Source organism: Aethalodelphis obliquidens, unplaced genomic scaffold (genome assembly GCF_003676395.1).
Source record: "Aethalodelphis obliquidens isolate GAN/ISIS:26980383/991018 unplaced genomic scaffold, ASM367639v1 scaffold42, whole genome shotgun sequence".
In the NCBI taxonomy this organism is placed as follows: domain Eukaryota; kingdom Metazoa; phylum Chordata; class Mammalia; order Artiodactyla; family Delphinidae; genus Aethalodelphis; species Aethalodelphis obliquidens.
Window position 1 is genome coordinate 11,755,536 of NW_020837986.1, and position 70,904 is coordinate 11,826,439.

The window sequence follows — 70,904 nt, forward strand, 5'->3', positions numbered from 1 at the left end:
AAGATAGAGGCAGAGGTTAGAGGATGCAGCTATAAGCCAAGGAATGCTAGGAGCTACCTGAAGGTGGAAGAGATGAGGAAGGATTCTCCCTAGGCCTCTGGAGGAAGTGTGGCCCTGCTGATACCTCGATTTTGTACTTCTGACCTCTTGAACTGTTAGAGAATAAAGTTCTATTGTTTTAAGGCACCTAGCTTGTGGTCATCTGTTACACCAGCCCTAGAAACTAATACAGGCAGGTGTGTTATGACCTGCATTTTACAGATGAGAAAAACTGAGGCTGAGGCGTGAGGTCACCTCCCCAGGCTCACACAGTCCCTGGGCACTGCAAGGGCAGGATCTGAAGCTTGTGTGCCGGACTCCAGAGCCCTGTGCTCTTGGCATCTATATACCTTGGCCTGCTGCTGCGGTGGTCTGTCCACACACCCACCCAGTGTCCAGAATTTTACTCCACGGTACCGCTGCTTCTAAAAACGCCACACTCACTTCACTAAGGGAAATGGGAGGCAGCCTAGAAAGCTTCTTCTCTACCCCTCCCCTGGCCCCCAAATCGTTGCCTGAGCAACTGATTTTCTTTCCTCCTTTTCCCCTGCCCTCCCTCCCCTCCTTCCTTTCTCCCTTCCCTGCCTGATTCTTAAGGACTGCGTAGACTCCTTACTCTCAGACGCTCAAGATCCCAGTCCAGCCCCAAACTCTCTACTTCTACCTCCCACCTCTTCCCAAGCAAGCCCTTCCCGGAGTCAAATCCTCCTGAGGCAGCCCCTCAGCTCGCTGCCCCCTCAGCTCCCTTCACAAGCTCCCCTGGGTCTAGAACTCCCCATGCTCTCGGGCACACAAGCCCAAGTGCAAATTCCACCCCGTCCTGGCTAAGCAGTCCTCTCTGACCACACACATCATTCACACAAACGCCTTTGAGTACCTGACCTGTGCCAAGGAGATCCAGGAGGCAGGAAGTGCAGTGACCTCACTGTCTGGGGAGTGAGTGGGGAATCACAAGAGCCGGGGTGGGGGTGGGGGGGGTGGGGGCAGCAGAGGAAGCAGCAGGCCCGCAGGATGAGGCGGGCTGTGTGCAGAGGAAGGCCCAGGGGCTGGAGCCTGCATAAAGGGGAGACACGGGGGCAGGTGAAACGGAGGCAGGTCACGGAGGGCCCAAGTAAGCCATTCTGCCTTATCTCGTCCACTTGAGTGCTCCAAAGTGTAGCCCCGGCCCACCTACATCAGAATCACCCAAGGCGTTTGTTAAAACGCAAATTCTTGGGTCCCCACCCACCTCTAGGGATGGGGCCCGGGAGACTAAATTTTTTAACAAGTTCCCTGGGTAATTCCAATATACCTTTAGTTTTCCAACCACAGAAGAGGAGAGGGTGGAGGCAGATTGAGGGGTTTGAAAGGAACCCGTCAGGAGCCAATCTGCTTTTTATTTTTATTTTTTTGCGGTAGGCGGGCCTCTCACTGTTGTGGCCTCTCCCGTTGCGGAGCACAGGCTCCGGACGCGCAGGCTCAGCGGCCGTGGCTCACGGGCCCAGCCGCTCCGCGGCATGTGGGATCTTCCCGGACCGGGGCACGAACCCGTGTCCCCTGCATCGGCAGGCGGACTCTCAACTACTGCGCCACCAGGGAAGCCCCCAATCTGCTTTTTAGAAGAAACTGAAGCACGTAATCTCCCGTCTGTCTGGTTTTTGGTGTCTGCCTCCAAGGCGGATACTTGATGCCACTTACTCAGCAACCATCCCCTCTTCTTCCTTCCTGGGTTTCTGGAGAACCCACTTTAGTCCAGATATCAAGCGGGCAGTAATGGGCTCCGGGAAGGGAGGCCCCCAACTGCACCCCGAGTGGAGGATCCTGTTTGGACCCCTTTGTCTGGTCCCCACTTTCCCAGATACCTTTGCAGCAAGAAGTGGCCATGTGACAATTATGGCCCATGAGACACAGGGGTAGTTTGTGTAGAGTCTTCTGGGAAAGGCTTGCCTCCTGCTAACCTGGGCGGAGGTGAAAGAAAATCTGGCTACTGCTGCTCCTCCTGCCTCTAGACCCCGGGTGTGTGATAAAGGACCGTCTCATGACCAAGAGGCAGCAAGCCAGATAAGGAAAAGCTAATGTCCATGGGGAGCAGAGCAGAAGGATACAAAGAACCTGGTTCTTGAGGACACAGTTGAGCCACTGCTACAAATCCAGACTCCCCCCATGCCCCCACCGCCCCCATCCAAACCCCTGGCCAACATAAGACTTTTTGTGTGTGTGTGGCCACACTGCATGGCCTGTGGGATGTTGGTTCCCCAACCAGGGATCGAACCCATGCCCCCTGCAGTGGAAGCACAAAATCAACCACTGGACCTCCAGGGAAGTCCCCAACCTAAGACTTCTTGTCCTGAGATTATTAGAATATAAACATCTTGAGGGCAGGGCCTCGGTCTGTTGCATACACTCCCAGTGCCTTGAACAGTGCCTGGCAACAGGAGGTGCTCAATAAATAAGTTTTGAATGGATAAGTAAATGTCTTTACTGCTTACATCAGTTGAATCTTCTCTAGCTTGTAGCAAAGGAATCCTGATACGGTCGCTTCTCTCTCCAGCCTGAGAACCTCCAGAGAGCAGGAAAGGGACTGGGCATTACTGAACAACGCATCCCACAGGCCCGGCACGAAGCCCACATCTAGAAGGATTAAGCAGCTATTTCTCAGAGGAGCCCCAGACACTGCCCAAGAATTAGCTTCAGGCCTGCCAGAGCTGGAGGCTTGGATGTGCCAGCTCCCCTCACCTATTCCTGGGGTGAGAAGCCCCTGAGGCAGTTGACAAGAAGAGCATAATGTCCACTCTACATTTCCCACACTAAATGATGCCTTCGGACCACCAACTGTAGGCTGAGAAGATGGAGTATGGCAGCAAACATTGCCACTAGATTCTTGCTGAGGTGGAAAGAACTTCTGAGAACGTCCAGACCCAACATCCAGACAAGTCATGAATTTTCAAGCTACTGTGGTCAAGTCCTGATTCTAAGTGTGGCAGCCCTGGGAGGAGGACCAGTGAGGAGTGAGGGGCAGGGCAGGAGCAGCTTCTCAGACAGGACATCTGAAATGATCTGGTCCCGCCCCACTGTTTCACAGATGGGAAAATGTGATCCAGGGCAGGTGGACAGCTTGACACCCAGTGAGCGATGGCGTGTTTAATTGTGAACTCAGGCTGCCTTTTTTTTTTTTTTTTGACTTGTTTCTTTTTTTTTCTTATTTATTTTTTTATTGAAGTAGAGTTGATTTACAGTGTTGTGTTAATTTCTGCTGTACAGCAAAGTGACTCAGTTATACACATATATACATTCTTTTTTATTTTCTTTTCCATTATGGTTTATCCCAGGATATTGAATATACTTCCCTGTGCTCTACAGTAGGACCTTGTTGTTTATCAGGTTGGTTTTAATCTCAAGAGGTTTGGGGATGGGTACTGGAGGGCGATCCTCTCAATTCTGCCAATTTGCATGCAGAAGGAGGGATGAATAGGCATAGATCCACTTTTCTGAAGGAGCGGGTCCACAGTGTTCATCAGATTCTTAAGGTAGTATAAGACTAAGGAAAACTAGAGACAGTGGAAGAGGCCGGGTAACAGTCACAGGGCAAGTCACAGCAGACCTGAGACTAGGACTTGTGAGCTAGATTCTCAGTCACTGCCCTACGCTTCCACCCCACAGGAAAGGCACCAGATGGGCCTAGTCAGTGGGCACACCAATGTTTCCAACAGGTGGAGGGTCTGTTGTCCTGCTGGCATTGCCCACGGATGCGGACGGAGAACTAGGGAAGACCCTGGAGCCACACAAGAACAAACTCACTCCTGAACTGTGCCCAGAGGGTCCCCAAGCAAGGTGAAGGTCACAGATCCATGGCTTCTGGAACCTAAACACATTTCTAGTAAGACACGCTCTGCTCTTGGTTCAAATTGTTGATACACATCATGCTCAAGTCTTCCATGTTTCTACAGACGCCACTGGATACGACGCTGGCCTGGAAAGGGCCAACTCCCAAAGCAAACGACAGAATGATTAAACACAATGGCAAAGTATGAAAATTAATCGAGATATTTAATAGATGGTGCAAACCATAACTTCATCTGAATATAAATGTATGCACATGTTTCCAATGAGTTATCTCTCAGTTATCACAAACAGCAACAAGGACCTTAGAGCTATGTTAGAAAAATGTATAGCTGGAATTTAACTCTAACAATCTCACACGCTCTCAAAAGAACACCATCCATTTCAAATCAGTGTCACAAACTCCAAAAAGACCAGGCGAGTGGGAGAGAGGAGTGGGCCAGGGTGGGAAACACAGGGGCCAGTACACACATGATGGACAGAAATACAGCTCTTGAGGAAATGAAAATCAGATACATTATTACAACCAAGGACGAGGAAAAGCCTATGGCTTTAAAAAAATGATTCTTCTGCCAGTACCATACGAGTCTTACAAAGAGATGTGCGACAAGTCAGCTGACATAAAAGGACAGAGGCTACATTTTCAGATCATTTCAACTGCAAACGGTCGACCCTTTCCATTGAGGTTCATCAGTGGAGTTAGCGTAGTCCAGAAGCTCAATGTTGGATTTGCAAATACAGTTTATTTTACAGAAATTCAACATTATAAACAGCAGGCACCTCCCAGCCCCCCACCCCCCTCCCCCCAACCCGTACCGCTGGGTGCAGACCATGCTATGCAGAGTGAGCAGTGATGCAGCCCTACTGCTTTGGAGGGAGATTCGAGAGCGATGGAACCTGCCTGCACCACGGCCTGCCTGCCCCACACACGCACACGCCTGCCCGCCTTGCAGGCCACCAGAGTCTGTCTGGGCCCAGCCCGCGCTGGACCAGTTACATGGATCCAGCCCAGTTCTCCAATTCCTTCATGTCGTCGTCTTCCTCTTCCTTCTTCTTGGCTGTGTGAAGAGAGGAAAAGCTGTTTAGTTTAGGAAGGCTGGCTGCAGTGTTCGCCACACACTCTGGCTGGATGCCAGGGCTGCGCTACATGGTGTCTACAAAACAGCCCCGCCCCTGCAGCCAGCCTCATCTCCAGGCTATCAACAGACTGCTTCTCTGTGCCTAAAAGCTGCAACATACAACTCCAGATAACCAGGCACACTTTCCCCAGCACCTCCCCTCCCCCCACACCAGAGCCAGACAAAGCGGGGAGGACTCTACACTGAGAGTCCATCAGGCTCCATGCATGGCCTCAGCCCCAGAGCATGCAAGGTGGGGGCGAGAGGGAAGAACCCCGGAAGAGCTCTAATCCCCGCCCGCCACCCCCTTCCACCTCAAGGGCTTAAGCCACCTCCATACGCTGCCGGCAGCTTGCTGGACGGCCTCCGGACCCCCTCTGCCCACACCCCACCCCGGGCAGCTGACTCGACTAGAGGGGCCACTTCCCCTTGATCTGTGGGAGAGTGAGGTGACACAGCCTGGTCACACCCCGCTCCCTGGCCTCTCTCTCCATGCCAAATCAAGCAGCTTCACCTTTTCTAGAAGTTCTGTGTGGAAAACTTCTACCCAAGGGTGAAACAGTGTGGGGCGGCGGGAGGCGCGGGCAAGGAAGAAGGAAGTGAAGGTTTTATAGAACCAGGTTTCTAAAAAAGCCAAAGCTGTTTCCTTCCTACCGTGGCAACCTCTGAGGCCCCGGCTTTTACAGGTGTGCACAGTACAGGATACTAGACGGGGAGCAAGAGCTGTCAAACTCTCCCCTTGTTTGGTGGCACAGGGAAAGTAACTCTACAATAATGGTTCTCAACTGGCTGTGACCCGCCCCACTCCCCAACATCTGGCAAACTCCGGTGACATTTTTGGTTGTCAAAACTTGGGGAGGGGGCTTCCCTGGTGGCGCAGTGGTTGAGAGTCCGCCTGCCAATGCAGGGGACACGGGTTCAAGCCCTGGTCTGGGAGGATCCCACACACCGTGGAGCAACTAGGCCCGTGAGCCACAATTACTGAGCCTGCGCATCTGGAGCCTGTGCTCCGCAACAAGAGACGCCGCGATAGTGAGAGGCCCGCGCACTGCGATGAAGAGTGGCCCCTGCTTGCCACAACTAGAGAAAGCCCTCGCACAGAAACGAAGACCCAACACAGCCATAAAAATAAATAAATAAAGCGAACTGTCAACAAGTAAAAATAAATAAACACTATTAAAAAATATATATTAATTCTTAAAAAAAAAAAAAAAAAAAAACTTGGGGAGGGGGATGCTACTGGCATCTAGTGGGTGGAGGCCATGGGTGCGGCTAGAGATCCACAGAGCACAGGACAGGGCCCCCTCCCAGTCCCCACCCGAAGAATGGTCTGGCTAGTCAACAGTGCCAAGGTGAAGAAACCCTGCTCTACAGAGAAACTAGGAAAGAGCAGGTGACACTGTCTTTAGGGCTGTCACAACAGATCCTATCTGGTTCTCAACTCTGGGCAACTCAGGACCCAAGCTGAAGCCAACCAACCACAAGACTACCCACCACATGGGTCACGGGTATGTCATGACTGTGGCTAAAAGTACTCACTGGGTTTTGATGGTAGGGATATAGAAGGAACATTTGGTAGAGGGACTGTTTCCGGTCCACTGATTTCCAGCAAATTCTTGTCTAGTTCCTCCTGTTCTAGTTCTTCTAATTCTGCCATGAGCTCATCCTGGTAAAAGCAAACACAAAAATGAGAGACAACCTTGGAATCCCAGCCCCTCCAGTGGTACCTCTTAGCTGATGGCTCAGGGGATGGCTCATTTTTTAAAAGCCCCACAGCCCCTCTGAGAAGGTCAGAGGGGAGATGAACTCCAGGTCCACACTCTGTGACTCAAACATCCTAAACATACTTCCACTGGTGAACGTAACACACTATGAGCTATTATTGCTGTCTACGTCTGGGGCCCCTGCACCAGGCTGTGAGCATCCTGAGGAAAGGGACTGTATTTTATCATTCCCATTTCCTTATCTCAGAACTGGGCGCACTGAGTGAATGTTAAGGAATGTCTGCTGAATTGAAACGAACTTGACTAGTCCATCAAACTCCAATCTGAAAACATGAAAAGCCTGGTGCTGGGAGCCAAGGGTAAGAGCCACAGGCTGTTTCCTCAGCTATACAGTGGGAATCAGCACAAAGAATTAGGTTTGATGAAGAGAGCCTGACCTTCAGTGCACTCAAATCTAAGGCAGAATGAGGTACAGGGCCTGTAACTGTATTTTAAAAACCTAAGAGACCCAACGTTCTAATTGCCACAGCAGAAGTTGGTAGGTGGCCAAGTTCCAGACCCATCCTTCAGGGGGGATCAGGTGTAAATGTTCCTTCCTTGGCTTCACCTTTATCTCACATCAGAGTTGTCTGAGGGCAAATCCTGTAAACTTCTCCAGGGCATGGTGACCTCAGCTGCCCCAGCTCTGAGCCCAGGACTCACCACGGAAAGGTGCAGGTAACTACCTGTTGAAACCAATATTGACCTGAAGTCTGCTGAGGGGTCCCAACAAAGGCTCCTTTACTCCACCTAAGCTCCCCAAACAGTGAAAGCAGCCCTCAAAACCCAGAATTAGGGAGGGTTAATACCATGCCCTGTCTATGTTCAAGTCTCTGGAGGGACGAGAACTGGTGACTTCCAAACCACATATTCCCTGCCAGAGAGGCTTCAAGAGCACATCAGAGGCAGCCCAGGAATCATTTGTGAAACCTGTGTGATCTGCATGAAACCACTCACCTCGTCAAACTCTTCTCCAAACCCTACAGGCTTTGAAATAGCTGTTGAAATCTCTTCTGCAAGTTCCTGCTGGTCAGCAATGTCCTGCATTAACTCATCAACTTTATCGATGTCCCTTTAAATGAAACAGACAGATGTCATGTTGGACAGTCTGTGTAAAGAGGGCCTGTGAGGCAGAAGCAGAAGCCCCGCTCCCCGCAGTCTGCTGCCCAGCCCCAGCCCCACAATTACTCCCTCTGAGGAATTCCTTTTTTGTCTTTGTCTTCCTCCTCCTCTTTAAAATAGAGGATCACAGAACCAAGAAGATGGAAGCATCCTTAGACATCGCCTAGTCCAACACCCTAAGGAAATAAGGCTTGGCAAAGTTAGGTGCCATTGTCAGGGTCTCTCATGCAAGCTGGTAAACACGTTGGATGAGACCATGGGACTTGAACTCCTGGGCCAGTAGCTCTTCAAGCTCAAGGGCAACTCTGCACCGGGGGAGGTAAAATCACAATCATAAAACAGAGCCACGCCATTTGACAGGCCCTTCCCGTCTACACAGATCCACTCATGGCTCCTCTACTAGGCCCCAAAGGAAAAGCAAACAATGCAGAATTATTTTCTATAACACTGTCAATCATATAAACTTACAATTAATCAATATAATATACACATGTATACTTCAAGGCATGCACAGTATTCACTGAGACGTGCTGTGCGCCAGGCATCTTGGAGAACATGGACACGAAGCAGACATGGACCTCACTCAGGAGGCTCAGTCCAGTGAACATCCCCTCAGACGATAGCTCAGTTATTTCAAGGCTACTTTTCCTGCAATCCCACACTTCTAGAACAGGGATCAGCAAACTTTTTCTGTAAAGGGCCAAACAGTAAATATTTTAGAATTTGTGGGCCATACGATCTGTCACAAAAATTCAACCCTGCCACGTGCCACAAAAGCAGCCACAGACAATATGTATTAATGGACACAACTGTGTTTCAATAAAATTTTATTTACAAAAACTGGCAGCAGGCCCACAGGCTGCATTTGGCCAGTCCCTGTTCTACAGCGTGGCTGAGTACCCAAAGGAAGCAAAAAAGTGCTCCAAGCACCCCCAAATATACAATGCCAAGTTCAAGCACTAAAACAAATGCAGAATTTTGTTCTGTTTGGGAGAGGCCCTCATCTGGAGCCTAGTGTTACCCTGGCCTTTAATTACAAATATAACAAGCTCGGTTATCTAGTTTCTTCGGCCACTGTATATGAGAAGTAGCCACATAAAGGAAGGAATGCTGAGGTCAAGAACACTGTCAACATGATAGCCAAAGCCCAAGAGCAAGGGGGGAGGCAGAAAATTCCATCAGAAACAGACCTAAGAAGAGAGGGAGTTAAAGCCCTCAAATGTACCACATTTTTCAGGACCCCTGACAGCATGAGGCGAAAGTCACGGGCATTGATTCTAATCCCAGTTCTATCCAAGTATACACAAACCCAAGGCAAGTCATCTCCCCTCCCTGGGACAAACTTCCCCACCTTGATGATCAGAGGCTTGGGTGAGAGAAACTTCTAAGGACCTTTCCAGCTTGAAACTCTATATTCATCCCAATAACCCTGAATTACTCAGAAAACACTGTTTCATTCCATGAGATCTGCTTCCGAGGGCAGCAGGGCACATAAACCATTTTAAAAGGAGTTCCAAAAAAGAATGCAAATTAAAACAAACTCAGGTGCTTGAATGGATAAGTCATGGGGTCTGCCCAAGGCCATGGCCCGGGATTGAGGCACTCCAGGGCCAGCACTGCCCTTCCACATGCGTGCCCCCCTCCACCAGTGGGTGGCCACGTACATGTTGTCGTGGGCAGCCTTCATGGCTTTGGCGGCATAGCCCATGTTCTTGAGCACCTCGGTGTTGGTGTTAGCATTCTCCAGGGCCTCTCGCTGGAACTCGATGGTTGACAGTGTGCCGTCGATCTGTGCCAGCTGCTTTTCATACCTCTTCTTGCGCTTCAGTGCCTGGAGGGCAGCTGCACAGGGGGAAGAAAACAGGGTTTCAGAGAGCCCAGATACAGGGCAGTGTCCTAGAGTTCACTGAGTCTTCCCCCTAACTGTGATGGGTGCACTTCAGCTTCTGCTTCCACTGTAACAGAGGGCTAATAATCTCTCCTACACGAAAAGCACATTCAATTTTCTAAGGAAACTATACTAGGGACTTCCTTGGTGGCACAGTGGTTAAGAATCCGCCTGCCAATGCAGGGGACATGGGTTCGATCCCTGGTCCGGGAAGATCCCACATGCCACAGAGCAACTAAGCCCACGCACCACAACTACTGAAGCCCATGTACTCTAGGGCCCACGTGCCGCAACTACTGAGCCCGCATACTGTAACTACTGAAGCCCACGTGCCTAGAGCCCATGCTCTGCAACAAGAGAAGCCACCACAATGAGAAGCCCGCGCACCGCAACAAAGAGTAGCCCCTGCTCGCCCCAACTGGAGAAGGCCCATGCGCAGCAACGAAGACCCAACGCAGCGAAAAGTAAATTGTAAAAAGCAGAAAATTATACAAAATTCACAGACTTCAAAATGGAGCCAGGCACATAAGCAAAAGTTCACACACTTTGGTAACCGCACACACACAAATCAAAGCATGGAGGACACCCAGAAAAAGAATGTGCTTTGAAGTCAAATTGCCTTAGGTTCAAACCCCAGCTCTCAGACTTAGTGAGCTACTTAGCCTCCCTGATAGGTTCACTGTGAATGAGATAACATAACAGAAACACTTAGCACAACATTAAACATAGTGCACACCCAAAAAACCAGCAGCTCTAACTATTATAAAGCAGCTTTTTTTTTAAGTCCTCAGAAGTCATTGCTAAGGTAAAGTATCTTTTTTTTTAATTAATTAATTTTTATTTTTGGCTGTGTTGGGTCTTCGTTTCTGTGCGAGGGCTTTCTCTAGTTGCGGCAAGCGGGGGCCACTTTTCATTGCGGTGCGCGGGCCTCTCACTATCGTGGCCTCTCTTGTTGCGGAGCACAGGCTCTAGAGCGCAGGCTCAGTAGTTGTGGCTCAAGGGCCTAGTTGCTCCGTGGCATGTGGGATCTTCCCAGACCAGGGCTCAAACCCGTGTCCCCTGCATTGGCAGGCCGATTCTCAACAACTGCGCCACCAGGGAAGCCCAAAGCAGCTTTAAAGTATCATTTTATGTCAACTAAATTACAAAATAATAAATAACGACTATAGCAAATACTGGGTCATTTGGGGTTAAAATGCTATCTTACATGCTATAATGCTATAGTTAAAATGCTATATTACAGCCGGCCACTGTAAATTGTTATAATGTTTCTGAAAAGTAACATGGCAACACACAGCAACAGCCATAATATTGTTTCTGCCCTCTGCCCCAGTAATTTCTTTCTGGAAATGTATTCAACAAAAGCAAAAAGCCCCATGCCTGAAGATGATAACTATAGCGTTCCCTATCACAGAAAACAGCACAAGTGAAATAAAGACAGAACTCCCTGTCAGGGACTAATCTAGAGTCTGACCATTTGGTCAAATCAATGCCATCATCACTCTCAGCCTCCTGGTGTGTTAAGGCTATAGGAGACAATCTTGTTTCAAGGTTCAGTCAGGGCAAGCAATTTGATCAAGATGACTTGGTAGCAGAGCAAGGGCCAAACCACACCTCCCGACTCAAAACCCAGGCTTCCCTCCCCTTACTATTTTAGTTCCCCTCTTTACACTGAAAAGCATCTTTAGCACACATCTAGCTGGGCAGCGAAGCCAGGAAGGAGGCGCTGCACAGAATCAAGCAGAGGAATGGGCTGCCGGCACCTGCCTTGGCCTGGACAGCACTAGCCTCACATACATATGTAGACACATATGCAACCATGCACTCGTGCCCCCCCAGCTCCATACCAAAGCCACCTCCTGCAGGCTGTAGGCAACAGGCAATCACCTCCCCAAGAGGGCTGTGGTTTCTCCATATGTCACCTGAATAGGTCCCGTACTCCTTCCACTAAAGCTCCCTGTTAGCCTAGGATAGCACCCTGAGAACCATTTGCCAAGGAAACAGGGCCTTGGCTTGCATGTAAGCAGTCCATAGTTCCTTTAAAAGCAGCAGACAAGGGCTTCCCTGGTGGTGCAGTGGTTAAGAATCCGCCTGCCCTGAATGCAGGGTACACGGGTTCGAGCCCTGGGCTGGGAAGATCCCACATGCCACAGAGCAACGAAGTCCATGTGCCACAACTACTGAGCCTGCACTCTAGAGCCCACAAGCCACAACTACTGAAGCCCGCATGCCACAACTACTGAAGCCCGTGCGCCTAGAGCCCGTGCCCCGCAACAAGAGAAGCCACCGCAATGAGAAGCCCATGAAGCCCGTGCACCACAACGAAGAGTAGCCCCTGCTCGCCACAACTTGAGAAAGCTCGCATGCAGCAATGAAGACCTGATGCAGCCATAAATAAATAAATAAATAAAAATTTAAAAATAAAAGCAGCAGACAAAAACCACCAGGAAAATTCCTCCAGCCAAAGGATAAAGCAGGCTAAAGAAACACTGCTAAAAATCTGAAGAACAATGAAATGTGCCTCTAAAAGCTGAAAAGCCATTCAACCTGTTATCTCCCTCATTCTGGTATGAATGGCCAGATGGCCTATGACTTCAAAAAATCCAACCTGCAGTCACACCCAGGGGTCCCCAAGACCCTTTACTGAACATCTTCACCTTCTGCTAGTACTAAGCCATGCTTGCCAAGTAAGTACCTCACAACAGCAACCCTTTAAGGTAGAAATGACTACCCTTTTTAGCAGATGAGGAAACAGGTTCAGAGAGGTTCTGGAACTCAGGTTACCAGGTGGTAGGCAGCAGAGAGGGGATTAAGCCAGGTATGGAACTCCAAAGTCCATGGGCTGCCATACTAACTGTTATGCCTCCCAATGAATGAAAAAGACAGGACCCTGCCCTGGAGGCACCATCCAGTGCAGCAGGGAGCGTCCAGGGAACTGTGGGATCACAGAAGAGGGAGTACATATCCAATCATGCCATTCCTTTGCTTAAGAACCCGCAACAGCTCCTCTGCCCACAGGACAAAGCCTCCACGTGGTTTAATGTAGCCTGCAAGGCCCTGCGGGAGGCAAGGGACTGGGATTCTCGCCACAAGCCTGGTTCCGGGAGCCCCAGGACCAGTTCCGAATCCCTTTGCCATTTGACCATCATAGCAGATGGAAGGCATCTGGGGAGAGTCCTGGTATACAAATGCTCAGGGCCTGGGGCTGCTTCCTCCTGGCTTCGCGGATACTGTGTTGCTTTTCCACAGAAACCAACTTAGACACACCCTAATCAACAAGTGATTCTCAAGCCTTCTGAGGCCCATGTCCCACATGTACCCCTTTCCCAGGTCCTCCTCAGCCTCCCCCATCACTCACAGCATAGCCCAGCCTCTAACAACTTGTTCACCAGTCAAGATTCAATAGGTGTTATGAGCGCCGGCTGCAATGATAAGCAAGCAGGGCGGCTGCTGCAGTCCTGCCCGCCTCCTCATTCAATCCTCCCGCATGGTCCAAGGGCACAGATCCCAGATCCACACCAACAAGACTGGGGATCAGAAAGGTGGAGTGGGGACTTCCCTGGTGGCACAGTGGTTAAGAATCCGCCTGCCAATGCAGAGGACACAGGTTCGAGCCCTGGTCTGGGAAGATCCCACATGCCGCAGAGCAACTAAACCCGTGTGCCACAACTACTAAGCCTGCACTCTAGAGCCCGAGAGCCACAACTAACTGAGCCCACGCACCGCAACTCCTGAAGTCCATGCGTCTAGAGCCCATGCTCCGCAACAAGAGGAGCCACTGCAATGAGAAGCCTGCATACTGCAACGAAGAGTAGCCCCCGCTAGCCACAACTAGAGAAAGCCCTCGAGCAGCAACCAAGACCCAACTCAGTCAAAAGTAAATACATAAAATAAATAAATTTAAAAAAAAAAAAGAAAAGAAAGGTGGAGTGGCTCATTCTGCTGTTATGAGAAGAGGGGAAGCCTCAACCACTAGTCTGTATAAACCCCCAGGCCTCTGCTCTTCCCACACGGGCTCAGGATGATGGCAAGTGACACTGGGACAGTTCTCAAGAACAAACAACAAGATGACATTTGCCTTGCTTCTCAGTGTCCTGAGTGTAGTGGGAGCCTTGATTTTATACAGTTAGCTATGTTCTGATTTTTAAAACCATTCCTTGCCTGTTAACATCATAGGTTTAGAACAGCTTTAACTTTTGCTCGAATACATTTTCAACTGGCAGTGACTCCTTGCATGGCAATCTGGCATTTCTCTGCTCTACACCCCACTGCTAAAATCCCCCAAGCAATAAATTATCTGGAAACAAACACCCAAACATACCAGGGAGGTAAGCAAGAGTCCCCCATGAATGAAATAATGTTTGTATTATTCATCTTTACAAACCATCATCCAACACAATGACTGGTACCCAGCAAGTGCTTAATATATATTAAACTGAATCTCCAATTTCACCTGTTTTTTAAGTTTTTCATATACTCTGCAGGGTCCCTCATGTGGGGTACACCCATATTTTACCTCCTGTGTACCTCTTACTCAATGGAGAAAAGATAACATGTCATTGAAACACTGGCTAAAACAGTCATTGGGCAGCATTCTTTCCCTGCATTCGTCCTGGTCCATAAAACAGGAACTTTTACAAGGGCCCACCCTTCCCCCTGTATCCTCGCCACGAGGTGTGCCCTGTCTGAGGGGAGGAAAAGTCCTGAGTGAACAGCCTGGCCCTCTAGGTCTCCCCTTCCTGCCTGCAGGGTTCACACGGTCTCTTCCCCTCCTCGCAGTGAACTCTCCAGGACGGCTTCTGGCAGAGACAGTCCATTTGTTTACCCCAATCTAAATCCTGTGTGTATTTTTCAGCTAGTTGAGAACCCCAAAGTGAAAGGGTAAGTGATTCGTTTCCCCCTTTCCATACATGGTTCATGAGTAGAGTAATCTTGAAATTTGACATGGGGTCAGCCTTTGGGCTGCGAAAATATGTGTAAACATAAATATTCAGAGCACTTGAACCACCCCGTATCTTACAAACATGTGGCACACTGGTGAAGTATAACTTAGGGCAAGCTAAATGAGTAAAAATGCCTCTCTTCCTGCAGACCGTTCCACTTCAAGTAAAACAGCCTCCATCCCAATCTTATTGCTGACCACAAAAATTTGCTTCTACATATAGCCAAAGCCAAAAGGGCCAGACCCAATGTTTTTCATAAATATGTGCTAGCTCTTAGTATCTTGCCTTATACTTCTCTAAATTCCTCATGGTTGGTTTAAAAAAACAAGTACTTAGTTCTCAATACAAGGTTTTAAAAAAATGTAATCATGTGAGGTGATGCATGTTAACTGAATGTATTTTGATAATCATTTCACAATATATACACACATTAAATCATTAAACTATATACCTAAAAATAATATAATGTTATATGTCAATTATATCTCAATAATAAGATTATTATTATCTTATATAATAAGATATATATTGGTGGGGGGGGAATGGAAAAAAATAAAAACAAGTACTGGGTTAACAAGGAGTTCATCTAAACCAAATATTCAAAGAAGGTGCTCAAATAAATCCCTTTTCTGCCAAAGAACCCTGCCCCCCCCACCCCGCCCCCCCACCCCGCCCCGCCCTCGCCGTATCATTAATAAACACAATGCTTTAACAACTGAAATCTACCCCAGGCCAAAAGAAGTTTAAAAGGTTGCTTTTAGATGGAAAAAAATAGTCCTTGGAATCTCCATATTTAATTATGCCTTTGCTGGTTCCAAGAGAGTAATTACAGCAGCAATTACAGAATCTAATAACCAGCTTTATTGGCTCTGAAAGCTGAAGCAAAAACAACTCCAACCATGTTGAAATAAACATTGGTCTCCAGACAGTTGCTTCATTAGAAACTCTAAACAGCTATTTGAAGAAAAAATACAGAAGAGATACCCTAAGAAGCAGAGAGACCAGTGGAAAAGACATTCACCCAGGATCAGAAACTCCTTCTGCAAGGCATCTGTTAGTGACTGGTACAGAAACCATTTTCAAAGAATGCATCAGTTCGGTACAACTAGGTAGGACATTCCTTTTTCCTCGGCAAAGGCAGACTTAAGACTTATCTTTTTAGAGTTGCTGAGGAGGGCAAGTTTGCCTGCCCTGATCTGGGGGCATTCAGAATAGAGGCCATTAGCCCAGGGCATCTCAACAGATGCTAAGATCTCATAACTGTACACTAATGACTAATACATTGAGATTCAGGCATTGGGGAGAAGGAGGGTCCAGTAATATCCTCTCACTGAATGAATGATGATGTCTAGAGTCCTTTCAAAGACTCAAGATTCTACATCTGAATTCATGCAGCAGAAGGTCCAAGGGCTGGGAGAGGAGGAGAGCACTGGTTCTTTCCCACACTCAGCATGAACTACATAGAAAACACAAACACACTCCAGGGGATACTTACCCACAAATGCAACGCTAAGTGAGAATTCGGAAGAACCTTCAGTGGCTTGGTCACAGCAGAGCTACTGGCAGGCAGGGAGCCGGTGAAGCTGAGGGAGCCCTGCTTTGCCCACCTCCAGCAATCAGTCAGATGCTCCTTGCTCACTGTGACCATGAATAAACCTCAGATGTTCAGTGTACCCTCAGCCAGGAGAACCACACCTGGCCCTCAAGCCACTAGTCACTTTGCTGGGGTCACCTGTCATCTGCCCTGTGTATGGGCAAGAAAAGACCTAAAGTCAAAACTACAAAGTTCACCACCAATGTCAAAGAAACCCATCCTCCTGCAGGGACGGTTATCAGTAAGCATCCCTGCACCACATGGCACTGGATGTCCTGCCAAACCCTGACCAAATGAGAGTTACAATCTTGGCATCAAAGGCAGAGGGGGCTTGAAGGATTCTCGGAGATCCCAAAGGCCAACCCATCTCATTAGAAACAGAGAAAAAATGATGCCCAGAAAAGGTGACACGGCCTGCAAGGATCCCACAGTGAGTTAGAGGAAGAATCAGGACTAGAACCCAGGTCTGCAGCCCAGGGCTCTTTCTGCCACCTCAACTCTGTTACCTCCAAATTAAGTCGCTATAAATAAATCAGCAGCTCCCCTGGCATAAGGAAAACAGTGTCCTAATGCTCTTTCATCCAATCATAAACTCTGCCTTTTGCAAACCCCATTTAAAAGCTCACGCTGGGACTTCCCTGGTGGCACAGTGGTTGAGAGTCCGCCTGCCGATGCAGGGGACACGGGTTCGCGCCCCGGTCTGGGAGGATCCCACATGCCGTGGAGCGGCTAGGCCCGTGAGCCATGGCCGCTGAGCCTGCGCGTCCGGAGCCAGTGCTCCACAACGGGAGAGGCCACAACAGTGAGAGGCCCGCGTACTGCAAAAAAAAAAAAAAGAATCCGCCTGCCAATGCAGGGAACACGGGTTCAATCCCTGGTCCGGGAAGATCCCACATGCCGCGGAGCAACTAAGCCTGTGCACCACAACTACTGAGCCTTCGCTCTAGAGCCCGCGAGCCACAACTACTGAAGCCCACGCGCCTAGAGCCCCTGCTCTGCAAAAAGAGAAGCCACCACGATGAGAAGCCCACGCACCGCAACAAAGAGTAGCCCCCGCTCGCCGCAACTAGAGAAAGCCCGCGCACAGCAATGAAGACCCAACGCAGCCAAAAATAAATTAAAATAAAATAAAATAAAAGCTCACGCTAACACATCGAAGAACCAGAAAGCTACCTGATATGCTCTCCTAAGTCCCCATTTAGAAGAAAAACGAACGGAAAAGAGGTGCTGGTCTGTCTGGTTCCAGAGGACTCTCCCCAGAATGGGTGCTGCTGATCCTGCCTGTAGTTTCAGAAGGCGGGGTCAGGACTGGGCTCTCATTTCTCTACCTTGTATAAAGGTGCTAGGAACCTACAGAAAGGTCTCCAAAACCAAAATGCCCAAAGTCGATTTTGTGTTCATCGTCACTCAGTGTCACCTGTGGAAAAGAGGGTCTCATCCTGCCAAAGCCTTAGAATGCTGTCCCTGACACTGCTGTGTTTATTCCCCCACAGCTGGAGAGTTCAGGTTAGACGTGCAGACAGCATTTTTCAGGGCAGCCTCCTTCTCTGTGTTGTATCTCCCAGTTCCCATAATTTGCTCTTCGTGGCCTGGAGCTAATACACTCCATTTAGCAATGATAAAATAAGTACTTGTGTATGACCAGGAAAGCAGAGCCTGAAACCCTGGCTGACTTCATCAGCAAACACACAGGGAGTATAGTACTCCCTGCGAGGGAAAATTCAAGAGAGGAAGAAAAAAGCCCCTTAACTGTTTAACATGGACAGAGATGAAAGAAATAAGCCCCACTCAATTAACAATCTAACAAACTGCTTCAAAATCATTTAAACAGCAAACAGAAAGTATGTTCTGTAAAGAAAGGTAAAGGCAAGATAAGACACGGTCAAATAAGCTTAGGAAATGCGGGTCACATCAAATTACAATGGTCATTTACAGAGTCCAGTTGTCCAGCTGTGAGTTTCAGCTGCACTATCAAGTAAAGCCTAAGCAAATTACTTAACCTCACTAATCCTCATGTAATAATAAAACCCACCTCACAGTTACTGTGAGGATTAAAATGAGACATGTATGTGAAGCTCCTGGCACTGGGCCAGACATGCACACGTGTTCAGTTCATGTTGGTCACTGGTATTACTACCTACAGGACTTCTCAGAGCCTATTTCAGTAGAAGAAGAACCAATACCACTACGAGTCCCTGTGCCACCACCCCCCAAAAAAACAGCTTGGGAAAAAACAATTTAATACCACCTTGATTATGTACCCAACACAAGCTCCATCAACCTCTGTCCTGGTTGACTTTTACCAGCACTGGGGCACAGGGAAAAGAGCACAGGGCTTGGTGTCAGAATCCTGGCCCTGGGTCACACTGGCCTGGGGTGAATTATTTCACCTCTTCATCAAATGGAAAATGGGAGTGATATAGCTGCCCCAAGGACAGGTGAGAAAGATAATCGCTGAAAATACTCGATAAACATGAGCGTTTTCCTTTTCTGCCTCTCTCTTTCCTTGCCCGTGTCTGACATTCTCCCTGAGGAGCTCTGTATCTTCCTGTCCCTCCCCCAGCCCAGCGTGTCCCTCCAAGAAACAGTATACAGCGAGGCACAGTGGAGAGAAATATGTAACAGCAGCTAACACCTATGGGGGGCTTCTTGGATGCCAGGCACCATGGCTTGTGCTTTATGTGCTCACTGGTCCCCCCCAAAAATCCTACCCTATGTGGTAGGTACTGTAGTGTCCCATCTCAAGATGGGGAAATTGAGGTTCAAAGAGTTTATCGCCTGCCCAGGTCATACAGTTAAGCAGTGGCAAGCATGGGATCAGTGCCAGGCTGCCTCTCTGTAAAGGGCACGTTCTTACTCCACGAAGGAACGTCTACCCTGTACCAGCTGGCCTGCTTCTGCCTGAGTCTGGGGATCTGAGAGCCTCTGTGCTTCCCCGCCCAACAGATTCTACAAGCCAGCAGTCTAGCACCAAAGGCATCCAAGGGGCAGCTCAGTCTGCCCAGAAACTCTCAACTAATCGATAATCCAAGAGAGTAGGCAGTAAAAGCCTCTAACAACAACAACAAAATTCTAGTGGATTTTAAATTGGTTAGATGTACACGTGACAAAATCCAACCATTTAATCAAGCCCTCTGCATTTGGGATGACAATTCTACATAGTTACGGAGTTTGTAGGGAGGCTTTTGTTTTTGTTTTAAAGAATAAATGTCTTCTTTCCTTGTGCTTGCCCTATCTCTTCCCTAGACCACAAGCTTCTTAAGGTTCTCAGGAGCCGAACAGCACTGAGAGAGGGAAGGGGGGGCATTCCAGAAAGTCCAGCATTGCCCTGTCATTTCTTCTGAGGCCAGTGGGCTGGGCCCTCTGTTCTCTCTCCCCGTAATGGCCTCCAGATCTTTTCCAAGACCTAAAATGACCTCCCCTCTGTATTCTAGAAGACCCAGAGACCACAGCTATAAGAACTTGGTAAGGTTTCTCAAACTCCTGTCACTTGTCCACTCTTTTTTTCTGTGTTAACCTTGACTGGAATGCCTAGAACTCTAAAACCAAAGGGTCCAGGGCTTGTTTAAGGGACAGCGAGTCTGGGACCTCCTCTGGGACTACATTTGGAGAGAGGTGGCAGTGACCCAGAGTAAACAGCAGATGATTCCAGAGTGGGCCAGTGGGAGTGGCCTGGGCCATGAGGAGGAAAAGAAAATGGCCAAGGGGAGCAGGCTCTCCCAGGGGAATAGTGCAAAGGCCTGTGTGGCTGCATCCTCTTGTCCCCGAAAGGACAGATGATGGCTTCCCACGGCTCTGCTGCAGCTGGGTTCAATTTGGGCAGGAAGAGGAGGTGTTCCACTTCCTAGAAACAGCAGGCATCCAGGAAGTACCTCCTTGTGATAAGGGTAACTCGAGGCCAGGTTGGGGAACTAGGATCCCAGGAAGGAAAGTGATCTACCCTTGTTTTGTGTGTGTGTGTGTGTGTGTGTGTGGCACGCGGGCCTCTCCCGCTGCGCGCACAGGCTCAGCAGCCAGGGCTCATGGGCCCAGCCGCTCCGCGGCACGCGGGATCCTCCCGGACCGGGGCACGAACCCGCGTCCCCTGCATCGGCAGGCGGACTCCCAACCACTGTGCCACCAGGGAAGCCCCTGCCCTTGGTTTTTAAGGGCCACAGTCAGATAGCCTATGTTCTGGGATCTAAGGCAAGGTTCTTTCCTGTATGGCAACCAAGTCACAGAATTTCGTTTAAACAGCTATCAGAGGCTAAAATTGCGCACCCATACAGTCCACAGATTTGTCTTAGTTGTCCCATGTCTTAATGCATAAATTTGATTTGAATGCACATTTCACACAAAAATCCAGATTTGGGGCTTCCTTTTGAAAATGCAGATTTTCCGGCAACACTGAGCCCACACTGCTGTCTGGCAACAATCGAGTGGAGCTAAGTAGCAGCAGTGCTTTTTGAAGGGGCACATACGCTCCAATTCACCTCCGCACCCACCACTGCCCACCACCTTACACCTGACCACCCCGCAACATCTTAGTTCTGGAGAACAACCTCTTGCCTTCAGGCAGTTACGGTCATGCCCAATTTAAAGACAGGCAATGGAAGCCCCAAACGTTCAAGAACTTGCTCAAGGTCACATGGTTAGAGTTAATGGCCAAGGAAGAATCCAAGCCAGGTGCCCTGCCCCTGGACAATGCTCCTTCCACTACTCCTAGGGAGACCTCTGACTAGACAGAACCTGCAACCCAGGTCCTGTGCTCCTGGATTCGGCTTCTAGATCTAACTCTGCCAAGACCAAATTACGTCACTTAGCAAGGCCCCTCATTTCTTAGGACCTCAGACTCCTCATCAAGGATATGAGAAGAGTGGATCAGTTCCCTCCTGAGGTCCTCCTCCAGCTCTAACAATATGTGAAACTATACAGCTCTAAGATTTCCTGTGATTGGTTGAAACAAACACAAAAGGTTGTTTCTGATTGACCCTGTGAGATCCCGAAAATGTAATTAACATCAATACATTTCCCGAGTCCAGTTTTTCCTGTCCAATGAAATTAGAAGTATCTCTTTTTCACAAACTGAGTTAGAAAAATCAGAGACCACTTCCAGCCTCTGAACTCTATTGCTCTAGCTGGGTGGAGGAAGTTAACACTCAGATCAAACATTAGCCACAAATATCAATCACAAATGTCATTCAAGGAGAAGAGGTAACTGCAGTTAGACTGCAGGCCCCGATGCCCTCATCCTCCATCTCTTTATAAGTTCTAGGACTGCTGACATCCTCTCTCCGAAATTCATCTCTTCTGCCAGCCTCTGGGGAGATACCCTTAGCCTGAGCTTCCCCAGCCCCTACAACGATTTCTTCTTGGCTTTTTTTCCCCCTAGATTCTTTCCCTCCTCTTCTCAATTCCTAATAGTTGCATGGAACTCAAATCTTGGCCCTGCGTTCTTTTTTCATATACTAACCTGAGCTAACACCTATTCAGAGCCTTGTATTTTATTCCTTCATTTAATCCTCACAGTAAGGAATTAGTCTTTTTAGCCCATTTAGGAGGCTGGAGAGATTAAGTAACTTGCTAAACTCTCAAAGCTTGTGAATAACTGGCAGACTCAAATCCACACTCCTGCTTCTAGCCAAGAAGAATGGTAGGGAATGATCTACCTCCCCACCTAAAAGAAATGAAACAATGGTTTTCAAGACACTGGACATCAGGCAAAAAAGGACAGCAATTCTGGGAGATGAGAAATAAACAAGGGGAGGCTTCCCTGTTGGCACAGTGGTAAAGAATCCGCCTGCCAATGCAGGGGACACGGGTTCGAGCCCTGGTCCGAGAAGATCCCACATGCTGCGGAGCAACTAAGCCCGTGCGCCACAACTACTAAGCCTGTGCTCTAGAGCCCGCAAGCCACAACTCCTGAAGCCCGGGCGCCTAGAACCCGTGCTCTACAACAAGAGAAGCCACTGCAATGAGAAGCCCGCACACTGCAACGAAGAGTAGCCCCCACTCACCACAACTAGAGAATGGCTGCGCAGCCAACTTCTTGGGGAAGACCCAACGCAGCCAAAAACAAACAAATAAATAAATTTATTTTTTTAAAAAAAGAGAGATAAACAAAGTGAGCCCTACAATTGCCCCAGTTTATTGCTTTGAGTTTCCAGACTTCAGTGCAAGGAGAGAAAACCCAGGCAGACCCTGGCAGACTTCCTGAGCTGATGAGATAAGAGTTGAAAGTCTGGGGAGACCAAAACTGCTAGAGTTCACAGGAGAGCATACCAGAGAGGAGAGAGCTGCAGAGAGAGAACAAACTCTAGAGATCTGCAGAGAGTCCCCCTCAAGTATTCAGTAGAATACTGAACAGTATGTGTGTATGAAGAAACTACCTGTGGCCAGGGAAAGAACCACTTGAAAGGATTAGAGAAAACAGTACCAGGTAGATGTTCACATGGGGCTAGATATAGTGCCTGCTCCTTAGCCATACTGGAAAAGTCATAATTCACAGGACTTTGGGTAGCGTATTCAGAAGGGTCTTGTCTCAACAGCAGGAAATAACTAGTCTTATACAAGATAAACATTGCTGTGGGCCCACCTAACAAATCTTAAAAGCGAGACCCCAAAGGACAAACTGTTACCAAGGAAACTATGCCCGAAGTTTGAGAATATTTATAGGAATACAGAAATATCCAACACCCAACAAGGTAAAATTTACAATATTTGATATTGAATCAAAAGTTACCTACAAAGAAGCAGATGAACACTATCCATAATGCAGAGAAAAATCAATCAATTGCAAGTAGCCTACAACTAATACAGATGTCAGAGTTAGCAAAGACTAAAGTTAAGGAGACCTACAGAAGATATATTTTAAAAAAAGATTTAAATTGAGCTTCCAGACATTAAAATTATTGGATGGAATTAACAGCAGATTAGAACTGCAGAAGAAAAGATTTGTAAACTTGAAGACATAGCAATAGAAACTATCCAAAAATGAAACATAGAAAAAAAATAATTTTATTTATTTATTTATTTATGGCTATGTTGGGTCTTCATTGCTGCTCATGGGCTTTCTCTAGTTGCGGAGAGCGGGGGCTACTCTTTATTGCAATGTGCGGGCTTCTCATTGCAGTGGCTTCTCTTGTTGCAGAGCATGGGCTCTAGGTGTGCAGGCTTCAGTAGTTGTGGCATGCGGGCTCAGTAGCTGTGGCTCGGGGGCTCTAGAGCTCAGGCTCAGTAGTTGTGGTGCACAGGCTAGTTGCTCTGCAGCACGTGGGATCTTCAGGGACCAGGGATCGAGCCCGTCCCCTGCATTGCCAGATGGATTCTTAACCACTGAGCCACCAGGGAAGTCCCGAAAAAAATAATTTTAAAAATGAAAAGAGCTCAGTGAGCTGTGGGATGGCTGCAAGCAGCCTCTGTAAGTATAACTGGAGTCCCCAAAGGAGAAGAGTAAATAAAAAAATATTTCAAGAAATAATGGCCAAAATTTTTCCAATTTGATAAAAACCAAAACCCCACAGATCCAAGAAGCTCAACAAACCCTGAGCATGAGAGAACTATACCAAAGCACATCATAATAAAACTGCTCAAGGGACTTCCTGGTCCTTCCTTCCTGAGCAACTAAGCCCGTGTGCCACAACTACTGAACCCGCATGCCCCAACTACTGAAGCCACGCGCCTGGAGCCTGTGCTCCACAACAAGAGAAGACACCACAATGAGAAGCCTGCACTCCGCAACGAAGAGGAGCTCCCGCTCGCCACAACTAGAGAAAGCCTGTGCACAGCAACGAAGACCCAACGCAGCCAAAAATACATAAATAAATTTATTTTTAAAAATAAAATAAAGTAAAAAGATCCAACTATATGGTGCCTACAAGGAATATACTTCAACTATAAAAACAAATAGGCTAAAACTAAAAGGATGGAAAAAGATATACCTTGGTTACACTACTCAAAAGAAATTCAAGTGGCTATATTAATTAATATATCAGACAAGCAAATAATATTTCCAGGGACAAAAAATGTCATTTTATAATGATAAAGGATCCATTTATCAGGAGGATATAACAACTGTAAATGTTTATATACCTAATAAGAGTTTTAGAATACATGAAGCAAAATGGATAGAACTGCCAGGAGAAATAGACAAATCCACAATCACAGTCAGATTTCAATACCCCTCTTCAACAACTGATAGAATGAGTAGACAGGAAATCAGTAAGGATATTGAAGGCTTGAACAACATAAAATTAACAAACTTGACCTAATTGATATTTGTAAAACACTCCACTACAAACAGCAGAATACTCATTCTGTTCATGTGTATAACAAAACATTTACCAAGATGGATCAAATTTTGGGCCATAATACAAGTCTCAATAAACTTAAAAGGATTTAAGTCACACAAAATATGTTGTCTGACTACAGTAAGATTAAATGAGAAATCATAAACAGAAGATCTTTGGAAAATCCCCAAGTATCTGGAAACTAAATAACATATTGCCAAATAACCCAAGGGTCCAAAAAGAAATAAAACGAGAAATTACAAAGTATTTTGAACTGAATGAAAATGAAAACACAACATATCAAGATTTGTGGGATGCCATTAAAGCACAAAGGGAAAATTTTATAGCACTAAATGCCTATATTAGAAAAGAAGAAAAACTTCAAATCAGTGACTTCAGCTTCTACCTTAAGAAACCAGAAAAAGAAGAACAAATGAAAACCCAAAGAAAATAGAAGAAAGGGAATGAGGATCAAAGTGAAAATCAATAAAATAGAAAATAGATGGTAACTACACTTATTATAGTGATCATTTATTGGGTCACCACTTATTGTGGTGATCATATATACACACCAATCAGTATGCTGTACACCTAAAACTAATACAATGTTATATGTCAATTATATCTCAATAAAAAATAAATAGAATAGAAAACAGAAACAATAGAGGTCAATGAAACAAAAATCTGGCTCTTTGAGAAGATGAATAAAATTGAACTTCTAGCCAGACTGATCAGAAAAAAAAAAAAATTACTAGTATTAGGAATGATAGGTGTAACATCACTACAGATTCCACAGATGTTAAAAGGAAAAGAAGGGAATATTACAAACAACTTCATGCCAGTATTCTGACAACTTAGAATGACAAATACCTTGTACAACCCAAATCCATACTCCTTCTACTACATGAGGAATTACACTTTGCTCATGACACTTTGCTACAAAAGCAGGGACAAAAATGATACAGCCCCAAGGCTGAGGGCGCACACAAACCAGCAGACAGATGGACAATGCGATATGATGAGAGGTAAGCACAGGGAACTGTGGGCGCCCCAAAGAGGAGAACCTAACGTTTGGAGTTATCACACGTTTTAAAGAATGATAAGAGATAGCCAAGAGGGACCTATCCCAGGCAAGAAGAACGGAGGGCAGGAGTGAATGAGGGAGGGAGGAAACAGAAAAGCCCAAGAGAGAAACGCAAGAACAAGCTTTATGTCTTGTTAATATCCCAGAGTTAGAGGGAAGCCAGTGAAAAATTTGAAGCAGGCCAGGAGCGTGATCAGATTTGCCCTTCACAAAGCCCCTGGCTGCTGTGGAGAAAAAGGACTGGCAACCCACTACAATAACCCAGAGGGTTTGGATTTAAGGGGCTGAACTAAGGCCACAGCAGAGGGTCTGACCAGGGGAGGATGAACCTGAGAGATACCAGGAGGGAAGACTCCATGGGCCTATATCACTTGTTTGAATGTACAGGGGAAGGAAATGGAGAAGGAGTCAGGAATGACTTCCAGGCTCCCAGCAGGGGCAGTCAGGTGATTGAGATACCATTTCTCAGAGAAACTAGGGACCCAGGGGAGAGAAGATGAGGCAGGAAGGGAAAGACCTCAGCAGGTCTTTCTGTGGAGATATGAACTTCAAAATTCAAAGTAGTGCCTGAAATTTTAATTAACCTTCTCTAAATCCATACGGCGAAGACGAAGAAGTTCAGGGACTTCTGGGTGGGTCAAATCTAAGTAATTTCTTACAAAACTGTAAAGAGCACAGGATTCAAAGGTAACCTGATTGCTACCATTTCTGCATGTGTGTCTGGAAAATATATAGGTATATGTCTGTAATTTGCAGAGACTATCTCTGGGCTTTTTAATTGGTTGCCTCATGAAGGGACACTGAATGGCTGGGGCAGAGGAGGCACTTTAAAAATTATGTACCCTTTACATGACTATCTAATCAAAACAAACAAACAAAAGTAACTTAAATAAAACAGCCAATTTCTTCCCCATCCGCAGATATGAAAAGGCAGTTCTATTTAAAACAGCAAACATTTACTAAGAACAACTTAACAATGCCCGGCACTGCCACTGTGGTCTGGTACTGCAGTGGAGTGAAGGCACCATGTCCAGGGCTTACTTGGGTTGACCAGGTTCTTGGCTGCAACAGACGGGAAGCAGAGCCTGCCCTTGGTTTCCTTTCCCAGGCTGGAATGAAATGTTTCTTTTCCAGCTGTCTTTTCTTCCTCTACTTCCAGCTGAATCCATGCCAACAAGAGCCCCCTTCTGCCTGAGCAACCATGACAGCACCCTGGCAACTTAGATGACAACAGAGGTCTGGGGGCTGGGGTCTTTAGTGGGGAGGTGGGGGGGGGGGAATGCCAGCAGAAAAACACTTTTCAGGGTTTCTCCAAAGTAAGAGAGAAAACCAAACCAGCCTCCTCTCCTTTTAGAATCAGAGACACATGAGAGGGTTGTAAAGACAAACCACCTTCCTTACCCAAGTGGCAGCAAGGGATGGAGGGCAAGAGGAGCCACAGGAAGCTGGCGCCTTTCTGGAAAAAGACAATCTTGCCTTAGTCCACAAAAAATGTGGGCACAGAACCTCAGAGTCCTGGAACCCTATCGCATATCTCCATCTTCACACTGCCTGTAATTTAACTAGAATGTGAGCTCCTGGGCGGATGGACTGTGTCTCTCTTTCTCAGCATCCTTGGTACACAGTAGGTGCTCAGTGAGGGACGGTTGGCTGGACAAACACACTCTTGGGGAATAAATCCAACCTTGTTTGTACAGAGAAGGAAACTAAGGCCCAGGGAGGTTCAGGCACACAGTAAGTGCTCAGTAAACCCCCACTGAACCAAAGCCTGGTGGAGGGGTGGGCCTAGGACCGAAAACCAGGTCTCCAGTCCTTTTCCACAGGCCCTACTGGGGCTGGGAAAGAATGGATGAGCAGGAGCAGTGAGCTCTACCAGGGACGAGGAGAAAAGTGCAGGGGCAATTGTTATCCTAAGGACCAACCCCCTCAAACTCCAAGCCTTTGCAAACAGACCCTGCCTCCCTGGCCATAGGGGTGGAGCAGGCTTGTGATGCAAGCTGGGCTGCAGAACAGCCCCTCCTCCATAAGTGATTGGTCTAGTCATGAGCACATGACCCAAGCAGCCAATCAGATTCCTTCTCCAAAATCTGCCAGGAGATTCCAGAGGAGAGAAATGGGGGTAGAAGGAGGTAGTGATTCTTTTATCCCCAGGATCCAAAGCTATAAGCCAGAGCAGCCTGTGGCCATGGCCCAGACTCACGGGAGGTCAGTCAGTAAATCAATAAATCAGCAGAAAGAGATCAGCTCCACCCTGCCCTTTCCCACAGTCATGGGTCAACAAGTCCCCCTTCACCTGCAACTAAAACCAAACTGGCCAATTCAGGAAATTAGGTAGAAGAGAAAAATAGCAGGGGAGAGAATCTGGAGCAGGGATTCTCAACCTGGGTTCCAGAATCCCTAACACGACACGCAACATTTCCTATGTACTGTATGTGTAGTTTTCTGAAGCACTTACTGGATTTTCAAAAGGATCCATGACCCCCAACGAGTTAAAAATGAGGGAGCTAGAGCAAAAGGAGACAGATATTCCCAAAGCCAGAACCTCCTGGATCTATCAGGAGTTCTTGATTGGTCCACCAAGTTCTGCAGGTCAACTTCCTTACTATTTCCATCTCCCAACCCGGCTGCCCCGAATTTCCTCCATGCCTTTACCACTGCAACAGCCTCTGCACAGATCTTACTGCCTCTAGAAAGATAACAACAGAATTGACATTTTCTTCTAGCTATCCTCTGCCCTCAGCAACTTTTTGTGTGTGTGTGTGAACTGGGTTACCCCAAGTTCTCAGTAGCGTAACCATACATCCTGGTTTTCCGGGACAGTCCCAGTTTATATCTGCTGTACCAGCGTAGATATGGGGAGATGCATACAAGGAAGGTTCTGAGGCTCTCAGAACAAAAGGAAAGTGAAGCTGAAGTGCATCTCAAGAGGACAGGGCCATTTCCTCCCCTACATGCACCCTGCCAGCCACCTATGTCAGGGGGATAAGGTGGGAGTTTGGCTAAGGTCCTGTTTCCTGCCTCTTATTTCTACACTCATTCTCCCTGAGAAGCTAGGTGGTCAGCAATCCCCACCTCCTCTCCCGTAACCATCTGTCACCCCTCTCAATTCTGGCAGACCCGGATCAAGGCTGGAACATGAAAGGCAACTCCAGACTCTCCCTCCTTAAGGGCTCAAAAAGCCTCTCTACCCACACACAGATCATTGGCCTAAGCTGCAGCTTCTAGCTCCTCAACACACCGAGAGAAGGCCCCTCCCAGCAGCTGGAGCAATGAGGATCCAAGAGCAAGAGGACTGTGTCCAGGGTAGGGTCCTGTAGGGTCAGCTGGGTGTGTGTTCTTGGGGGCAAGGGGACTGTGTTGGGTGCTTGCTCACTAGGCTGCGGACTGGGGCGTGTGAGCTGGGGAAAGGAGGGGGAGGGGAGTGTATGATGGGGTTAGGGGTTGCCCCCTCTGATCCCTTCTCCACTTGTCACCAGTGGTCTTTCTTTTGTTTTCTTTTAAATTTATTTATTTATTTTTTCACTGCATTGGGTCTTCATTGCTGTGCACAGGCTTTTCTCTAGTTGCAGCGAGTGGAGGCTACTCTTTGTTAAGGTGCGCGGGCTTCTCACTGCAGTGGCTTCTCTTGTTGCAGAGCACAGGCTCTAGGCGCATGGGCTTCAGCAGTTGTGGCTCGTGGGCTCTAGAGCGCAGGCTCAGTAATTGTGGCGCACGGGCTTAGTTGTTCTGCGGCATGTGGAATCTTCCCGGACCAGGACTCGAGCCCGTATCCCCTGCACTGGCAGGCAGATTCTTAACCACTGCGCCACCAGGGAAGTCCACGAGTGGTCTTTCTAAACACAGACTTTAACATTTCACTACCCTGCCAAGAAAACACTATACCGACTTTCATTCTCTGCAGCCTCATCAGGCTTCTAGTTCTCCCCAAATGCTCTTCTCATGCTTCATCTGGCTACCTTCCACTGGTCTCGCAGGGCTGCCCAGGCAGTAGCTTCTTGATCACCCCACTCCCCCAGGCCAGGCTAGGACCCTTCCCCTGCACGCTCCTGCACAGGCCCCCACTGAAGTGCCCGAAAACACTAACACTGTGCTGTAGCTGACATCCCCCTAGACAGCCCAGTGAACTTCCTGGGCACAGTCCCTGACATAGATGAGATATTCAAGCCCAAGTGTCATTTGAATGAATGAGGGGGAAGCGATGTCTACAGTCTGGTCAGTCACTCTGCCTCAGCCAGCGGTTTTCAAGGATCCCTGGGCTTAAGGAAAATGTGTTAGAGGTTCTTCAAACAACCAAACATTTTCTACCAAGCCAGAACGGTTTAAACTGCCCAAGGACCTGCCATCATCGCTTCTCCACAAGAGTTTATTTGAACCATGTCTAGCTGCTAAAAAAGTTCGAAAACTACCTCAATGGACTAAAAACCCCCAACAACAGCCTGAGATCCTGAAAACTTTGGGAGAGAGCTCTAATGAGATTTCTATCCTTGCCAGATCTCCACAGGTCTACCTCCAGGGTCAATGCGAGAGGAAAGAAGGAATTTGTTCCTGGCTCCAACCTCCTGAGAATATAATACAAAGAATGATAGCCTCTCTATTTCTGTTCTTTGCAAAGCTTCTGAACAGCTGTGCTAATAATGGCCGAGAAGGCCCCTTCCTTATACCCCGCCCCCCGCACTCCAATACCTTTTACTATTTTGTGATTCAAGTCAAATATCACTGCAATTACCTTCTTGGGACTAGCCAAATTCTAATGCTGGAATGAAATTCATTTCTATCAACAACTGCTTCAAACAACTGGGCCACAATCAGGTAATCCTGAGGTACCATAATGTAGGAGTCAGGCAGACCTGGGTCCATATGCTGGCTCTATTGTTTACAATCTGGGTGAGCCTTAAGTTCCTCATTTATAAAATGGTTGGGACTTCCCGGGCAGTCCAGTGGTTAAGACTCTGAGGGTCCACTGCAGGGGGCGTGGGTGTGATCCCTGGCTGGGGAAGTAAGACCCTGCATGCCGCCTGGTGCGGCCAAAAATTTTTTTTAAATAATTAAATAAAATGGTAGTAAGACAATATCCTGGCATAAACTACCATGCCTATCACCTGAGAGAGGCTCAGCAAACATTAACTGAATCAGAATTTATATGAGGGAAAAAAAAAAATCCCATTTCAGAAAGTACCATAACAGTCACTCCTAAAGGCTTTTCCCAAGACTTATTAAGTGGCTGACCTTGGGCAAATCACTTAACCTCTCTGAGGCTCACAATCCGTATGTGTAAAATAACATCTGCATCTCACGGGGCAATAAGGCAGCACATGCAAGATATTTGTGTAGCACAATACATAATAGTGGATGCTCAATAAATCTTCATTCCTTTCCTCTTCAAACTGGACAGAGTAGAAACTGAGACTCAGAAAGCTAAGTAACTTCCCCAAGATTGCAATTAGAAAGTAATGGAGCCTGAATTCAAACCCAGTTTGTCTGACTCCAGAGCCCTTATTATTACTCCTCCCATTTTACAGATGAGGACACACGCTCAGAGAGGACAAATAGCTTCTCTTAACGGCAAACAACAAAGTTAAGCACCTTTCTGCTCAATGGTTAATCCTGTCCCCCCAAAATTCAAAGAGTAAAAACAAATCAGGCACAACAATGTGAATGTACTTAACGCCACAAAATAGTACACTTACAAATGGTTTAAATGGGGACATCCGTGGTGGCACAGTGGTTAAGAATCTGCCTGCCAATGCAGGAGACATGGGTTCGATCCCTGGTCCGGGAAGATCCCACATGCCGCGGAGCAACTAAGCCCGTGCGCCACAACTACTGAGCCTGCGTTCTAGAGCCCGCGAACCACAACTACTGAGCCCGCGTGCCACAACTACCGAAGCCCGCGTGCCTAGAGCCCGCGCTCCGCAATGAGAGAAGCCACCGCAATGAGAAGCCCATGCACTGCAACGAAGAGTAGCCCCCGCTCGCCGCAACCAGAGAAAGCCCGTGCACAGCAACGAAGACCCAACACAGCCATAAATAAATAAATTTTTAAAAAATGGTTTAAATGGTAAATTTTATGTTATATATAATTTACCAGCAAAAAACCCCCAGATGGGTTCATAAGCTTGCTATCTGGTCTTCCCTCTTGAACACTGTAGCTTATAACCATATACGCAAGTGAGAATAATAAAACTGGAGGACTAACTCCAAAGTGCACAGAATTAGCAGAAACTGAAAATCACCTCTATTCCCTTAAACAATACACAACAGTGCTAGACTATATTCTGATTATTTAGAAAAGAATGTAAAGAAAGGAATGTCAAAAAGCAGGCTTCCTATCAAGGAAAGTAATATGTACCTCAAGTGTCCCCAAGTAGTCAATTAGAAAACAAAAGGGAGGATAAACACTAAAGATTCTCCAGCCAATTAATATCCTTAATCATGGCCACAGCAGCCCCCAAGCCCCCTTGCTGTGGGGCTCCCAGGCCCTCCCCTCAGATGACTGGCCGCCTTCCCTGCCTCTCCACTCTTCCGCATCTGCCTTGGCACTTTGGTTCTCCTGCTCCAAATGTGGGGAACCATGCAATGCACGGGCCACTCGGTTCACTGCCTCACCACCACTCTCTCCCAGCCAAGCTTCCTTCCAAATCCTGCTGAGCACTCAATCCTCCAGAACATCTTTGTAGTGCATCAGATATGAGATCTGGTTCTGGTTCCAGCTCTGGTCAAATCAAAGTTTTAGTTTCTCCATCTGTAAAATGAGGGTGGGGAACAGACCCAGATGATCTAAGTCCCTTATGTTTCCAAGGTAGAGTAACTCATCAGATTCTGAACAAAGTTCAGCCAGACTAAGGCATCTGCCCCTCTTTCTTTCCTAGCTACTATTTACACATGGACCAAGATATAGCTCTGTCATGTTCAGATGTCCTGGCGTGTTATCTCTTCATTATGACCTTGTCTCAGGTATTGGTCTTCACTACTTCAGGAGACTCTTTAAAGAAAGAAATCACCTTGTGTCTACTTTGGAATGGCCTTCTCCCCTGCTACCAACCAGAGCCATATGCCTTTATTAATAATTAAAACAAAACAAAAACTTGTTTCTCACACATGAAAAAAGATCAAAAAAGTCCGTCTTGGGTCTGTTTTCACTTGAGACAGAAAATTTCTATGTTTTAACTATTCAACCAAGGGGGGCAGAGAAATTCAGGCCAAAATTAACTCATAGAAGACTTTGTAGCCTTATGAGTCTTAAAACCCAAGAGAGGGGCTTCCCTGGTGGCACAATGGTTAAGAATCTGCCTGCCAATGCTGGGGACACGGGTTCGAGCCCTGGTCTGGGAAGATCCCACATGCCGCGGAGCAACTAAGCCCGTGAGGCACAACTACTGAGCTTGCGCATCTAGAGCCTGTGGTCCGCAACAAGAGAAGCCACGACAATGAGAAGCCCGCGCACCGCGATGAAGAGTAATCCCAGCTCGCCGCAACTAGAGAAAGCCTGGGCACAGAAACGAAAACCCAACACAGCCAAAAATAAATTAATTAATTAATTTTTTTTAAAAAACAAAAAAACCCAAGAGAGAAGGGAGGTCAGCTCCTAAGAGCCTGGGGGCCAAAGAAGTGGAGCGGGGAGTGCCTCTTGGTTTTGCTTTCCTCCACACTGCTGAGCTCTCCCCTGCTTCCCAGCAGAGAAGGCAATGCTGAGCAAACCCCATAGATGTGGATTTTCAGCTGGGCCTGCACCTCTCCAAGTTCCCAGCATGGCCTGAGAATGCAAACAACTGGCTGAGAAGAGACTGAAAGTCGATAATCTGGCCCCTTTCCTGTATTTCTAGATAGTGAGGGAAGTGGGGAAAACTGTGTGTCTACATAGATACACACATCCTCTCCTCTCCCAGCAAGAGGCAGCCTCTCTCCTCCAAGCTGCCTCTCACAGCCCTTCTCTTTCTCCCTTGGATTCTAGTCATAATCCCTGACGGGTTGTGAGCCAAGACAGGCCAACACTTACCCGTTTCTGTACTCCCAGCACAGAAACCTGCACTACTAGGTGTTTAGGAAACATACGTTGAATGAGTAACAGAAGGAAAATATAATGGCCTCTGAGATTCTTAAAGAGGCCAGAGTAGACAAATACCACTCTCTTCTCAAGTCCTGAGATACTATAAAAATCAAGACTGCTAGAGAGCTGGAAGTGTCCAATATCTTGATCTGGGCGGTGCTTACGTTTGTAAAAATTCACGAAGCTGTCTAGTTAAGATGTGTCTGCTTTACCATAAACAAGTTATACCTCAATAACTTGAAAAGAAAAAATCAGGAAGCACCAAAACTTGCTATTTATATGCCAATTCTTTCCTAGATCTCTTTATAGACTCCCTAGCCCTCCAGAGTCCTGTAAAATGGGCCAGAAGTAGGAATCATTCAGACCCCTTGCACAGGAGGATCCTGCGAGGCAGAGAAAGACAGCCTGGTTATACAGTGTCAGGAATGCAGCAACAAAAAGGCCCTGACGTTTGGATCCTCCAGGCAGCCCACAAAACCACCAACAGCCAGTTATAACTCAAAAGAAAACAACCCTCTAAAATAGTAGCTGTCTACTCCATCTCTCCTGTCAGCCGTCTTTCTTTCATGGCAACTTTAATTTTATTTTCAAAACCATCCTGGCAGGGCTGGGAACATGCCACCACAGCATTTGTTGAGAAGCAGTGAGGCACAACTCACTGGAATGAGGCGATAGGAGCTATGGGTTCCAGTCCCAGGTTGGCTTTCATGAGCTGTGTCACTTTTAATAGGTCACCAACCTATCTGGGCCTGGGATTTCCCTCTGTATACAGGACAGATGAGCTCTAAAGTTGTGTGATTTTCCAGAACTGTTTAGGAGACAGGAATGTAGTGTGAAAGTTAATAAAAGGGACAGAACTGTTTTAATGGGCACTAGTAGACACTTGAAGTTTTAAAGGCCTTAATTTAGAACCAGGTGGGTAATGTCTTACATATCCCTCAGAGACTTAGCCACTCATGGTGGTGCCAGATTTACACTAAGCACAGGAGGCCTTTGCAGAGAAGGCCATGGCTCTCCCTAAGACTACAACTACATCTACAACTGCCATCCTGAAGAGTAGATTTTTTTTTTTTTTTTTTTTTTTTTTTGCGGTACGCGGGCCTCTCACTGTTGTGGCCTCTCCCGTTGCAGAGCACAGGCTCCGGACGCGCAGACTCAGCGGCCATGGCTCACGGTCCCAGCCGCTCTGCGGCATGTGGGATCTTCCCGAACCGGGGCACGAACCCGTGTCCCATGCATCGGCAGACGGACTCTCAACCACTGCGCCACCAGGGAAGCCCCTAAAGAGTAGATTTAATTAAAATGACTCAAGTCAGGCCAGCCCTTAGTAGCTGGCTCCTTTCTCCACTCCCCTCACACAGGAGACAAATCCCCTGTGTCCCCAAAGGTGGGTCGGTGAGGAAGTCAAGTCCTACCACAAGGAAGCACCCCCAGTATGCTTAACTGGTCAGTGCTGAGTTTTTGTCCAGCGGGGCTTGAACCTGCTCAGCCCCAGCAGAAATCTGTGTCTCTGATTTGCCAAAAGGCTGGCAGTCTAGTCAGAGGCAGGCTACTGATCCAAATGAGGAGATGCCCTCCGGCATCTGTGCTGTTCGCCTGGATGGAGGTTCAGGGGAGCAGCTAAAAACCATTATTCAGCTCCAGCCTCTGAGCCAGGGAATCAAAATGGAAGATGTCCAGCACCTTCTACAAAATAGTCTGTGGCTTCCCTGACTTTTACAATGAGCAGCGATGTACCCAAAGTGTTAACAGACAAAACGAACGCTGAGCTACTCCATCTTTTTACACAGCAAAACTGCTTGGAGCAACACCTGGTTCTCTGGCGGATCACTGTAATATGGTACTTGTTGACTCAGAGAATGTTAGAGCAGGAAGGAATCTTACCATTCTTTTAATCTGTCCTTCTCGTTTTACTGTTGAGAAAACAAATGCCCAGAGCTGGGCAGGCACTTGCCCAAAGATACCAGTTCTGACCAGAGTCAGAACTAGGACCAGGCTGCTGCTGTAAGTCCTAGGGCTCTGTTCAACCAACATGCATGCAGGGAGCACCCAGGGAACAGGCAAGATTAACAGGAGGCCAGGAGCTCAGGAAACAGGGAGGAAAAAGGAGTTAGTTCTCAGATTCTTGTGACTAGGATAGGAGAGTCCAAGCTAAACCTGAAACGTATGGCCTCAGAAACAAGAGGTCCTTGTCATCAGCAAAGAGAGTAACTAGTTCTCTCTTGGCTCAAAGATAAACAAAGGAAAGATTAAATAACCACAAAAATCACAACTAATTGAGTGAGCCAGCCAGGCAGCTGAGGGTGAAATGCCCAGTATGAGGCAGGAAAGGACCTTATGAGGCTGGGTCAAGCTGGTTTAGGTAGGAAATATTTGCCTGCTTACCTTTGGCATGTAATCTGAGATACTCTCAGAGTGGAAAAAAGTTGCTATTCTGCCTCTACCCAGCTGTCCAGGATGTGCTGGCCTTCGGAAAAAGCAGAAGGGGAACCAGGAAGAAGTAATGAGAAAAAGGGTGGTGAGCCATGTGTCTTCCCTTATAAGGGAACAGCCCCTAAATCTACCTGAGGAACAGCCCCTAAATCTAAATGAGGTAGATTTAGGGGCTGTTCAAGTAATAATGGGTAGAAAGCCTACCAATGGGAAACCTCACCGGGTGCTGCAGAAAGATGGCTGCTGGTCCCCAGCACACTGCTCTCTAGGCAGAATGTGTCTATCTGGTATGTGCCTCACTAAATTCAGCCTAACACAGATTCCTCAGCTTGGCATCCAGTGCCTCCTCAGGGAGGCCACAGCTTACCTTTCCAACTCTTCTCCGCCTGAGCCACCACTGCCCCGCTCCCACACCCCATAATGCTCCCACCCCTCCCATATATACACAGTATATGCTAATCTCAGTACCTTGGCTCCCACAATCGCCTCTGCCTGGAATGACCTTGACCCCCTCCTCTGTCCCAAATCCCATTCATCTGTGCCCCATTCAGCTGTGTCCTATAAAGTCCCTTCACATGGAGTCTTTCACAGCAGGCACTCAAAATGTTCGCTACACTGGGTGGGACTTAATCTAACAACCCTTTTCCTTTTCCACCACCATCGGACAGAAACAAAGAGCTCCATCCTGGGATGCCAACTAGAGTCCCAGCTCCTAAACCTGAGAGTAGCTGGCTCTCCTTCAGGGACTATTTGTGTGGCCTGGCCTCTCTGCCTCTTATCTCTGAAATAAGAGTAATAGTTCTTGTCAGAAGAGAAGCTGAGTGCCTTGAGATGAGAGGCTTTGGAAACACAGATTCTCAAGTTCAAGGCCATTATTTTAAACTCCCCTTAGACCCATGCACCATTTACCAACTAATGCTAGGAACTTAAAGCTTGTTTCCAGCCAAATGCCTCTTCTTGTATCACAAATGCCCCAGTGTACAGCTGTTCAGAGAGCTACAGCGAGGACTCTGAGTAGCCTGTTGGCTTTTTATTTCCACAGAGTGTGGAGACTTCCATCTCAAGTGTGGCGACAGTTCATGGTTTCAAGAAAAGCCTGGAGTTTTAGGCCTGTTGTTCTCTCAAATCTCATGGTATAATTCATCAACTGGTTCCCAGTCTATGATTGTGAGTCCATGGGGTTCACAGTTATCACTCCACTGCTCTGTGAATACGCCAACCCAGCACCGCCTGCACTAAATGATGAATATATTGCATAGTAACAAAAACAACTGCCACTTGACCACATACTACTGTTCATGTCAGACACGGTCCTAGGACAAAGACACAAAATAGTGGGTATTCAGTAAATACTGGTTGAACGGAATAATGTACCTCTCAATTAATGGGTATTAAAAGCGCAACTATTACCACATGATTGTACCAAATATTTTTTGGATCTAGATAAGGGTCCTCCAACCTGAGAAGACTGAGGGCCTCTGGGATGATGAAAGAAGTCTTGGGTGGGAAGGATTCAGGCCTGGACACTATTACTAGTTACACTCCCAGAAAGGAGAGCCAGGATGCCCTGAGCTATCTCTAGACCTTGGTTTCCTCAGCAGAACAACAAAAAGGTAGGATTAAAAGCACTCTAACAGGAAATGCAAATGAAACTACAATGAGGCACTACCTCACACTCCTCAGAATGACCATCATTAAGAAAACCTACAAATAACAAATGCTGGAGAGGGTGTGGAGAAAAGGGAACGCTCCTACACCGTTGGTGGGAATGTAAATCAGTGCATCCACGATGGAGAACAGTATGGAGGCTCCTCAAAAAACTAAAAATAGAGTTACCATATAATTCAGCAATCCCACTCCTGGGCATATATTAAAACTGTAATTCAAAAAGATACAATATACAGACTACTATATATAAAATAGATAACTAATAAGGACCTACTGTATAGCACAGGGAACTCTACTCAATACTCTGTAATGGCCTATATGGGAAAAGAATCTAAAAAAGAGTGGATAAAAAAATAAAAATAAAAGAGTGGATATATGTATATGTATAACTGATTCACTTTGCTATACACCTGAAACTAACACAACATTGTAAATCAACTATATTTCAATAAAAATTAAGAAAAAAAAAAAAGAGACACACACACCCCTATGTTCACAGAGGCATTATTTACAATAGGCAAGACATGGAAACAACCTAAATGTCCATTGACAGATAAATGGATAAAGAACATGTGAGATACACACACACACACACACACACACACACACACAATGGAATACTACTCAGCCATAAAAAAAGAATGAAATAATGCCATTTGCAGCAACATGGATAGACTGAGAGATTATCAGGTCAGGGATTAGCAGATGCAAACTATTATACAGAGAATGGAAAAACAACAAGGTCCTACTGTATAGCACAGGGAACTACAGTCAATATCCTGTGATAAACCATAATGGAAAAGAATATGAAAAAGAATGTGTGTGTATATATATATATATATATATATATATGCACATATATATATATATATATATATGAGTCACTTTGCTGTACAGCAGAAATTAACACAACATTGTAAATCAACTATACTACAATAAAATAAATTAAAAAACAAAAGTAAAAAAAGCACTCTAACAGGTCCTCCCAGCTCTGCTCTTTAAGATCCCTTACCCTTAGGCCAGCCTCTGAAGCTCTACAGCTGTACCTGTGTGGCTTCACCAACCCTAGAATAGTGGTCCTCAACCCTAGGAGCTTTTGGCCCCCAGGGGACATTTAGCAATATTTGGAGACATTTTTGGTTATCACAACTGGGAGATCGGGGGTGCTATGGACATCTAGTGAGTAGAGGCCAAGGGTGCTGCTAACCACCCTGCAATGCACAGGACAGCTCCCCACCACAAAGAATTATCCAACCCGAAATGTCAACAGTACTGAGGTTGAGAAACACTGCTCTAGAGACCACTGAGAAAAGGAACTTACTGCTGTAAAAGAAAGGCTGGGGAATGCACAATGCCGATGTTGTAGCAGACTGTGAATGAATGAATACAGTGAAGGGCTCTCAAACCATTCCAGACACGTATGAACAGTCTCCTCTCCATCTTCTCTCTGGCACTAGTCCCACTGTGTATAAGATGATTCAGTCACTCTAAGAACCTAAAACCTTATCCTCCTCCACTGACCCATAGCCATTACTGACACACGGCCTTTTGAGATTGAGCATAAATAAGAGGGAGCCAGAATGGTGCACGATGTGGCAGGAAAGCACTAGACTTGGAGCCTAATGAAGGCTAGCCTTGGCTCGGGCCCTAGGGAAACCACTTAATTGCTTTGAGCCTTAGGTTCCTCCTCGGCAAAGTGGGTTAAAATCACTTTGCCCCATCTGCCTTTTAAAGCTTCTCTGAGTTTCAAAATAAGATCATGGATGTGAAAGTGTTTTGGAAGCCACAGAACCCAGCACAAATGTGAAGTACTCTCCTGCAGAATAACAGGTGCTCATACTCTGGAGGGAATATTGTAGAAATTAATTTCCAATAACAAGATTTTGTCCACTGGTTAGTTATAAGCATTCCAGGTTATGGAGTCCTGGCCCTATGGAACACCAAAGATACTAGAGCCCACCATGATGCAGGTTGCCCAAGGTTCCTGGGTCAGCCCAGTGACTCAAGTAATCTGAACCTCAGCTTTCTCATCTCTAAAATGGGGGAGGGGGGGAATAACACCACTTAATACATGAGGTTGTTGAAAAGATCAAACGTGATCAAGTTTGTAAAGTGCATGGCATTTCCCAAAGATGGGGTGGAATATTTTCATTTTCTGAAGACTTTTGTCCTGAAAAAAATTTTTTTGCTTCAAAATAGTTTTTTAGAATGATGAAAATAACTTAAGAAAAGGTGTTTTCTACAATGCTATTTGTCCTTTACACCTCCAAAATTACCTCTAAAATCTAAGCACAAGAAGGGTTGTCAGGAGCTTTCCTGGTGGTCCAGTGGTTAGGACTCCGCGCTTCCACTGCAGGGGCACGTGTTCGATCTCTGGTTGGGAACTAAGATCCCGAATGCCTCGTGATGAGGCCAGAAAAAAAAAAAAGAAGGGTGGTCAGCAGTCGCCAGCCCTTCAGCCCTGCCTCCTAAGAGCAACAAGCTGAATGCCAGGCTGATACCAGCTCCCTCCTTGGCTATGGTCACAGAGGGCTATCAGCACCCACTACAACTCAACACCCAAATCTAAGCAATCTGCAACCACTTACTGCCCTTGTGCAAGATTCTAAAAAGGAGAAAATGCTCTGGAGAGGTGAAAGCAACTGATCCAGCTGATGGAAAATTAAGAAACTAGTCTAATGAATTCTGGGGACACAGAGCTGATCAAACTCCTCACCCAAATGGGGAGCCTTTCAGGTGCCCTCATCTGAGTAGCAACTCCTCTTCAAACCTCTGCAGAGAACAGCAACTGGGCTACACATGTGCACAAGTCTTGTGTTTGCTTTTACAACTATCAGGTCTTATACATATTACAAGTCTTACACAGATTACAAACAAAGAACTTACAGTTCCTGCTTTAGCAGACAGTAAAGAACCCACTCCTCAGGCTTATTAGTTCCTACTTCCTTTTGTAGGAAGTAGGACAACTGTAAAGCAAATTTGTAATAATAATCAGAATAAGCTGCACTTTAAATTTAATATTCTAAAGCTAATTATTTTATGACTAAACTAAGTTAAACATTTATCCATTCTTATGTGCCCACCAAAGGGGCTTCTGATTCAAATAAAGTACTTTTTAAAAGTACTGCATATATCCCCATGTTCCTGGTTTTCCTTTCTCAAAACTCCTCCTATTAATTCAAAGTTTCAAGCACTCACACATTTTGAGTTCCCTACTGCTTTAACACTCTACTACTCTCCAAAATAACTATTTAACAAAACACAGATTCAAGTAACACACACAGAGTTGTTTTGACTCCCTCCACTGCATATCCTATTCTCTGAAGTCTGAATATGCTTCTAGAACAAATCATACTGTACCTTGATTGTATCTGTTTACTTGTCTGTCACTGTAGCTAGATTATGAGCACCTCAGAGGCAATGACCTGTCTCCACCTGCATGTCCCCAGTAAACTAGGACAGTATCTGGCACACAGCTCAAGTTAATATATATTTATCAAATGGGTGCATGAAGGAAGTCAAAGTTCCTAGCAACCCTCTTTTAAAATGGACCATCTGAAATGAAAAATGAAATGCAAATGTCTATTGGGATCTCAACGTCAGAGTCCCAAAACAGTGTACAATATCCAAATTCGTTTCAAAACCCCTTCCCTCAAATACACTCTACTCTTTACTCAACACAGCTAGAAGAGAGTAAAAGTTCTTCTGCAACTTCCAGTTATAACTCTAGAGCTGAGGTGGTGCCTGTACCAAACATGAAGTGCTCGCACCCAAACCCCACCTCCCCCCACCCTGTCGCTGCTGACCCCTTTAAGGTCACATTGTCATCCCCGTCCCTAAACTGGGGCAAATCTCCCCAACTCAAATCTCCACCAAGCTACATTTAGGGTGTTCTTGCGGTTGGCACTAATGGCCAATTTTGGACTTTAATTACTGCTGTCCGAGGTTATCTCCCCACCAGGAGTTGGGCCTCCAGGAAGCAGGACTACAAGGCAGGGCCTCACACTTCAGCAGAAAACCCTGACTGGGTGGATGTCTGAACTCCTGTTTTGGGACTCACAGAGCCTCATGGCTCTGGGCAAACTCAACTGCCCTGATTGTTCAACAGGAGAAAACTTTCCTCAGCAGGTTGTGCTGTGCCTCAAGCTGCAGGCCAAGCGTCCTAAGCAACCTGGTGCTTGATGCTGGGGTGTTTTGTTTTGTTTTGTTTTTTGATTTGTTTGGCTGGTTTTGAGGGTGAAAAGGAGACGACAGAGCTCTTTGCTGGGTTTTAACCCAATTAGGAATCCTGCTCAAAAATTCACTATCACCTTAAAATCCAGAAAAATGTCATTTTACAGAATCAAATACGGCAAGTTTGATGATGAAATTTCCTGTTTCACCATCCCACCTCACTCCCTCTCCCCTAGCTGAGAAACTCCTTGCATTTTCTAGCTTTACTTTATCCATAAAGAAACACTCCTGAAAGAAACACTTTACCCAGGATGGTTCTAAGACTCCAGTCAGAAAATGTAGGGGCTGTTTAGTCATGATAACTTTTTTCTGTGAGGGAGCCACAGATCTGTCCAACAGTAGGATCCATTGCACCAGGCTGTGTCCTTTTCACTGCCTGGAAATCCACATGGCATCTCAGATGGCTCCTAACACAGAACAGGCACTCAGAGAACATCTGTTCCTCCTGATGCAGAAAAGCAGTGGATCAGAACAGTATCAATGCCGTATAAACAGAACAGGAAACAGTCACAAAGCCACTGAACCAAGAAATCAGAACTCACTGAAAAATAATTTCTGGTGGAAAAAGATATGACTTTAAAAAATTCACTTCCTAGCCCACTCCAGGTGGAGTTATCTCTTCACCTGGGGTCCTTATGGCACTCTACACAAGCTCACTGGGTGAAAATTCTTTCTTCACCACCCCACCAGGCAGTGGTGCTCCCTGAGGATGGGAACTACCCCTAACTTATCACCAGAGTTGTTGGTACCTGACAACCAGTGGGTCCTTATGACCGACAGCCTTACTGAATGCATGTCAATTATCTAGATGGCTGGCTCCTTTCATGAAGAAGGCTGCTACCCTACATCAGCAGGACACGTGTTCACGTTCTTTTCCTTTTCCTTTTTTTTAAATATTTATTTATTTATTTGGTTGTATCAGGTCTTAGTTGTGGCAGGCGGACTCCTTAGTTGCGGCTCGCTGGCTCCTTAGTTGCAGCACGTGGGCTCCTTAGTAGCGGCATGCGAACTCTTAGTTGCAGCATGCACACTCTTAGTTGCACCATGCACGTGGAATCTAGTTCCCTGACCAGGGATCGAACCCGGGCCCCCTGCATTGGGAGCATGGAGTCTTAACCACTGCACCACCAGGGAAGTCCCTCAAGTTCTTTTTCAAGGGAAGGAAGGCAGACTTCCACTGAATTCTCCAACCATTCTGTGGCCTCATCAGATTACTGAAGGTATTTGGGAATAGGCTGAGCTGGATAAGAGTTCAATCTTTGAGCCGCAAAATGAGTGAGCAAATTAGCCAGGCAGACAGCATCCCTGAGTGTCCAGGAAAGAAAGAATACTGGCATGGACATATGTAAAATGCCCAACATTCTCATGTAGCCCCTACAATAACTATAGAGAGGTGTCTCTTTAATGTGCATACAAACCACCTAGAGATCTCATAAAAATGCAGGTTCTGCTTCAGTAAGTCTGGGTGGGGCTTGAGAGTCTGCACTTCTAACAGTTTCACAATGTTCCCACAGACCACACTTTGAGTAGCAAAGTTTTGTTGTTATTGCTGTTGGTTTTAACTTTTTAAAATTGAAGTATAGTTAATTTATAATGCTGTGCTGCTTTTTGTTCTTTTAATTGAAGTATAATTGACCTACAACACTATATTAGCTCCAGGTGCATATACAGTGATTCAATATTTCTATATGTTACAAAATGATCACCATGATAAGCCTAGTTATCATCTGTCACTACACAAAGTTATTACAATATTACTGACTATATTCCCCATGCGGTACATTTCCACTGACTCATTTATTTTTATAACTAAAAGTTTGTACCTCTTAATCTCCCTCACCTATTTCACTCATGCCTCCCACACCCCTGCCCTCTGGCAACCACCTGTTTGTTCTCTGTATGAGTAGCAAAGTTGTATAGTAAGTAGTGTATCCTGTTTTTGCAGCTGAAGAAGCTGATGCTCAGAGACAGGAGGAGACTTCCACTAGCAAGCAGAGGCAGAATGTGAACTCAGGTCTTCTGATCCCAAACCCAGAGACTTTTCTACCATACCATTCCACTAATCTTTTCAGCTAAACATCCAGGACCATGAAGATGTGTAGCTTTCCCGCATCCCTCAAATAAGCCCTCCCGCCAGCTTTGCCATGTAAGGAAGAGGGAGGAGGGAAAACTAGAAATAGAAGCTATGGGAGAATCAAGCCAGCCAGATGTTCTTGTTAAGAACTTAAATCATTCAATCCTTCAGCTAAGACTCCTTAAGAAGGACCAAAGAAACTTTAGGCACTCCTAGATGCTCATTCCTTCACTAATGAAAGGCCACAGGGAAGTGTAACTGTTTAAAAAAAAAAAAACAAAAAAACAACTGTGTCAGTGATACGGGAATTATCAGGGCCATACAGCACACAGAACCAAATTAATTCCTAACAAACGGCTAGTCCTGTGTGTGCTGGGCTGTGCTGCTCAGACCTCAGCCGGCATATTCAGAGCGGTCAGCTTTGCCCACTCCACACCTTAAGAGCAAAACTGATGAACAGGAGCCCACCCAGAGGAGGGTAACAAGGAAAGAACAGAAACACCAGGCAAGGAACCATCAATGGAACACAGAAGACCTGTTGAGACGTAAGCCCCATTTTCCTTGATCTGTCTTCCCAAAGGGGGATTAGACCTGTTCTCTGTGGCCCCAAGAGGCAGAATTAGCAACCTGTTTTCCCAGTGAAGAAAACAGTTCACCACTGTCTAGTGTCAGAGCTGGGATCTGCCCGTAAACCTTCTAACTCCAGATCCCACATTCTTTCCTCCAGCCCAAACTGCTTCCCTACAGAGGTACCACCCCAACCTGTACCAGAGGTAGGCACTACAGGAAGACAGATCTCAGTTCCAAATAAGAAAGGTGATTTCAAAGTCAGAGCTGTCCAAGGACAGACTATGCTGTACCGTGGGAGGATAGAGCACCTAATACAAATCCTATCAGCAGAGAGGTTCAATCAGAGGTTAATAACTTGGCAGGAATACTGCAAAGGGAATTTGGGCACTGGATGGGTGACTGGGTGAGATGAACCTGCCACCCCTCAGAGATGACTTAATCTCTTCCTGCTGTATTTTCCTCTAACCCTTCATTTGTACATAGTTTGCCTTTCATCAGTTACTTGTACACGTGTGTGTCATCTTCACTGAACTGTAAACCCTTGTAGTGTCTTATCCATCTTTATATCCCTTATTGTGCCTGAGACTATACCTGGGAAACCAAGGAAACATTTGCGTGCCTTCTCTGTGCCGGGCACTCTGGTACGCATTCTGTACATATCACCTTATTCCGTATCCTCACAAGAACCCTAAGAAGTATTGTTATTACTCCCTTTTTATAGATGGGGAAACAGACTCAGAGGATAACTGCCAAGGTATTGCTGGTGAGTGGTGAAGCTGGCACTCAAACTGGGAATCTTCTGCTTACACCATCATGCTGCCTTCCTCCTAGAAGGAACTAAACAAACGTCTAGCTGACTTAAGCCAAACACCTTAAAAACAGGCCAGTACTATATCCAGCTAGGTCTGTTGTTGTTTTCTGTTGCTATGCTCAAATTTTCCTTCTAATTATAACCATCCATTCTCAAAGTGACCAATATAAAGTTGTTGTTTTTGGATATCCTCTCTCTCACTTTTTCAAAGACAGTGGCAGAGCAAGAGGACCAAGTTTTCACAAACCTTGCCTACCCAAAGGAATCCCTCAAGGCCCCAAGAACTCCTCCCAGTAGGTCCTAGCTCCATCTCAGGGCTCTGGACCACTGTAAACAAATCAGGTCCTGGATTTCTGCCCCAGAGGTATATGGCTCACACACATCTTCACAGGCTCTTCTCCAGAACCTCGCTCTCCACACTCAAACCCAACTCAGGGCAACTCAGAACTTCCCTCAGCAAAACAGTCTAGCTCAAAGGTCCTCAGAATTAGCTAAACTTGCAAACAAAATCTATCCTGAATTTCAAATCACATTAGAAACCTGCTGGCAGGCACTTAAAAATATTTAATCTTTCTGCCAAATGGGGCAAAAAAAGATTTTGTGATTTGAATCAGAGGCGCCAGCATGTTTGGACAGCCAACGCATAGGCTTCTCTGACACTCCATCTGTCTTCAGAAGTAAATCAAAGCCAATCTGGCCAACCACCTCTTTACACAAGAAACTTAAGCATCACCAAGGGAAATCCTCATTGCTCAGTTCCCTGGGTGGGTTTCGGGTTTTCCATCCCTGGGCCTCTGGGATAGGAGATCCTGCTGGCACATGTACCATTAAGATGCTGTGCTTTGCAACCTGACACCTTGATTGCAGAGAACCAAAAAGCCACATTCACTACAAATTTAACTTATTAAGATGTCTTCCCATGTGTTAACATTTTAGAGCAACTTTATTAAACATCAGAGAGCCACCCCAGCTCCAGCAATAAGCAGGACTTAATGAAGATATATTTCCCATCAGCGTCTGGCCTCTCTGCATCCATCAGACATTTTCAACTGAACCTAAATTAACCTGTAAATGAACTGATTTGCATCCATAAACCCAACAGAAATATACCAGTGTAGGGTGAGATATCCAATCTCCATTTCCCAATCTCACATAATTCTCTTGTTAAACTAAAATATGATCCTTTCTACAACCTGGTTTCATCTTTATTAAAATGGGAAAACAGGGAAATCTGAACCACCTAGGGTAGAAATTTCATAACTAGTTACAATGCCTTAAGAAGAAAATAATCTTTGATATATGATCATCTTAAGGAGAACACCAACGGGGCACTGTTTGGAAAGGTACCAAAAAAGACCTAAGCTGGGGAGATTTTCATCAGTTCACCTATACTGCAATCCTGGTTCCCATCTAGTTCTCAGTGAAAGAACTTTTCCACTTGACCAAAGAGGTTTGATCTACAATAACTTTATCAGAAAAGGAAAAAAGTATACTTAATATCCACAATGTGCCACACTCTTTCATATATTGAATATTATCTTAGTTAATCCTCACCACAGTCATGTGAGATGAATATTATTTCCACTTGATAGTAAAGGAAAAATGACAATATTTAAGTGCCTTGGATGGCAGGGCCTGTGTCTGGTTTCTCTATATTCCCAGCAGTAAGTTCCCGGCACTGAGCATGGGACCTAGGACACAGTTTAAGAGCCTGCCACATGCTTAAGAATGAATACATCACTAAAGGAAACAAAAAGAAATTTGGGAAAAATATGCAATCCAAATTTTGCTCTAGGCCCCTAACTGAAACCACTGCCTGGGACACACCTGCCTGATGCAAATAATCTACTTGAGAAGCAGAGGTTTGTTTCAAAGGACAATTTATCATCTTTCCAACATCTACGTCACAAAAATAGCATCCACATTTGGCTACACACTTCACAGGGCAGGACCTAGTCCTGTCTCACTTCTTTTTCCCCCCGACTCAGCACCACGCCTTGCACAGGTGGGTGTTTAATGATCTGAGTGATGACAACGGTCATGATGATGCCTTCAGCCATCATGGGAGTAAACAAAACACAAGATGCCCACAGCCACCAGAACTGGTCTCTGAGTCAAGTTACATCCTCTCTCCAGCCTCATTTTCCTCTCCGGATAATGTGAATAACAGAACATACCCCCAAGACTGTCTGCAATCATTTAATAAATAGTTAGTGAGCATTAGCTACATGGCAGTACTGTGCTAGGTAAAGGGGACACGGCAATGAACATGACTATCACATCCTGCCCCATGGAGCTCAAAGTCTCGGTGGATATCATGAGACTCATAAGAAAAAAGGAGTTTTACAAACTTCAAAGGACTCACAATTATGAAGAATTGCTCCTCCTCTGTGTTTCTGAATTGGTTAATGGCATCACCATCCACCCATTGTCCAAGCTGTAAACTTGGGAATTGTCTTCAACTCCTGTCTCTCCTTCACCTTGCCCACAGTTCTGACCAATCACCAACCTTCTTCTGATTCTCCTTCCGAAAAGTCTCTGATACGTATTACTTCTCATCTAGTTTTCCATGCTTCTACTCTAGGCCCTTTGTTCCCACCTGAAGAGTCTCCTTGTAATAATGATAATGGCAACCATTTATTGAACACTTACCATATGGCAGGCATTCTACTAAGAGCTTTGCATGCATAACATAATTTAATCTAATAAGGTAGATACTAGTACCCCTATTTACAGAGGAGGAATCTGAGGTACAGAGTAACCTGCCCAAGACACACAGCTAGTGACAAAGCTACAGCTCAAGTGCATTGTCCATGAGATTCTACCCATATCCCTTACTGGATTCCTGCCTCCAGTCCCTTCTTCGTCAGTGGACACTCCTTCCTTTATTGCTACTGCTGCAGTGCTCTTTCAGAAATCCAAGCTGGTCTGTCTCTTCTGCTTTAAGAGAGCCAGTGCTCCTCGCCATCTCCAGGTCAAAGTCTAAAGGCTACAGGTCACTCCCCAGTGTGAACCATCTGCTGTCCTGCCCCACCAACTCCCACCAGGAGATGCTCTCACTCAGGGCTCCCCAAACTCCTTGCTGACCCACTTCACATCTTCCTCCTCAGCCAAGCTGCCTTTGCCCTTTCCCCTCCAGACAAGAATATTCTCCTCTGCAGCCTGAGCCCCATGTACACACTGATGTTTCAGCACTGACTGGTATGTTTCCTTCCCTCTCTTCCTCCTCCCTCCTCCTCCTTCCCCTCCTCGTCTTCCCTCTCTCTCTCACACAAACTCAAAAAAACAAACAAAACAAAACAAACATAAAAACCCACCATACACACACTTCCAATCCTGAGTTCCTGGAGGGCAGACACAGTGTATTTTCATCTCTGATCCTCCAAGTCCCAGCACAGTTCAAGTCAATAAGTAACTAAATGAATGGTATGTTGTGGTGTTAACACCTCTGAGCACTATCCCTACAAGCAAATAAGTGTCCCCAGAGGACACTAAAAAGAAGGGCAGTAGCTCCTGTCCTCTCAAGCAAACTCAAGAAGACAGACTGCCTTCCAAAAAGTTATTACAACTAGCTGAGATTGGTCCTCCACAGTCTGCTGGCAGCCTCTCTCCAAGCCTCTTGAAAGCCAATTCAATCACCTCTAAAACGGTAGAAACAAAACTGCTCCAGACCAAAAGACTACAGAATTGCTCTCTCAGTTTGGAGATGATGTAAACTGATGCCCTCCTCCACCCGGCAATGGGCAAAGCATTCCCCAAATGCAGCCTGGTCAAAACACTGACTCTAAATTACCTCTGTGAACAACAGAGGATCCTGACTGAGGGAGAGTCATCAAAGAAAAATGCCAGAGACAGCAAAATCTAACCCTGCTCTCCATCTCCAGAGCTACAACTGGACTCCAGGCCACAAATGCACGGCTGCCTCTGTCCTCACTGGTCTCCCAGCTCCCATTCTCACCCCCCACAGGTCTACTTTCCAAAGAGAGGCCGGATGGTGTTTTTTAAAACTACGTGAATGATAAGGACACGCATAACACCCTCCAACAGCTTTCCATCCACTTGGAATAAAATCTAAACTCTTTACCAGGAAGTTCAAACTCCACCCCACACCCACTTATTTTATACCACTCTCCTCTTCAATCACTACATTCTAGAAACACAGGTCTTCTGTTTCTTAAAAGAGGCCAACCTCCGGGTGTTTTTCTATGCTGCCTGCTTGCCTGGAAGGCTTCTCCCCTAGATTTCTACAGAGCTGGTAAGTTCTCAAGGTTCACTTCAAACTTGACCTTTTCAAAGAGGACTTCCCAGACCACCCTATCTAAAGTGACACCCCCTGCCACCCCATCACTCCCCATCCAATTTTTTTAGCACTTTTCAACACTAGACACTATTTTCATTTAGTGTCTAGACATTTCAACACTAGACAAAATTTTCATTTATTTCCTTGTCTTCTCCCTCATTAGGGTGGAAGCTGTATTTTGTTCACCCTGTGAATACAGTGCATGCAGTAAGCCCCCAAAAAGAATGTCCAGAGTATCCACTGACTATCAGCAAAGGAGAATCCTCAGGATGGGTTATTTTGTTCTTCTGTTAAAATGAAGAAAACATCTATTTAACCCCTACTGTATACTGGGCACTGTAAATCCTTATCTTCCTTTCAGAGGTAAATTCACTAGCTCAAGGTCACAAAGCTAGTGACTTGCAGACTTCTGAGTTAAATACTTGTTTGTAAAGCTCCTTAACCCCTCTCACCTTTCCTCCTTCTCGGGTGGGGGCGGGGGGTTGTTACGCTATGGCTCACTCTCATATTGCCATAACAACGAGAAAAATCAAATATTCCTAAACTGCTTTACAGTTACTAAAGCGTTTTCACATTCACCTCACTTAAGAAGAATACAAAGCACTTGCCCAGAAAGCCATACAACAGTAAGTAAAGTGCCTCAGAGTTCAATATCCCTGCCCTGAACCACAGTGGGGACTCGGGGAGGAGTCGGGGCCAAAGGAGGAATGGAATCCTTATTTCTGGTACATACAGACTGGGAAGCTGTGAGTCACCAGGTGAAGGTTTGGCTACGTGAAACTCTGATAAGGCAACAAGAAGTGAATCACAGGGCTGGAAGGCACTTTAGGCCTCACGGAGGCCAAAGTCCGGCTGACGGATGGGGAAAATGAGGCTCAAGAAGAAAAGGAATTTGCTCAAGTTCACTCAGCAAGTGAATAGAGTCCGAACCAGGGGGTCTCCTCTCCCCCAGTCCCCTTTTCTCTCCATCCAGGCGGCTTCTTAAGAAGAATTCTGAGTCAGGGGGATGGGGAGAGACCAAGGACTGCTCATGGACTCCACAGAGGGGTCGGCAGAGGGTAGGGGTGGGACCAGGAAGTACACAAGTGTTAGGATGGAGGGCAGAAATGAGCCAAGGAGGCGGCGGCAGTATCTGGGAAGGTGGGTGAGGGCAAGCCAGAGGAAGGAGGAAAAGGCGGAAGAGAAACGAATAGAGTGAGGGAGGAGGAAGAACTGCTGTGAAATTAGAGACGAAAGGGCCTGGCCGAATGGGGAGAGCCTGAGACGAGACGGCTGAATAGCAGTCTGACGATGGAGGAGTCTAGGGCTCCAGGAGACACTGAAGGGAGTCAGACGGGGAGGGGTCCCGGACCGGGAAAGGCAAGGAAGGGAGTCTGACGGGATAAGAGTTCCAGAATCTGAGGAAACACTGGGGCAAGTCTCACGAAGGTGGAGTCCGGGTCAGAGGAGTCTGAGGGGGCCGGGCCGACTCACCGCGCTTGTTTTTGGTGCCGTGCTTCTTGGCGGCTGTCAGCTCCTGCTCGATCTTCTTCTCCAGGAATTCCTGCTTCTTACTTAGCATCTCCTCCGTGTCCCGAAGCCTCTGGATGGCCTCCTGGGGGGTCGGGCCGCCCTTGCCGGCCTTACCCCCTCCAGCCCCGAACAGCTTCCCGAACACCGACATGGTTGCTGCTCGTCGCGCCGGCCTGCGCCGCCCGCTCCGGCTCGGCTCGGCTTCGGCGCCCTCTCCCCGCTCCGCCGCTCCCTGCCGCCGCAGGCCTCTCCGCCACCTCCGCCCAGCACCTGGGCCCGGTCGCGCCACCTACCACAGGCCCCCACGCCCGGCCCGGCCGGCGTCAAGGAAACACGCCACTGACTACAACTCCCGGTGGGCAACGCGCCGGCCGTCCCTCAAATCTAACGGAGAGTGGCGCGCTGCATGCCGGGAGGCTATAGTCTTCCTGCTTAAAGCTCTCGGCGGCGCGCTTTTAGGTCTAGCTAGGGTCAAAGGGCGAGATCGCATGCTGGGAAATATAGTCTCCTTGGAACCAGTTCTGTAGCGGTAGAAGAGCAGGAAGAGAAGTAAGAATATTTTATAAAACAGTAATTAACGTTATGCACATTCTATGATCCAGGCATTATGGAAAATGCTTTACATGCATTATCACATTTAATTCTCACAAGACTGTGAGAGATAATACTGTTACTATTTTTGTAGGTGAGTAAGCAAGACTCAGAGAAATTGAGTGACTGACTACCTTAACTTAATAGCCTTCGCATATGCTGTTTCTCTACCTGCAATGCCTGTCTACTCCGTATTCACCTAACACGTTCTTCGAAACCTAGTAGAGGCTAACAGCAAAGCTAGAGTGCAAAAGTTCAAAACCCACTTTGAATACTTACTCGGGCAGTTACTTCCTCTATTCTGAGCTTCCCTTTCCAAAACTGTAAACTGGAGATAGCGACAGGACCACCTCCAACCTTGTGTGAGATAGGGAATGTAAGATGCTTACTTAGCATAGGCCTAGCACAGTAGGTGCTCAGAAATATATATTTTATTCTGGGTCATCATTATGCACGATAGCAATTAAACCGGGAGAAGACTCAAACTTTCAAAAGTAGCAGAATTGAGGATTTTTTTGCCCCCGCATTACAAAGGGCCAGCTAGTTGTGGGGTCACATTTCATTGTTTTTCCTTGTCTTTTGCTGTCAAGAATCACTTCTCCGGATTTCCTTGGTGGTCCAGTGGTTAAGACTCCGCGCTTCCAATGCGGGGGGCGTGGATTAGATCCCTAGTCAGGGAACTAAGATCCTACATGCCGCGCGGTGTGGCCAAAAAAAAAAAAAAAAAAAAAAAAAAAAGAATCACTTCTCCATCTATTAGCACTGAGGCTGTGTCTAGTAGCCAATACTTCGCCCAAGCCCACCAATCTAATTTGCTGCTTCCAATCTTTTGCATTTATTAGCCTTGCATGAAAACAAAGAGTAAAGCAGTTCTGAGTAAACCAGTTCTGAAGTGCTCTCCAATGAAGAAAAACTTGGCTTCTTTTTTATCCCTTCCTGGACTCTGTTGCTTAGGAACAGAGTTTCAAGTAAATGAGAGCTTAATGGAACTTTTCCTCTATTATTTCACATATATGAGTCTTGTCTCCTCCCCAGACTATTACCTACATATAGACAAAAATATGCCTTGAATGTTGTCCTTGTCATTGTTGTTGTTGTAATCTGCCACAACCCCAGCCTGCACCTAAAGGTAACTATTCCCAGAGGATGAGAGAGTTCATCTCACCCAACTTTCCAGGTTGGAAGAAATTTTTCAAATGTGAGAGACATACTAGAACTGTCAAGAATTCACAGCAGCATAAATTGTGAAACATAAATCACACTTCTGTTTGTTTTGTAATTGAGACATTGCAATGTTTTTATCAAAATAAAAAACAAAAACGAGGTGGGTTCCATCAAGCCATCTAATGGGTACAGCAACCCCTCCATATCTACGAAATCTGCCTCTCCCCCCTTATCTAAGTCATGCTGCAACCAGGCACACAGGTAGCAAAACATTTGCTGGGTTTGAGCCATGGCCCAAAAGACTATATGAACAGTCTGACTCTGCAGACCTCACCACCGTCAGTCTCATATTGCTGTGGGGTAAGCCGGGATGATAGCAGAGCCCCTCATGTCATAACTCTGGGAGCCCAGAAATACATCTTGGGAATATGATAGCAGAACATTCCGATTGAATCTTTAGTGCCAACCCCAATTAATTGGTGTGTGGGTCACTCGGATTACTGGGTTGAGAAGAATTCTGAGTCTGCATCAGGACATCTCTTAAAAATGTTCTGAGATCAATTCATGATGTCTACGGACTTCCCTGGCAGTCCAGCGGTTAAGACTCTGCGCTTTCAATGCAGGGGGTGCGAGTTCGATCACTGGTCGGGGAACTAAGATCCCACAGACCACGAAGCATGGCAAAAAAAAAAAAAAAAAAAATCATGATGTCTGCCTAGCATGTGGGATGGGAGATAGTGACAACATGGGCAAGGTAGCTGCCATCCTGGATTCAACTGCCTTGGTAGAGATTCACAGGGTGTATTGGCTCAATACTGGAGAGCCCTGGGCTTCCCTGGTCCTCATTTTTCTGGTCTCTTGGGCAAATGCACAGCCTTTTCGAACTGTGACCGACTGGTGTTAGCTCATTAAAAACTTTGTGAAAAGAATGAACTACCAGTACTTCCAACAACTTGAATTACTTGCAGATATTATGCTGACTGAAAGAAATTAGACACAAAAGCCTGTATGATTCCAATTATACAAAGTTCAAAAACAGGCAAAATTAATTTATAATTTGTGGTGATAGGAGTCAGAATAGTAGTTACCTCCTGGGGTAGTATAGACCAGGAAGAATGACCATTGTGGTGTGCTGACAGGTTCAGTATCAAGATCCAATGGTGTTCACATGGGTGTATACAAATTTATATTTTTGTACTTAAGATCAATGTCCTTTACATATCTTATGTATTAACTAAACACGTTACACTGCAATGTTAAAATATCTCTGGTAAGAGCAGCAATAGAAGCGTGCAGTTTTGATTTGTTTACAAAGTACCCTGCCTTCAAAAATCTCATCTTATTTCCATCCACCACAGCCCCATGAAATAAGCATTACTATACCCTCTACATGTTATAGCTGAGGAAACTGAGAACCATAGAAGTAAAAACTGTCCAAGGTCACATGGTTAAAGATACCCTGCCATATATTTGTAATTTTCTTTAAAAATATGTCAAGGAGGGAATTCCCTGGCCATCCAGTGATTAGGACTCTTCACTTCCACTGCCAGGGGGCCGGGTTCGATCCCTGGTTGGGGAGCTAAGATCCTGGCAGCCGTGTGATGCAGCCAAAAAAAAAAAAGTCAAGAAAAACTTAATTAATAAAGCCTATTATGAAGAATGGGTTTTGAATATGAATCATAAAAATTATTATGATTTGGTCTCACATAATTATACCAAGTAAAATACAGAGGACTTTGCTAATTTTTAGCTGTAAAAACCAAGCAGAGTATATCCAACACCCTTTCCTGATAAAAACACTCAACAAACTAGGAACAGAAGTGTTCAACCTAATAAAGTCAAGTCTTGTACACTGAGAAGTACAAAACTTTGTTGAAAGAAATTAAACATCTAAATAAGTTGAAAGACATCCCATATTCATGGATTGGAAGACTTATTATTGTTGGGTCACAAAACTCCCCACATTTATCTACAGATTCAATACAACCCCTATAAAAATATGAGCTGCCTTTTTTTGCAGAAACGGATAAGCTGCATTTTAAAATTCATATGGAATTTTAAAGGGCCTTGAATAGTCAAAATAAAATTGGAGGACTCACACTTCCCAATTTCAAAACTTATTGCAAATCTGCAATAATCAAAACGATGTAGTCCTGGTCACTCTCACTTTCTGAGATGGACTGCATTCTGTCAATGGAATGCGTATATTTCTAAAGAAATCTGCTTTCCCTCTACTTGGGCTCACTCTTGAGTTCCTTCCTAAGCGAAGCCAAGGACCCTTACTTGGCGGCCCGTCCCAGGCACTCGCCTGAGACCTGGAATGTGACCATCCTCTTGCACCCCATTTATTTCTTTTCCTGCAACACAGCTGGCAGAACTGGGGAAGGAGGTAACTGGGGGAGGAGGTAACTGGGGGATCTCGGAGTAACCGGGCCCAGGAGTCACCCTTGGGTCTCTCATCACAGCAGAGAGAAGCTCTCTGTGGTCCAGGAGCTCAAGCAGAGAAGCCAAGTCACGGCCTGGCCCTGGAGATGAGGGCGAGGGTAAGATTGGGTTAGCCACTTGCTCAGGGTGACAGTTTTGCTCCTTGACAAGCAAATGCACACTTGGTGGCAGGAACTTTCAGGAAAAGGCAAAACCCAGATGGTACCTTGTAGGCATCATTCTGGCAGGGAACACAGACCTTTGGTTCTGCATCAAAACCCACACTTGGCCTTCTCAAGATGGCCCCCAGTGGTAGGGACAACCTCCTGCCATGCCTTTCGCTGGGCTCCCTTGTTGGAATCTCTGACCTACTGTGACACTGTGTATCTGGTGCACGACCACCTGGATCTCACGGACCAGAGGGACACACATCTCCACGCCTCGTGCTGGTGAGACCATCTCCCTGAGGGTCTCCATGTTCAGCCTGGGAGCCCACCTCTCAGTCCCATGTTCTATATGCCTGTTCACGGGGAGACCTGCACTGGGCCTCAATGTTCCAGCCTCCTCCCAAAGCTCATGAACATCCCATAACCAGCGGCAGCTATCTGGTCGTTATTATTTACCCCGAACAATGCCCTGGCAGTTACTCTGCCTAGCATGCTGCCCTGTGACTCTCCTTCCAGGAGAGAATCTGTTTTAAAGTTCAAGTACACATTCCTCAATTCAGAGCGGAAGCTGAGCGACCTTAAAAGTGAGCCACCGGCTTGGTTTCAGGTGGTTCAGATGGACTAGGCGCCCATGAAGAGCAATGTGGGGGAATCGGATTTAGGTGAGGGTTTTTTTGCAGGGGAGGGAGGATATCTGGGATTGCTCCCTAAAAATATCTTCAGCACACACAAAAAAACGAATTTGTAGCTACATATGGTGACGCATGTTAACCAGACTTATTGTGGTGATCATTTCACAATATACACAAATATTGAGTCATTATGTTGTAAACCTGAAACTAATATACAGTCAGCCCTCCATATCCGCAGGATCTGTATCCATGCATTCAACCAACTGAGGTTTGAAAATAGCAACAACAAAAAATCCGGGAAGTTCGAAAAAACAAAACTTGAATTTGCTGTGCACCAGCAACTATTTATATAGCATTTACATTGTATTAGGTATTGTAAGTAACCTAGAGATGATTTAAAGTATACTGGAGGATGTTATATGCAAATACTACACCATTTTATAATAAGGAACTTGAGCACCCTCAAATTTTGGTATCTGAGGGGGATTCTGGAACGAATCCCCTGAGGATAGCAAGAGATAACTATAATGTTATATGTCAATTATATCTCAATTTAAAAATGCAAAAAAGCCCACCCCCATTAACAGATACAAACTACTATACATAAAATAGATAAGCAACAAGGATTTACTGTACAGCACAGGGAATTATATTCAACATCTTGTAATAACCTATGATGGAATATAATCAGAAAAAAATATATAATCGAATCACTATGCTGTACACCTGAAACTAACACAATATTTTAAATCAGCTATACCTCAATTAAAAAAAAGTTCTCAGTAAAACAACAACAAAACCCAGACAAAACAAAACAAAAACAGTGTGGCCCTGACATAAAGATAGATATATAGATCAATGGAATAGAACTGAGAGTCCAGAAATAAACCCATACATCTATGGTCAATTGACTTTCAACAAGAGTACCAAGACCATTCAATAGGGAAAGAACAGTCTTTCAACAAACGGTGTTGGGACAACTGGATATTCAGATGCAAAAGAATGAATTTATATCCCTACCTCTCACCATATACAAAAAAGGACTCAAAATGGATCAAAGACCTAAATGTAAGAACTAAAACTATAGAACTCTTAGAAGGAAACATAGGTATAAATCTTTGTGACCTTCAATTAGGCAACAGTTTCTTAAATATGACATAAAAAGCACAAGCAACAAAAGAAGAAAATAGATACATTGGACTTCACCAACATTAAAAACTTTTGTGCACCGAAGTCCATTATCAAGAAAGTGAAAGGACAACTCACAAAATGAGAGAAAATACTGGCAAATTCCATACCTGACAAGGAGTTAATATTCAGAATACATTTGTCTTTAATTTTTTAAAAATTAATTTATTTTATTTTTGGCTGTGTTGTGTCTTTGTTGCTGCGCGTGGGCTTTTCTCTAGTGGCGGCGAGCAGGGGCTACTCTTCGTTGTGGTGCGCAGGCTTCTATTGCGGTGGCTTCTCTTGTTGTGGAGCACGGGCTCTAGGCGTGTGGGCTTCAGTAGTTGTGGTGTGTGAGCTCAGTAGTTGTGGCTCGAGGGCTCTAGAGAGCAGGCTCAGTAGTTGTGGTGCGTGGGCTTAGTTGCTCCGCGGCATGTGGGATCTTCCTGGACCAGGGCTCAAACCTGTATCCCCTGCATTGGCAGGCAGATTCTTAGCCACTGTGTCACCAGGGAAGCCCCAGAATACGTTTTTTAAAAAGGGACTTCCCTGGTTGTCCAGTGGTTAAGAATCTGCCTTCCAGTGCAGGGAACGCGGGTTCGATCCCTGGTCGGGGAACTAAGATCCCACATGCCGCAGAGAAACTAAGCCCATGCGCTGCAACTACTGAGCACACAAGCCACAACTAGAGAGAAGCCTGTGTGCCCCCAAAGAAGAGCCCACGCACCGAAACGAAAGATCGTGAATGCCACAACAAAGACCCCGTGCAACCAAGACCCAACGCGGCCAAAAATAAATAAATATTTTTAAAAAACTAAATAAAATTATCTTTAAAAAAAAGCTATTACAACTCGAAAACAAAAAACACAAACAACCTAATTAAAAAGCACTGAATTGTACACTTTAAATAGTTAAAATGGTGGATTTTATGTTATGTGAATTTTAACTAAAAAAAAGTGTGTTGAAGTAATGAAAAGAAAACATGTTTGGGGGTAGGGGATTAAGAGGTACAAACTATTATATATAAAATAAGCTAAAGGATATATTGTACAACATGGGGAATATAGCCAATATTTTATAACTATAAATGGAGTATAACCTTTAAAATTGTGAATCACTATATTGTACACCTGTAAATTATGTAATACTGTACATCAACAAAAAGAAACATGTTTTGGTGCCTACCACACAAACCTAGTTTAGAACTGGGGCTCTTCCATTCAGCCATATGGCAAGGTACGTCATCTGCCTCGGTTTCCCCATCTGTGAAAGAGACACTAACCTCCATACCAGGCCACATTCTGAGGATTCATTGAGAATACAGGTAAAGGGCCTGGCACAGAATATGCATCCAATATATATTTACACAATAAATAAACAATAATGACAGGAATAATAGTCAATAACATCTATTGAGCCCTCATGCTGAATCAGATGGCTTACATAGAATACTTCATTTAATCATCCCAACTATAGCTCGATGAGGTAGGTACAGATTACAGCTGAGGAAATAGAAGCTTCGAGAGGTTTGAATGACTCGCCCAAGGTCACACCATTATTAAGTAGTGTGGCTGGCATCTGATACCCCAGCAAGTAATAGAAAATCTTTATTGAGCACTTTGTTCTAAGCAAGACACCAAACTGAGCATTTTACAAGAAATAGCTCATTTAGCCCACACAACTGCATGAAATGAGCACTATTATCGTCCCCATTTTGTACATTAGATACTGGAGAAACAGAGAAGTTGAATAGCTTGCCCAAGGTCACACAGCTTGTAGGGGCAGAGCTGGGATTCTTACTGTAAATACAACCTGCTTAGCCACTATGCTTATACTGCCTACATCCAAACGAATAAGTGGACAGAGAGATACACATGAAACCAAGCAAGAGCTCGTGTGCCCGTGATGCAGAAAGCCAAACTCTGACAGCGGGCATTTGCAGCAAAGTAAGGATTTATTTGCAGGGCATCAAGCAAAGGAGTGGGAGACAAGTCTCAGATCCACTTCATCTTGGTCTTTGAGTTAGGGATGTTTTAAGGGGGAAGAATAAAGGAACTAGGATTAATTATTGTCTTGTGACATTTCTTAATCATGGTTTCAGGAATCAGGAGGTCTCCTTCTTATAATTCTCTGTCCAGGCGGTCCATGGCTTGAGGATCTGTGGGCTCATCTTGCCCTAGAGAAACAACCTGAGTTTGTAAGTTAATGATGACATAGTAGCAATTTTAGTACATTGATGATGTTATCAACAATAGCTGACCCAGGGTTGATTAGTGTTCAGTTAGCACAGGATTGAGGTCAGAGGAGACAAGCAGGGGAATAAAGTTTTGGATAGAGAGATTAATCATAAACTCAGTATAGGAACTCGGTTTTAGGGAGACTCGGTTTCACACATAAACAAACACATAAATAAAGTGTGATGGACATGGGAGCAAGTGTGACCTTCCTGGGGAACAGGCCAAAGTTAGGAATAGTGGTAGGTCAGGCCCAGCAGAACCTGGACAGTGGGGAGTTGGGGGAGACTGTGCCCTGGAGGGGCCCCTGCACTTGAGCTAATGGTGGGTTACAAGACGTACTTCATACCCCTTCAACTGAGCACATGCAGGCCATGTGACAGGCACCAGGCCCTAGGGAGCCACATAGTTTCCAGTAATGGATTGATGACTCCTTGGTCCTCATGCCAGAGAAATCCACATCCTCAGCCAGGTCCAGGCCCAACACAGAGGTAGACCAGAAGTCCCCCTCCACTGAAAAAGAAAGGTCCACATCCAATCTCAGAATATCCTGTTGGCTCTACCCTCAAAATATATCCAGAGCCCCACCTCTTCTCATCATCTTCACTGCTGTCACTCTGACTCATTTCACCATCATTTCTTTTCCTGGATTTTTGCAGTAGCCTCCAGTGGTAGGCAGAATATTGGCCTTCCAAAGATGTCCACATTCTATAGAATGTCATCTAGTGGCAAAAAGGGCTTTGCAGAAGAATTAAATTAAGGATATTGAGATGGGGAGATTATCCTGGTGGGCCCAATGCAATCACAAGAAGAAAGCAGGAGGGTCAGAGTCAGAGAGAGAATGGAAGATACTACCTTTCTGGCTTTGAAGCCAGAAAGGGGTCACAAGCCAAGGAATGCAGTTGGCTTCTAGAAACTGGAAAAGGCATGGGAATGGATTCTCCCCAAGAGCCTCCAAAAGGAACACAGCCCTGCCAGTAACTCGATCTCAGCCCATTAAGAACTACCAGACCCCTGACCTCCAACAGTGAAAGATAATAAACTTGAGTTGTTTTAAACCACAGAGTTTGTAGTAATTTGTTACAGCAGCAATAGGAAACTAATACACTTCCTCACTGGCCTTCCTGTCTCCACCCTTACCCGCTCCAGCACATTCTCTAAATGGCAGCCTGAGGGGTCCTTTAAAAAATACATGTCAGATCCACTGCTCACAGCTCCCCCCGATGGCTCCCCACATACTTCAGAGTAAAAGCCAAAGGCCTTTCAATGTCCCTCAAGTCCCTACATGATGTGTCATGATCCTCCCATCAGCTCACTGCCTTTCCAACTCCTCGCTCCAGCCACACTGGCCTCTCTACTGTTCTTCAAATACAGCAGGGCCCTCCAGCCTTAGGGCATTGCTTTGCAAGGGCTGTGCCCTCTCCCTGACGTGCTGTTTCCCAGATAACCATGTGGCTCATTTCCTCTTCCTTGAGTCTCTTCCTAAATGTTTCCTTCCTAGTGAGGCTTTCCAGGCCGCCCCCAAATAATGCTGCAACCTGCCCCACACCCCATACTCCCCAAACCTCTATTTGCCTCTATTTTTTCTCTTTTCTACAGTAATTTATCACCTCCTAACATATTATATAATTTGCTTATTTACTTTGTTATTTATCTTCTGCTTCCTTTACAGGGGAACGGTTCACGGTGTACCGCCACTGCCTAGAACTATGCCTGGCATATAGTAGGTGCTCATTAAATATTTGTTGAGTGAATAAATGAATGGACTGAGGTAGCTGTGACCTGGGGGTCAGGAGAGCTGGATCTGAACTCAGGTTGCCATGACAAGACCCTTTCGCTTTCTGGGCTTCAGTTTACTCTCTGTGATTCTATACAGAGAAGTTGGGCCTTGGCCTCCTGCCTCAGGTTCTGTGCCTGACCATACACCAGCCACCCTTGGCCAGTAGGGGGTCACCCCCAACCCTGAGGTAGATCTACTAAACTCCCTGACACCACCACCCTTCAGGTCCTGAGAATCCTTGGGGCACTTGCTGGCAGCCTTGGGGGTTAGGAGTATCTGCAGCTGCCACCTCCACTCCTTCCTCCCCAGGGGTGATAAAATTGGTGCAACCGGTTCTCCTGGGCCAGGCAGGATACCTGCTCTGTCAACTGAGACTTCCAAGCCACCGCCTTTGTCCTTTGTCCCAGATATTCTCAGCTCCCTTTTAAGACAAAGGAAAGAGTCCTTTATACCAGACGTTACCGCCCAACTCTCTCTCAGCCTATGTGGCGGATTTTTACTGGGGGAAACTTACCCTTGGCCCCTGTGAGGTGGGAGGAGGGGATGTGTGGAGGGGACCTTGTTCGTTCAAAATGTCTCAAGAAATATTAATCGAGCAATTCCTGGGAAGTTTTAGGCGCTGTAGATATACCAGTGAACAAAACAGAAAAAAGTCCTTGTCCTTGTGGGTTTCTAATGAGGGGAACAGACAATAAAGAAACGTCTAATATAATGTCAAGGGTGATGAATAAAAATGAAGCAGGGTAAGGGACTAGAAAATGATGGGAGTGGGTGGGGGTTATTTTAGACAGATTGGCCAGGGAAGGCCTCTCTGAGGAAATGACTTTTGGACAAAGGTGAATAGAAGGAGGGAGCCAGCCATAAAAAATCTGGGAGAAGAGCATTCTAGACAGAGGGAATAGCAAGTGCAAAGGCCCCGAGGCAGGAACTAGTTTATATGATGGAAGAACAGCTAGGGGGCAGGTGTGGCTGGAGTGGAGTGAAATAAGAAAAGAGTGGTAGGAGGGCTTCCCTGGTGGCACAGTGGTTAAAGAATCCGCCAGCCAAGGCATGGGACACGGGTTCGAGCCCTGGTCCAGGAAGATCCCATATGCCACGGAGCAACTAAGCCCATGCACCACAACTACTGAGCCTGCATGCCACAACTACTGAAGCCCGCGTGCCTAGAGCCCGTGCTCCGCAACAAGAGAAGCCACCGCAATGAGAAGCCCACACACTGCAACGAAGAGCTGCCCCTGCTCGCCACCACTAGAGAAAGCCTGAGCGCGGCAACGAAGACCCAACGCAGCCAAAAAATAAAAATAAATAAACAAAATAAATAAATTTAAAGAAAAAAGTAAAGAGTGGTAGGAGATGACGGCTGCATGGTAAAGAACCTTGAAATCTATAGGGAAAACTTTAGATTTCACTCTGGGAGGGATTGGAAGCCACTGGAGGGTTTTAAACAAGAAAGTGGCATAATCTGAACAGGCTCTAGAGAGATCCTTTGGGCTGCTGTCAAGAGAATGGGTCATGGTGGTGGAAGAGAGAAAGCAGGGAGACCAAAGAGAAGGCTGATGGGCTTCCCTCATGGCGCAGTGGTTAAGAATACGCCTGCCAATGCAGGGGACACAGGTTCAAGCCCTGGTCCAGGACGATCCCACATGCCACAGAGCAACTAAGCCCTTGTGCCATAACTACTGAGCCCGCGCGCCTACAGCCCGTGCTCTGCAACAAGAGAAGCCACCACAATGAGAAGCCCACGCACCGCAATGAAGAGTAGCCCCTGCTCACCACAACTAGAGAAAGCCCACGCTCAGCAACAAAGACCCAGTGCAGCCAAAAATAAATAAAATACAATAAATTAATTTTTTTAAAAAAGAGAAGGCTGACGATACGGTCATCCATGCAGGAGAGCCTGATGTCCTGGACAGGGTAGTGTGGCCAAGGAGATGAGCTGTGGCTGGAGCCTCAGAGAAGTGTTTCCAAAAATAACCATCTCATCAGAGCTGGTGAGAGCTTTAGAAATCCTAAGAGTAGGCAGGAGTTCTGGAGTCTGTCAGTCCTGGACTGGAGGCCCAGCTCCACACATTCCAGCTGTGAGTCCTTGGGCAAGTTGTTATACTTCTCTGAGCCTTGGTTTCCCCACCTGTAAAATGGACATGATAAGAGAGCTTGCTTCCAAGGGGTGTCTTGAGGACTCAGTAACATATAAATAAGGCACAGAGCACAGGGCATGGTGCTTAGTATACAGTCAATAAAGCCATGACTCAACTCCCCACATTTATTGATAGAGAAACTGAGGGCAGCTCTGGCTTAGAGGCAGACAGAGGACTGGGCGAAAAGGAAGCAGAATTTACAGGATTCCTCAAAGTCATATACCCACAGAGTCTATAAATAAGATGAATGAATAAAGTGGGCCAGGGACATGAAAAATAATGTGGCCCTGCCTGGCCATCTTGCTTTTCCACTTTTCAGACACATGTAATATATGTGCTCACCTAAAGGGCTGGCTAGCCCAGCTCCACCTGACTACTGCCCCATGGTACCAGATACCCCATTTTTCTTATCTTTTTTTTGTGTGTGTGGCCACACCACACACCTGAGGGATCTTAGTTCCCCAACCGGGGATTGAACCCACGCCCTCAAGAGTGAAGGGCCAGAGTCCTAACCACTGGACAACCAGGGAATTCCCCCCATTTTTCTTTTTTTTTTTTTTTTTTTTTTTTAACATCTTTATTGGAGTATAATTGCTTTACAATGCATTTTTCAATAGAAGTCAGAAACCCAGATTTTTATGTGAAATCTCCCAACTTTAAATTACATTTTCTAATTACTTGTAGAGTATAGGAACACAGCAAATTTTTATATATTTGTCTTACTATTATTTCAGCATCCTTGCTATTATTTCCTCCTTTCCAATCCTTACATCATTTATTTTTCTTGCCTTGTTCCTTTGGCTAGACCTCCAACATAATGTTGAAGTCATGATAGCAGGCACCATGGTCTTGTTCCTGACACAGAAGGAATGAATCTTACTTTTCATGATTGCAGGTCTCTAATTTCATTACTTTTAAATGTTGGCTCATTTTTCAAACATTGTGAATGCCAAAGTCTATCAACCTGTGGGCTGCCAATTTGTGATCTCTGCTTTACCAGAATTCTCTCCCTCAGCTGCAACAACAGTCTCATTGGGTAGGTACTATTATTCTCCCCATTTGACATATGAGGACCCCAAGGTTCAGAGAGGTGAAGTGACTTGCCACAGTTACACAGCTGGGAAGAGGCAGAGCCAGGATTCAAACCCAGCTCTGCCTGATGCCCAAATCTGTGGGATCCTGGATGCCCAGCTCAGTTCCTCTTTATACTACACCCTGTCCTGCATCTAGGGGCTGTGGGGTCCTGGAGAAGCTCTGTCATCAACTTTGAGTGACCCTTGACTATGGGCCTTCCGCTCTCTGGGCCTCAGTCTCTCATCTGCCAACCTGGGACACGTTCAGCTATGAGAACCCCAATAGTGCCCCAGCCTCCTCCCCCGCAGTCCAACTGCACATCTGTTAAGTATTTGACCTGATCTTGATATGGCCCTTGTTTGGGGGCCTGGCTCTGTCACTTACTGCTGTGTGACTTGGGGCTGCTTAACCTTGCCTCATCTCAGTTGTAAAATATGATTAAAAGTAGCACCTACCTTAAAGTGCTTAGGACACACCAGGCATGATATAAGTGCCTAGTAAACTTTAGTCCTCAGGATTATTGGTAAGTGCATGCATGTGTACATTGGCAGGAAGAAAAGAGAAATATAATTTAAATAGTTGTATTAGGATGGAGATGTGATTTTTAACATCTTTTACTATCACTGTTACAATTTTTTTTTTTTTTTTTGCGGTACGCGGGCCTCTCACTGTGTGACCCCTCCCGTTGCGGAGCACAGGCTCCGGATGCGCAGGCTCAGCAGCCATGGCCCACGGGCCCAGCCGCTCCGCGGCATGTGGGATCTTCCTGGACTGGGGTACGAACCCGCGTCCCCTGCATCAGCAGGCGGACTCTCAACCACTGCGCCACCAGGGAAACCCACTGTTACAATTTTTTAAAAAATGTTTAATGCCACCCATGACTCTTCCATTATAGAGAATATATTCATTGTAGAGAATAAAATTCCTTAACCCAACATCCAAGGCTCTCTCTGATTAGACATCAACCCATATTTCAGTAGAGCAGAGTGGCTAAGGCCACGTGGAGGCAGGCCACCCAGCCTGAATCACAACTCTCTGACTTATTAGCTGTGTGAGTTTGGGCAAGAAACTTTACCTCTCTGTACCTACATTTCCTCATCTGTAAAATAAGGAAAGTGACAATTCTCACCTGATGGGGCTGAGGTGATACGACATAAAAGGCTTATAGCACAGTGTCGATCACATGGAGGCTCGATGCATATTAGTGATTACCAGGATCTACCCACTTCCCCCAAATCTCTGTCACCCTGGACCATTCACCAGCCCCAAGACATGACACACCTTGAGCACTGTATACCTCGAGGTCTTTGCTCATGCCCTGCTCTATTTGGCATGCCTTCTTCTTCTTCATTTTTAAAAAAATTTTTGAATTTTATTTATTTTTTTATACAGCAGGTTCTTATTACTTATCCATTTTATACATATTAGTGTATATAGGTCAATCCCAATCTCCCAATTCATACCACCACCACCACCACACCGCCACTTCCCCCCTTGGTGTCCATACGTTTGTTCTCTACATCTGTGTCTCTATTTCTGCCCTGCAAACCGGTTCATCTGTACCATTTTTCTAGGTTCCACATATATGCGTTAATATGCGATATTTGTTTTTCTCTTTCTGACTTACTTCACTCTGTATGACAGTCTCTAGATCCATCCATGTCTCTACAAATGATCCAATTTTGTTCCTTTTTATGGCTAATATTCCACTGCACATATGTACCACATCTTCTTTATCCATTCGTCTGTCGATGGGCATTTAGGTTGCTTCCATGACCTGGCTATTGTAAATAGTGCTGCAGTGGACGTAGGGGTGCATGTGGCTTTTCGAATCGTGGTTTTCTCAGGGTATAAGCCCAGTAGTGGGATTGCTGGGTCATATGGTAATTCTATTTTTAGTTGTTTAAGGAATCTCCATACTGTTCTCCATAGTGGCTGTATAAATTTACATTCCCACCAACAGTGCAAGAGGGTTCCCTTTTCTCCACACCCTCTCCAGCATTTGTTGTTTGTAGATTTTTTGATGACGGCCATTTGCATTTCTGTAATGATTAGTGATGTTGAGCATCATTTCATGTGTTTGTTGGCCATCTGTGTATCTTCTTTGGAGAAATGTCTACTTAGTTCTTCTGCCCATTTTTGGATTGGGTTGTTTGTTTTTTTGATATGGAGCTGCATGAGCTGCTTGTATATTTTGGAGATTAATCTTTTGTCCGTTGATTCATTTGCAAATATTTTCTCCCATTCTAAGGGTTGTCTTTTCATCTTGTTTGTAGTTTCCTTTGCTTTGCAAAAGCTTTTAAGTTTCATTAGGTCCCGTTTATTTTTGTTTTTATTTCCATTTCTCTAGGAGATGGATCAAAAAAGATCTTGCTGTGATTTATGTCAGAGTGTTCTTCCTATGTTTTCCTCTAAGAGTTTTATAGTGTCTGGTCTTACATTTAGGTATCTATTCCATTTTGAGTTTATTTTTGTGTATGGTGTTAGGGAGTCTTATAATTTCATTCTTTTACATGTAGCAGTCCAGTTTTCCCAGCACCACTTATTGAAGAGACTGTCTTTTCTCCATTGTATATCCTTACCTCCTTTGTCATAGATTAGTTGACCGTAGGTGTGTGGGTTTATCTCTGGGCTTTCTATCCTGTTCCATTGATCTATATTTCTGTTTTTGTGTCAGTACCATATTGTCTTGCTTACTGTAGCTTTGTAGTATAGTCTGAAGTCAGGGAGTCTGATTCCCTCAACTCCCTCAGGGAGTTTTTTTCCCTCAAGACTGCTTTGGCTATTCGGGGTCTTTAGGGTCTCCATACAAATTTTAAGATTTTTTGTTCTAGTTCTGTAAAAAATGCCATTGGTAATTTGATAGGGATTGCATTGAATCTGTAGATTGCTTTGAGTAGTATAGTCATTTTCACAATACTGATTCTCCCAATCCAAGAACATGGTATATCTCTCCATCTGTTTAAATCATCTTTAATTTCTTTCATCTGTGTCTTATAGTTTTCTGCATCCAGCTCTTTTGTCTCCCTAGGTAGGTTTATTCCTAGGTATTTTATTCTTTTTGTTGCAACGGTGAATGGGATTGTTACCTTAATTTCTCTTTTTGATCTTTCGTTGTTAGTGTATAGGAATGCAAGAGGTTTCTGTGCATTAATTTTGTATCCTGCGGCTTTACCAAATTCATTGATTAGCTCTAGTAGTTTTCTAGTGGCATCTTTAGGATTGTCTACGTATAGTATCATTTCATCTGAAACAGTGACAGTTTTAACTCTTCTTTTCCAATTTGTATTCCTTTTCTTTTTCTTCTCTGATTGCTGTGGCTAGGACTTCCAAAACTATGTTGAATAATTGTGGCGAGAGTGGACATCCTTGTCTTTTACCTGATTTTAGAGGAAATGCTTTCAGTTTTTCACCATTGAGAATGATGTTTGCTGTGCGTTTGTCATATATGGCCTTTATTATGTTGAGGTAGGTTCCCTCTATGCCCACTTTCTGGAGAGTTTTTTTTTTTTTTACCATAAATCGGTGTTGAATTTTGTCAAAAGCTTTTTCTGCATCTATTGAGATGATCATATGGTTTTTCTTCTTCAATTTGTTAATATGGTGTATCACATTGATTGTGTATATTGAAGAATCCTTGCATCCCTGGGACAAATCCCACTTGATCATGGTATATGATCCTTTTAATGTGTTGTTAGATTCTGTTTGCTAGTATTTTATTGGGGATTTTTGCATCTACATTAATCAGTGATATTGGTCTGTAATTTTCTTTTTGTGTAGTATCTTTGTCTGGTTTTGGTATTAGGGTGATGGTGGCCTTGTAGAATGAGTTTGGGAGTGTTCCTTCTTCTGCAATTTTTTGGAAGAGTTTGAGAAGGATGTTAGCTCTTCTCTAAATGTTTGATAGAATTCACATGTGAAGCCATCTGGTCCTGGACTTTTGTTTCTTGGAAGATTTTTATTCACAGTTTCAGTTTCATAACTTGTGATTGGTCTGTTCATGTTTTCTGTTTCTTCCTGGTTCAGTCTTGGAAGGTTATACCTTTCTAAGAATTTGTCCCTTTCTTCCAGGTTGTCCATTTTATTGGCATAGAGTTGCTTGTAGTAGTCTCTTAAGATGCTTTGTATTTCTGTGGTGTCTGTTGTAACTTCTCTTTATCATTTCTAATTTGATTGATTTGAGTCCTCTTCCTCTTTTTCTTGATGAGTCTGGCTAATGGTTTATCAATTTTGTTTATCTTCTCAAAGAACCAGCTTTTAGTTTTATTGGTTTCTGCTCTGATCTTTATGATTTCTTTCCTTCTACTAACTTTGGGTTTTGTTAGTTCTTCCTTTCTCTAGCTCCTTTAGGTGTAAGGCTAGATTGTTTATTTGAGATTTTTCTTGTTGCTTGCGGTAGGCTTGTATTGCTATAAACTTCCCTCTTAGAACTGCTTTTGCTGCATCCCATAGGTTTTGGATTGTCATGTTTTCGTTGTCATTTGTCTCTAGGTATCTTTTGATTTCCTCTTTGATTTCTTCAGTGATCTCTTGGTTATTTAGTAACGTGTTGTTTAGCCTCCATGTGTTTGTGTTTTTTACGTTTTTCTCCCTGTAATTGATTTCTAATCTCATAGCGTTGTGGTCAGAAAAGACGCTGGATATGATTTCAATTTTCTTAAATTTACTGAGGCTTTTTTTGTGACCCAAGATGTGATCTATCCTGGAGAACGTTCCGTGCGCACTTGAGAAGAAAGTGTAATCTGCTGTTTTTGGATGGAATGTCCTATAAATATCAATTAAATCTCTCTGGTCTACTGTGTCATTTAAAGCTTGTGTTTCCTTATTAATTTTCTGTTTGGCTGATCTGTCCATTGGTGTAAGTGAGGTGTTAAAGTCCTCTACTATTACTGTGTTACTGTTGATTTCCTCTTCTATAGCTGTTAGCAGTTGCCTTATATATTGAGGTGCTCCTATGTTGGGTGCATATGTATTTATAATTGTTATATATTCTTCTTCGATTGATCCCTTGATCATTACGTAGTGTCCTTCCTTGTCTCTTGTAACATTCTTTATTTTAAAGTCTATTTTATCTGATATGAGTATTGCTACTCCAGCTGTCTTTGATTTCCATTTGCATGGAATATCTTTTTCCATCCCCTCACTTTCAGTCTGTATGTGCGTCCCTAGGTCTGAAGTGGGTCTCTTGCAGACAGCATATATATGGGTCTTGTTTTTGTATCTATTCAGCGAGCCTGTGTCTTTTGGAGCATTTAATCCATTCACGTTTAAGGTAATTATCGATATGTATGTTCCTATTACCATTTTCTTAATTGTCATGGGTTTGTTTTTGTAGGTCCTTTTCTTCTCTTGTGTTTCCCACTTAGAGAAGTCCCTTTAGCATTTGTTGTAGAACTGGTTTGGTGGTGCTGAATTCTCTTAGCTTTTGCTTGTCTGTGAAGCTTTTGATTTCTCCATCGAATCTGAATGAGATCCTTGCCGGGTAATCTTGGTTGTAGGTTCTTCCCTTTCATCACTTTAAATATATCATGCCACTCCCTCTGGCTTGTAGAGTTTCTGCTGAGAAATCAGCTGTTAACCTTATGGGAGTTCTCTTGTATGTTATTTGTCGTTTTTCCCTTGTTGCTTTCAATAATTTTTCTTTGTCTTTAATTTTTGTCAATTTTTTTTTTTCGCGGTACGCGGGCCTCTCACTGCTGTGGCCTCTCCTGTTGCGGAGCACAGGCTCCAGACGTGCAGGCTCAGCGGCCATGGCTCACGGGCCCAGCCGCTCCGCGGCATGTGGGATCTTCCCGAACTGGAGCACGAACCCATGTCCCCTGCATCAGCAGGTGGACTCTCAACCACTGTGCCACCAGGGAAGCCCTAATTTTTGTCAGTTTGATTACTATGTGTCTCGACATGTTTCTCCTTGGGTTTATCCTGCCTGGGACTCTCTGCACTTCCTGGACTTGGGTGGCTATTTCCTTTCCCATGTTAGGGAAGTTTTCGACTATAATCTCTTCAAATATTTTCTCGGGTCTTCTCTCTCTCTTCTTCTGGGACCCCTATAATGCAAATGTTGTTGCATTTAATGTTGCCTCAGAGGTCTCTTAGGCTGTCTTCATTTCTTTTCATTCTTTTTTCTTTATTCTGTTCCGTGGCAGTGAATTACACCATTCTGTCTTCCAGGTCACTTATCCGTTTTTCTGCCTCAGTTACTCTGCTATTGATTCCTTCTATTGTAGTTTTCATTTCAGTTATTGTAT

General features: G+C 45.5%; 1 protein-coding gene across 1 annotated transcript; it reads right to left on the reverse strand.

The window, feature by feature from the left end:
• Positions 1 to 4,046: 4,046 nt before the first annotated feature.
• CHMP4B (charged multivesicular body protein 4B) lies at positions 4,047 to 51,567 on the reverse strand. Its single transcript, XM_027078582.1, has 5 exons — positions 51,247 to 51,567; positions 9,526 to 9,703; positions 7,697 to 7,811; positions 6,516 to 6,642; positions 4,047 to 4,916 (listed from the first exon to the last, which is right to left on the reverse strand). Exons 1-5 carry the CDS (start codon positions 51,434 to 51,436, stop codon positions 4,852 to 4,854), a joined length of 675 nt encoding a protein of 224 aa, XP_026934383.1. The 5' UTR covers positions 51,437 to 51,567; the 3' UTR covers positions 4,047 to 4,851.
• Between the last annotated feature and the right edge of the window lie 19,337 nt (positions 51,568 to 70,904).

Bases quoted from the DNA above. Each gene is read 5' to 3' on its own strand.
- CHMP4B (XM_027078582.1), bottom strand. From the start codon at position 51,436: ATGTCGGTGTTCGGGAAGCTGTTCGGGGCTGGAGGGGGTAAGGCCGGC. The intron at 6,643-7,696 runs GTGAGTGGTTTC...TGCTTTTACCAG, and splicing joins TTGGAGAAGAGTTTGACGAG to GATGAGCTCATGGCAGAATT. The intron at 4,917-6,515 runs GTGAGTACTTTT...CTCTTCACACAG, and splicing joins ATCCCTACCATCAAAACCCA to CCAAGAAGAAGGAAGAGGAA.